We start from the raw sequence: 72089 nt of genomic DNA, 5'->3' as shown, positions 1-72089 counted from the left end.
CCATAGATCCATTGTTGTAAGTATCCATTTATTCTAGTTTAATTATACAAGTTATGAATTGATTTATGTGAGTTTATCAATGTTCATGGCTTGTACTTCAACACCTAGTGATTTAGACATCTACATGTGAGTGTAGGATGGTAATTGAATATTAACTAGATTTTACAATAGTGTAGTTTATTTAGAGTGATCTTAATAAACTAGGTTTTATGTGAATTCAACCAAGGAAGAGTCTTATTGATTAAACATAGGTAAAGAAGAACTAATGACAAGGTTTATGTGAATTTACTAAGTTTATAGTTCTTGGTTTATAGATATTGTGAGATTGATATGAACCATTTAATTGTAACTACAAAATAATGGGTTTAAGTATAAAAGAACAATCCCTATCATTTATCAAGCATTGAAGTAAACACCGCCTTCTCATCCTTGTTATTTATCTCATTTTATTTCCCGTTTGTTACTTAACAATTCTACAATTAAAACTCTCTCTTTAGAATAACTAATCGTTTAAAGTCCTTAAAACAAACTTCTCCCTGTGGATCGAACTGGTCAATTTACTTGCTAGTTACTACATGATCGGGTTTTAGTTACCTGTATTATGTGTTAATTATTAAGCATATTGTCTACATTTTAAAGGTTACGTCTTAACACATCAACTTTTTGGCGCCGCTGCCGGGGAGCGGTTTTGTTTAAAAGATTTTAATAAACTTTTAGTTATTCGATCCTTTCGTGGGAAGTTATTTTCACGAAAGTTACCTGCTTTATTTTTGTTTTTGTTTGTTTTGTTTTTCTTTTGTGGTGTGATTGCAGCTAGGTTACAGGTATAATATGGCTGGGTATGATTATATGATTTCGGAAGCCATGTATGATGTCCAACAATCGGGTGAATCATCGGTTTTCATGGGTATGAATAATGATTGGTATATGGGTTCTTGGGAAGCTAGGGTTGAACCAAGAGGTGTTTATGAGACTTATGGAGGTTACTATATGCCCGAGGAGTGTGATGATAGTCTTATGTGTCATTATGCCCCTATGGACCAACCATGAGATTATTATGAAAATGGTAACTCATCATGAGATTCATCTCAACAACACTTTCAAATTCAACAAGGAGAGGAGTGTCAGTCGAATTTAGAAGATGTAATTTTAGACTTCATGACAAACGAGATTGAACGGAGCCAAAATTTGCAAGAAACACTAGCGGGCCAACAAGAATCCATCGAGCGCTTACAGAGGACCATGAGCTTTCTACTCCAGCAAATTAAAGAAAGGGAGCCGGACACTTTTTCGGCTAATTCACTAGCTGATTCGAGGGGTAATACGCAGATACCCGAGGTAGAGAGTGTTGAGCCTACCATTATTATACCACCTACCACTCCAGTTATGTCCACATTTGCAATGCTTAATCCAGGAACTGATGAGGGGGAATTGCGGACGATAGGTTGGTATTCATGGGATAGTGATGATGATGACGTTTTAACTACCGATGTTGAAGAAATGGAGTCATCAAAGATCATCGACAATGAGGAGTCTAATATAGTGGAACCATTTGAGGAGTCACCTTCTCATGTGGAATTTGTATATCCTCACGAGGTTAGCACTTGGAATATATTAAAAGATTATCCGTTTGTACATGATCCACCTGAAAGAATAAAATTTTTGCTGCAAGCCGCACTTAGGAGAGAGTCATGTGTTGACTCTCAGGTTAGGTATTCCTTTTTCAAGAAATTGAAAAAGGAATTATATGATATATTATATACCACCCGAGGGGTTAATGACTGGCTCACGTTACTTATTCGTGGAACTTTTTCCACTGATTTTACATGTCGTCCGATAAGTGTGGGGAAGAATGACCCATTAGGCATTAAAAGAAGGGGTAAAGTTGGGTGCACAACTCATTAATAAATATGCACCATATAAAATGAGTATTGTGCTATGTGCTGCAATTTTTAAAGACTGACATGAAGGTCAGCAAAATACTTTCATGATGATTGGTTTGTGATAGCGTTTAAGGAATGGATGATGTTCTTATCGTGACATCCAATTCAGCGCCATCATCCCGCGATCTTCGGCTTAAAGTCTAGAACGTATTAAATCTCTTTCATACTATCTGCCCTCTCGAATTTTACAATTTTTCTGATTTCATGTAAAGAGGGCATTACATGATCTTAAGTGTGGGGAAGGAGTAAATTCTTTCGGGTTTTACAAAAACATGGTTTAAAATGGCTTAAAATGTGAAAATTTTTAACTTTATAAATTCATTTGCATGAATTTATTTTGTATAAAAGACTCAAGAAATAGCCAACTAAGGAAATGATCAACACGCTATATCACATACTTCACGCAAGGATTCTAAGGTACTTTGTTGAATCGGAAATCAAATCCAATACTCATTGAATTAAGGAAGTCAAGTCTTCCAAAATGACGCACTTGCTAACTTATGTTAGAAGATGTAGTCCAGAACAGCTGTAGGTTGATGAAAAATCTTGAAAAGTCATCCCTATAATCGGCTGGAAATCCACCTAACCTCAACATCAAACAGGGTTTTTGGTGGTCAGACTTATCCTAACCATGAGATGGATCTGTCTCGCACAATGGGGGGGGCACATTACAAATTAGCTTTTAAGACTAATGAATCTAATCCCCAGATGGATGATCTCCGTAAAGATCAACTGCATCTATGTTAACCGCGGTCAACATACATATGCCATAACAAATTGAGGTGTGCAAACTCATGGCTCACCGATGATATTTGGACATGATATAGTTTATTCTAAAACTTATACTATTTTATAAACTATATTGTGTAAAACCATTTTTAGGACATTCAGTTTCAAGTTCCATGATACTTCAATCATGGGGGCGAGTAGCATGCTAAGCGCCAACTGAGGCTTCGGTTTTCAGTTACCCTCAACCGGACTTTGAGGTTAAAACCGGAAAACTTGATTAGTGTAAAAATTAACATGACTAATTTTCAAAACATAAAAGGTTTTCCGCAAAGATCCTAATTTCCCTAAGGATCCAAATTTTCAAGAAATGTGGACTTTAAAACCCACCTTTCGACTTTGGTGTGATTTCAATTCGCGTGTGTACTCCAAAGGTGTGTATATACTCAAAACGCGTGCGAGTGTTACATTGTGAAATAAATATAAAGTGTGAGTGTGATTCGTGCGTGTTTCCTGAAATGTGTGTGTTTATTGTAATATATTTTAGTTTTTGTAAGTCTTGCTTGAGGACAAGCAAGGTTTAAGTGTGGGGATTTGATAACGCCAAAATTATACATATTTGTTGTCGTTATTTCGATCCGATTTTGTATGTAATTGTTGTACTTGTGTATTGTAATAAGTTAAAATGTGTGTATAATCTATTGCGAATGTTGAAGCTAAGATTTATTGAAAACATTGCTGATTTTAGAAGATTCTGCGCACCTGCACCGTTTTGGCCATAACTTGGTCATACGGACTCGAAAAAAGGTGAATCTGGAGCCCAGACGTCCGTAACTCAGAGTACTACAACTTTCATTTAGACATCTTCTCATTTTACTCAAGGAATACGGCACATCTGAAAGGGATGCAGCGCATCTGTTCAGTTTTCTTGTTCGAAAGTATTAAATGCGGCGTTTCAGAGGCATACGGCGCATCAGTAAGGTCAGATGCGGCGCATATCTTTTAGATGCTGCGCATCTGGGCATAAAACATCACAAATGAGCTGTAAATGACCTGTACGTGAGCTGGGTGGTAGGTGAGAAGGTGATGCGGCGCATCACAAAGAGATGCGGCGCATCTGAGGCTGAAATACCTACTTTTCTTGCTATTTAAAGGGTCTAAACTCATTCTAAACACACACCACAATATAGATCAGTTCTAGTCCGAGATGAGGGCTTCCTCCAGCCATTCTAAAGGGTTCTTCACCCTTTTTAGCATCAAGATTGAAAAAGGGATCATATGCTATGATAGGTACTCTCGGTTTCATTTATTTTAGTGATAAGATTATGAATTCCTATTGTTTCATTTCTATTGTTGTAACCTTCATTATTATGATTGACTAAAGCCTTGTGTGTTTACTTTAATGTAAGATTTATGGTTTGGGATTATTCTATCTTTTAATGTTATTTAAGTTACTATGATGTTTGATTGAGTAAATTACCATGTCCAACCAAAAGAACCATAGTTATGCTAGTTTGGTACTTTTCTTCAATTACATAGATTGTTAACTACATGTGACACTAGGAACACAATCTATGCTTCAATACTTTTAGTAATCTAGACGGGTAAACATATACTTAATTGACGACTTTGCTATATGTATAGATCGGTAATTGAATAAGTACTAGAACTACATAGTCATGAATTTACCTCAAGTGATTGTAGTAATTTAGGTTTTACGTGAGTTTAACTGGGTTAGGTCTAATTAATCTAATCAATCTAAATCAATTATGTTCTTCCATAGATCCATTGTTGTAAGTATCCATTTATTCTAGTTCAATTATACAAGTTATGAATTGATTTATGTGAGTTTATCAATGTTCATGGCTTGTACTTTAACACCTAGTGATTTAGACATCTACATGCGAGTGTAGGATGGTAATTGAATGGTAACTAGATTTTACAATAGTGTAGTTTATTTAGAGTGATCTTAATAAACTAGGTTTTATGTGAATTCAACCAAGGAAGAGTCTTATTGATTAAACATAGGTAAAGAAGAACTAATGACAAGGTTTATGTGAATTTACTAAGTTTATAGTTCTCGGTTTATAGATATTGTGAGATTGATATGAACCATTTACTTGTAACTACAAAATAATGGGTTTAAGTATAAAAGAACAATCCCTATCATTTATCAAGCATTGAAGTAAACACCGCCTTCTCATCCTTGTTATTTATCTCATTTTATTTCCCGTTTGTTACTTAACAATTCTACAATTAAAACTCCCTCTTTAGAATAACTAATCGTTTAAAGTCCTTAAAACAAACTTCTCCCTGTGGATCGAACTGGTCAATTTACTTGCTAGTTACTACATGATCGGGTTTTAATTGCCTGTATTATGTGTTAATTATTAAGCATATTGTCTACATTTTAAAGGTTACGTTTTAACACATCAACTCCACTTTCATTTTTCAAGTCATCAGTTAAAATGTGTTCAATTAAGTTAGAATTTTCTACTGTTTGGTCTAGAAACGCACCAGGTTCCATAGCCACATCCTTTGCAGGAGCAGCAGTTGAGACTGGTGCAATCTCCCCTGTGGTTTTCTTGGAGCCTGCCTTTGCACGTTTGGATTTGCCTGTTACCAAAAAATAGATGAGCAACGGATTCCAATACTAGAATTGGGTAGTCATTATATAAGACTAAGGCTGTTCTTTATTATCAGAGAGCACTAGATTCTAATACAACTACTGCTTTACCAGTATGTGAGACGGTGGCTGTTCTAGTTGAGGTAGCTGGCTGCTTCCTACGCGTAGCTAGCTTACGCTGAGGACCCTCCCCCTCAGCTGGTGCAACACCAGAGGCAATCGATTTGTGAGCTCCACCCAGAGCAGCAAGATACTCGAGCATACCTGGTGTTAAACCAGTATATGGAGCAGCATGTGCATCTTTTGGCATACCCCCTTGTTTTAGAGGCAGGTCATATGATTGATCAGCAATCTGCTGGTAAGCTTCACCCAACTCATTTTCAAAAACCATGCTTAAGAACCTTGGAAAGGGGATTAAATGTGTTCGTTTAGGTGCTTGCACCATCTCCCTTAGCCTCAAATAAATTTCCCCGGCATAATCAATGTTTCTGTTAAACAACAAACCATGACCAATTTTAAGCTCAAAATCTGAGCACTGGTCAAAACTTCCTGATTTCTGGCTGATGCTCTGGGTTAACAGCCCAAAGAAGTAGTACCAAAGAGGTGGCATATGCTTCCTCAAAGGTGTATGAGCTATTGGTTGAGAAAACCCAATGATTTCTAGCACCTCCCGTCTGAATACATCGCTGGTTGGTGAATCGACAAACGGTCCATCTGGTAATTGAAGGGCACGGCGGATGGCCTCAACGGTGACGGAGCAAGTTAGGGTTTTGGTTACCATGCCACGAATACATGGAACATTCTGGGGAGTGGTGGCAGTATACCAAAATCATGCCAAGCAGGCAGCATATAAGTGTGAAGGTACACCGGTGATAGCTCTAGCCAGAGGGGATTGCCGGATGTAGTCGATTAGCGTTTCATAACCCATATTGGCTTTTGATTTGGGAATGGAGAGTGAATGAGCAGCATTGCCTCTCGATAGGCGAATACTCTCGTGTTCAGGTGCATTAGCAGCCCTAACCAGAGTTGGGTGGAGATTGAACAGTGGTACTTGAACAACCTGTTCCTCCGGTGCCAGTTGTGGTTGTTGATCAGGTTGTTGTACTGGTTGTTGTTGCTGTTGTTGTTCCTCTAGCTAGTTTTCAACAGGTGGTGGTTGTGGTTGGTCTGCCATTGATGATAGGTAAATATGAAGGTATGAAGTTGTAAAAGTTGGAAGATTGAAAGATTTTGAGAGAAAAGAGTGTGTGATTTTGAATAATGAATAACCGAAGGTTATTATGGAAGATAAAACACTCTTTTATCCGTTCTGATTGGGTGAAAAAGTGCAGGAGAGAGAAAATGGCAACTGTCATCTGCAGGCGCGTGGGCAGATGTGACAGACTGGCACATTTTCGAAGGGACACAGACTGTTGACATGACGTATATACTGCTTGAACACTCATACCTCCCATTCAGCATTAAATGCAGCAGGTTTTAATTCAAAATTGATTTAAAGACCACAAAATAAGTTTTGTATTAAATACAAAATACTTTGTTACATTTAATGTGTCATGAATTTAATTTAAATCATTGGGAGTAAATGAGTTTCAGTTTTAAGGAATCGTTTAATTTTGTGAGCTATTTATTATTTCATTTAAAACATTTTGAGTAACCAAAGTATAAAAGATCTCGTTGTGCTGAGTGTTTGACATGTAGGCAGTAAGTTAATAAATGTGACTTACTGGTTTGCCCTACATGTTGTAGAGCCAGCACACCAACAAAATTGTCTTTTATTTAAAGTTCAAGCATACCCAGCTCAGAGATGAGATAGTTAAAACGTTTCTCATCTAAGGGCTTTGTGAATAGATCTGCTAACTGCTGGTCTGTTGAAATAAAATGTAGCTCCACGTCTCCTTTTTGAACATGATCCCTTATGAAATGATATCGAATGTCAATGTGCTTCGTCCTTGAATGCATCACAGGATTGTTGGTGATAGCAATTGCACTTGTGTTGTCACAGTAGATTGGAGTCTTTGTAACATGAACACCATAGTCCTTCAGCTGGATTTGCATCCATAGTACTTGAGCAGCACAACTACCAGCAGAAACGTATTCTGCCTCAGCAATAGATGTGGACACAATATTTTGCTTTTTGCTCGTCCAGCTGACTAGCCTACCACCCAGTAACTGGCAACCACCAGTAGTACTTTTTTTGTCTATTTTACACCCTGCAAAGTCAGCATTTGAATACCCAATTAGCTCAAAATCCTGGTCTTTGGGATACCAAAGACCACGTTTAGCAAGACTTTTCAGATACCTAAATATCCTTTTTACTGCTAGCAAGTGTGACTCTTTAGGATCAGCTTGATATCTGGCACAGAGACATGTGGCAAACATAATATCTGGTCTGCTGGCTGTAAGATAAAGTAGGGATCCAATCATACCTCTATATTCAGTGATATTGACTGGTTCACCATTGGGATCAGCATCTATTTTAATAGATGCTGCCATTGGGGTCCCTATATCCTTTAAACAGGTCAGACCAAATTTATTTAAAATATCTTTGATATATTTATCCTGACTTATAAAAATTCCATCATCAAGTTATTTAATTTGCAATCCTAAAAAGTATTGCAAATCTCTTTGTAAGCTCATTTCATATGTCTTTGACATAAGTTTTGAAAAATCTTGACAATGTTTCTCATTTTTAGATCCATAAATAATATCATCCACATATATCTGTACTAGTAAGAGATCACCATCTGTCTCTTTTTGAGAATAGAGTGGTATCAATTGTTCCAACTTTAAAACCTATACCAGTGAGATACACATGAAGTGTCTCATACCATGCTCTTGGTGCCTGTTTGAGGCCATAAAGAGCTTTGTCGAGCTTGTAGACATGGTCTAGATATTTACTGCTTACAAAACCAGGAGGCTGTTTGACATAAACTTCTTCTTGCAGCTTTCCATTTAGAAATTCAGATTTAACATCCATCTGGAATACCCTAAAGTTCATCTTAGCAGCATATGTCAAGAACAATATGATAGCTTCCATCCTAGCCACTGGAGCATATGTCTCTCCATAATCCAATCCTTCTTCCTGTTTGAACCCTTGAGCTACCAATCTAGCTTTGTTTCTGATCACAATCCCATCTTCATCCATCTTGTTCTTGAAAACCCACTTGGTACCAATGATTTTCTTAGTTTCATCATCAGGTTTAGGTACCAATGTCCAAACCTTATTCCTATCAAACTGGGAGATCTCTTCTTGCATAGCTACTGCCCAGCTTGGATCTTTGATTGCTTCATCGGGACATGTAGGTTCAATGGTAGACACAAAATTTACATGCATACAAAAGTTGCTGGTTGCATGTCTTCTTGTTTTAACACCACTAGCCAGATTACTAATAACTTGCTCAATTGGATGCTCTTTTGTCCATCTAGTGTTATGAACAGGTGAGCTTGTCGTGGAACACACAACATCTTGATCATCAGCTGGTTCAAAGGTATGAGCAGCAGTTAGAGACAGCTGTTCATTATTAATGTAACCAGTACCAGCTTGTGATCCTTCAGAACTAGTAGATCTATGCTCAAGTTGTAGGACCTTAGTAGAGCCAGTAGGTCTACTTAGTTTAGACACAGATGGAACAGAGTGTTCCATCTCATTATCAGAGAACCCTACAACATGGATTGGTGAGGGATTTGCAGCTGGTTCTTCTTCATCATCAAGAGCTTGTTGAGTAGGTTCTTCAAACAATAACTCTTCATCTTCTTGACTGGTAGATGAAGCTGGGGTAGTTTCATCAAATGTAACATTAATTGATTCTTCAAAACAACCCATTCTTTTATTGAAAACCCTATATGCCTTTGACATGTTGGAATATCCCAAGAATATACCTTCATCAGCCTTAGCATCAAACTTGCCTAGCTGATCCCTATTGTTTAGAATGAAACAGGGAGTGCCAAATACATGAAGAAATGAAATTGAGGGTCTTCTTCCTTTGAGAACTTCATAAGCAGTTTTCTGATGTCTTTTCACTATTAAAGATCTATTCTGGGTAAAACATGCAGTGCTCACAGCTTCTGCCCAATATGGATTTTTCAGCCCAGACTCAGCTAACATAGATCTTGCTGCTTCAATGAGAGTTCTGTTTCTTCTTTCTGCAACACCATTCTGTTGAGGTGTTCTCACAGCAGAAAAGTTCTGTGAAATACCTTTGTCAGCACAAAATTCTTCTAATGTAGCATTTCTGAATTCTGTACCATGATCACTTCTTAGCTGTTTCACCAGTTGCCCATTTAAAAGCTCCATTCTTTTGATAAAATTGATAATTTCATCAGCAGCTTCACTCTTTTGCTTCAAAAAGAATACCCAGGTGTATCTGGAATATTCATCAACAATAACCAGTGTATACTTCTTTCCACTACAGCTGGCCACATTAACAGGACCAAATAGATCCATATGAAGTAAATAAAATGGTTTCTCAATAGATGAGATTTGCTTTGATTTGAATGAGGCATGGTGATGTTTTCCCTTTTCACAGCCAGGACACAATCTGTCCTTTACATAAGACATAGTGGGTAGCCCAGACACCAAACTTCTACTGGATAATTTGTGAATGTCTTTGAAGTTGAGATGTGAGATTCTCTTATGCCATAACCACTTCAGGTTATCTGCTACCTTTGAATTGAAACAAGTATCAGTTGTTGTGACTACTGTGTTCATGTCAATTTGATACATGTTTTCATGACGTTTTGCAGTCAGCAGTGGCTTCCCTGTCTTATCAAAAATAGTGCCAATTTTCTTTCTGAATTGGACTATCTTATTCTTACTTGTCAGTTGGCTTATGCTGAGTAAATTATGTTTAAGCCCAACGACATATGCAACATTTGAGAACGTTACATTCCCATTTATCAAAGTACCAAAACCCTTTGTGTAACCCAATGAATTATCTCCATACGAAACAACTGGACCATCCTTTTCTTGATACTCCATCAGCAGGGACTTACATCCGGTCATATGTCTCGAACAACCACTATCGAGATACCAGATTTGCTTGTTTTGAATTTTCCTGCACAGTAGCTAAGAGATTAGTTCTTTTTGGGAACCCATCCAAGGATGGCTTCTGGAAGGGTCATCTTTGATGATCTCTTCCTGTCTGCTGGTTTGCTTGAAGAAGCAGCAGCAGATGGGGTTAGGGTTAGAGTACACCGGTTGGCTAAGTGAAACTTGCTGCCACATTTGTAGCATTTTCTCAGATTTGGTATCAGTGACTGGTCATACACTGAGTAACTGGATGCAGTAAGATCGGGTCGACTTTTGGTTACTGCCTCAATTAGCTGGTCAAGCTTGACTGTCATAATCTCAGTGATAGACAGCTCATCATTCGAGTCCACTTTTGCTTTTCCCTTAAGGGCAGCTTTCTTCTTAGAACCAGTACCATAGTCATGGCGTATTGATTTGCCTTTATCACTTGATGAGCCAGCGTGGGAAGTTACTGGCTTGTCTACTGAAGCTGATGAGCTAGAAGAAGTTTTACCTGCTGCTTTGGACTTGCCAGTATTTCATTTAACTGGCTTGTCTACAGCTACTGGTTGACCAGTAAGTTTGTCATCAGCTGGCTCAGCACAATTGGAACTCGAACACGAAGGGGAATCAGTTGGTTTAATTTTTCTTAGATTATTTTCAGTGATTTCCCTTTTAATACGTATTTATTTTGGAGTCATGTAGTAGATGCTTGAGGGGTCAGTAGTCTCATCAATTGAGGTACTGGCTTCTCTTGGTCTAACTTCATCCTCCAAAAACTCTTTCATGGTAGGTGGCGGGGACACATCAGGTCTAACAAACTTATTTGTCAAGACCTTTTTACCCTTAACTATCTTGGCAAAAGTATTTGGCAAGACAGCTTCAGGATCAGTTTCAAGAATTGGGTCCATGAAAGTAACTTCTGCAATAGCAGCAGTAGCAGCATAGTCACCAGCAAAGAAAGCTTCAACTTGGGCAGGCACCTGCTCATTAACACACTTGGCTGTGCGTTGAGCAGATGTACACCACGAAGCGACAACCTTTTTAAGATTATCCAGCTGGTTCTTGACTTCTGCTGCCTCAACGTGAAGAGACTTTAAAGCAAAGTTTTATTTTTCAAGTTTGGAAATATCATCTTTCAAGATTTTAATTTCATCATTTTTTCTTTTAAGTTTCTCATTTAAAGATTTGTTGTCAGTTTTCAAAACTTCTTCACGTTTGCTGCCTCTACATAAGTCAACTCTTAGGTAGTCAAACATTTAGACTTTTTCATCATCAGTATAAGTTCGAAAATTATCAACCTTATACATCAGTTCAGTTTTTCATTGAGGTGAATCTCGTTTCTGATCAGCTTCCCTCATATCAGCAAAAAACTTACTACCACTATCATCCTTATCAGACTCCTTGACCTCCTTGGCCATTAAACACAACTTTTTATCATAAGCATAACCAGCATCATCATTATCAGTATCATTATCAGAGGATAACGACGAGCTGGTTTCATCCCAATCATGATGCTCATCAACTAAAACCTTTTATGGCTTTTTACCCTTCTTATCAGTCTTAGCACTTTCCTTCATCTGAGCATTCATAGCTTTGTACTTGTTCTTGTACTTATCAGCTTTTGAGAAAGAGTTAGCATGTGAAGTTGAAGGTTTCCAGGACATGCATTCAGCAGCAAAATGTCCAACCTTCCCACAATTATAACACTCAGATTTAGGACCCTTGACTGACTTGCTGCTATACCTAGCACACGGTTTCTTACTCCCTTTGTATGACTTGCTGGTTCTATTACGATTGAACCTTTTGAACTGCGTAGCCAGCAAAGCCCTACCTTCAGCAAACCCTTCTACATCACTTTCATCGTCACTGCTTTCTTCAGACCCAGTACCACTATCCACATCACTCTCAGCTGTCTCTTCTTCTACCAACAACTTTTGAACCAGTAAAGCCTTTTGAGCTTTCTTTTTAGCAGCAGCAATAAGAGCAGTATCATCTGTCTTAGAAGATTTTGAAGTGGTGGGGGCAGACCTAAAGTTTTCTTTCAAGTTAAGTTCAAATTTAGCCTCTGCTTTCTCATGGTTTCATAGTGAACTGTAGAGAGAGGACATGTTAAAGTTCTTTAAGGTCTGAGTGGTTCTTAAAGGGTCAGTAATAGATTTTCATTTAGTAGGCAGTGAATCAATGAATTTGTTTACTTGTTCAAATTCAGTATAGGTGACATTCAAAGTGATCAGGTCTGCAATCAAGGAGTTAAACCTAATAAAGGTTTGCTTAAGGTTTTCATTCTTGTAAGCAAAGAACATTTCATATTCTCTTTTCAAAGTAATCATTCTGTTCTGCCTTACTTCTCCCATACCCTCATAGGTGACATCTAGATAGTCCAACATAAGCTTGGCATTTGCTTTACCCTTAATCAGTTTGAACAGTGGGTTAGGCAAAGTTATAGCTAACAGGGTTCTGATTTTAGGGTCAAGTCCAACACGACGTTTATCCTCAGCATCCCATCTAGAAGGAGTGAGAATAACCTCTCTGCCAGGAACAGCAGGAGTGTCAGCTGTAGCTGGAGCACTACCAATAGTCTCAGTGGGAACAAATAGACCATCTGTGACAATACCAGATATGAGTGGGTCAATAGACTCAAGGTGAAGCATGAATCTTGCCTTTCAAGTTTCATACTCATCTTCATCAAATTTGGGTGGTCTATTGGATGAGTCATTTTCAAGGTAAGCTGTATTTGAATATGCAGCAATGAGAGAATTCAGATCCAAGATATTAATTATCAAGACTGAAGCTCTGATACCAGTTGTTGGTCCCTTGATGACAACAGGAGTATTGTAGGGGGGGGGTGAATACAATTTCTTTTAAATAACTTAACAGTTAAACACGATTAGTATTCAAACATGTAAATTAAATAGAGTCACAGGTAATTTTCAACGGTTATTCTTTATTGATTGAATCACAAAGAATCACAAGTAACCTTGGCGAAATGATAGTTGGTTGATACAGATTACCTAGAATATAGCTAAGAGGTAAACTAAAAGCTATTACACGTTTTTGACTCTAAATAAATAAACTCACATCACTAGTTGTTACAATAGTGGATACAACAATTTATAGTAGTCCTATTAACCGTGTAATGGTTCTATTGTCCACTGGTACATAGGATGTCTGTTAAACCTGAAGAAAAGAACATCAGTGATGTTCCCATCTCAAAAGAATTTCCCGATGTACTTGTGGGGACAACTGCATCAAAGAGCATGCTCTCATCTTTCCTCTTTGGTAGCTATTTGTAGGAACACCCCAATTCGGTTTGGCACCACTATTTGATTAAACAAATAGAATGGTGTGTTCCCTAGGTGCAAGGTTGGAGAACTCGGATCTCGGGGAGATCTCGTGTGGATGTTTTTAAGGAGATCTCGGCATCTCGAAAAAATCTCGGGGAGATCTCGGATGTTGACGTACGTTGACATTTTAGTTTTTTAGTATAAATTTATATATATTTGTTAGGTACCCGGGAAAGGAGTAATACGAGTTTCCCTAGCCTTATGGAGGATCCTTTATACTAGGCTATATAAAGGATCCAAGGCTCCCTAGATTAGCTAAGCTTAGCCACTGTTATGTAGAGATTTCAAGAGAGCCGTGGAAAGTCAATCTTGACTGATTGACTTTCTCTCTCAATCTTAATGGTTAATCTTCACATTCATGGTATTCATGAGATCTAGAGTCCTACAATTGGTATTAGAGCTTAGGCCTTCATCACATGAAGAAGATCTCTATGAATATTCATGAATGTTTTCCCTCCACCTTCAATTCTTCAAACCTAAACACATACATCTTCAACATACCTTCAACCAAAACCTTCAAATCTTTATCATCTTCATCATGAAGATATGAAGATCTTCGATATTTTTTCGAAAAGTTTTCGAAAAATTTTTCGAAACCGAATCCAATCAAAACACAAAACACAATTAAATGAGATTTATTCATTACCGAATCTCATTTACCGAATCACACCGAAACTTATTCAAATCCAAAACATCACTTATCCATATCAAATAAATTTCACAAACACAAATCACAACAATATTTCTGAGATCATCATAACAACAACAAATTCACAGATTCATATTTTTTAAACTGCTACAGTACTCGTATGTTCTTCCTCTGACTCAAATCATGAACTTCTATTATGATGAAGATCCACATCAAATGAATACAGTTTTATGATCCTAACATGAATCCTAAGACTCGTCTATCATCATCTTCCCATGATTGTTACTCCTTCAACGGCTTCCATAATTTTTTTTATGCTCGATAACTACAAACGAGGAGTTTGATGATCATCTCAGCGAATCATAGAACAAATTGATGATACATTCAAGTTTCCGATTACATGATTATGCTTCGAGCATCATTTAAACTCATGGAGAATTATCAAGCACTTCGAATTTTGAAAGTAAACTTATGAAGCTCGTCGGTCAACAATTCGATTCGATCGACATGTGATGATTCTGGTATAATTAATGATTCTCGAGTGTTTGTTATACGATTTAGAGAAGATTTCATGTTAGATTCATAACCTGAAACGGATTCAATCATGAATTTGACGTTCATGTTCATAAGGTGAAAAAGAAGCTGTTCATCATTGATTCTGTTGCTTTGATGCTTTTTTGGATCTAAATCCTTCACAGAATCATCTAATCGCAGATTTCGATACTATTTTGATTGATTTCATCAATCAATTTGTTCAAAATCAGATTTGATATTTATCAATGAAGGTCACAGATGACGATACATGTCCAGATATGAATCTGATTCGGTTCTTTCTTCTGAATGATTATGATTCGGTATTGATTCATAGATGATTCGGTATGGTAATATTCAATTATGATTCGGTATTGGTTGTTAATAAATTCGGTATTCCATTCGGTATTTGAAGATGATGTTTGGATTCGGTATTACAGTCATCTCATTCGGTTAGTGTGTTCAAGTGCTACAGTACCGAATCATGGATGATGGTAATGTTCTTAATGGGCCACTCACTATTTACAGCTCAACAAGACACATGCAGCTTACATGTCTTTGGGCCTACCGAATCTAAGTTTTAATTTGGGCTTACCAAATCTAACAAGCCTACCGAATCGGACTTGGTACTTTCTGATATTAACACTTTCAGTCCCTGACAAGTTTTACATTTTGCATGGACAGTCCTTTACCGAATCTGAGTGCGAATTTGACAATTTTAGTCCCTGAAAGGTTTCAGATTTTTGCAAGATTGGTCCTTTACCGAATCTAGCTCCAATTTTTGTCATTTTTGGCCCCGGAAGCTCATCAGAATTTTCAGGCCTAGTCCTTTACCGAATCTGGACCTCCAAAGCGTATTTTTTCACTATTTTCGAGGCTCGTATTCACACGGCTTTTCTCATACGCGTTCTATATAATATTTTGGAGATTTGCCTAGCACGTCAACCATTTTATACAATGACGCTCTTATTTCATACGATATTCATGCGAGCATCATTGTGGGGGAGATATGTATATGGTTGATGTGCGTGTGACTTCTATACATGTACGGTATAGGACTCGGACTTCAAAGAAAGAATTGTTTGTTTGGGGGGGAGCTAGAGACTCGAAGAAGATCCTACATTATATGGGGAGTTTTCTTATGACTAGTATCGAAAGTACTCTTTAGAACGATGAAAGTTCAAGAGGCGTGTCTCGGTATTGAAACCGACGGTATATATGTCATGACACTTTGATGAGAGCCCATATACTTTGAGGGGGGAGCTTCTAAAGTTTCGAAACGACTTCTCAATGCAAGCAAATTCTAAAGACATATCACAACTAAGTCAAGGGAGGGATTGATGGTAACATATTTAGTTTGTGATGTGTTCTTCAATGCGCATTCCGCTGTGCACACTCAACGACCGTTGAAGCGTAATGATTGACCAAGACGATGTTAGAGATGCGAATTCATTTGATGATTCAAAGTGAAGATTCAAGATCTTCATCAACGGTCGTACATCATTCTGGGGGAGTTAGTTAGCAATAGTTGATTCTTTCCTTGTAATGTTGTATGTTTACTAGGGAGTTAGTTTCTGGAAACCCGTCTCACTCCTTGGGGGAGATTGTTAGGTACCCGGAAAAGGAGTAATACGAGTTTCCCTAGCCTTATGGAGGATCCTTTATACGAGGCTATATAAAGGATCCAAGGCTCCCTAGATTAGCTAAGCTTAGCCACTGTTATGTAGAGATTTCAAGAGAGCCGTGGAAAGTCAATCTTGACTGGTTGACTTTCTCTCTCAATCTTAATGGTTAATCTTCACATTCATGGTATTCATGAGATCTAGGGTCCTACAATATTGTATATCTATATTAATTTTTACGAGATTTTACAAGAAAATTGGAGAAATGAGCAAGAAAATCTGAGAAATCGTGGCTTTGACCAAGTTTGACGTCGTTGACTGGGAAATCTAGGGAGATGGACATCTCGTCTCGGTTGCCTTTTAAAAACGAGATCTCGGAGAGATCTCAGGGAGAAATAAGGAGATTTACAACACTGCCTAGGTGTTGACAATGTATAACCTATGTCTGCACATGCGTTAAACTTCTGCATTTCCACGTGGTCTTGTAAGGTCACTTGTCAGCCGCCGACGTGTGTCCTTTTCTGTTCAACTTTGTCTTAGACTTCTGTTGAATAGTACAATTGATGTAGACCACTCGAAAAACTACTATGCTTATAATGGAGCATAGCTGTCTTGTGTAGTAAGCTGCATTCCAGCTATGCTGGTTCTTCATTGCCGAGACACTTGATATTCTTGATCTGCTGAGTACACATCCTGTGCTGATTGAAGAACACTGTCTACCTTGTGCTGGTGGACGGAGCAGCAAACTACACTCGACACAGCAATATCTTCTGTCTATACATAAACAAACTTGTGCTGGCTGCACATAACATTTTAGTACAAATAAATTACAGTTTTGTCATAATTAAATCCTTAATCATTTTGGGGACTCAACATTAGCATTTGTGTAAACACCCTTAAATTGTTCTTCCATGGCATAACGGGTTATTGGCGGATACCACGAATTGTAAGACTTAAAATCTTCAATATTTTCCTTTTCGGCTCTATCCCTTAAAGCATTTTCATATTGTTTCACAAATTGCTTCAATGTAGTTTTCTTGTTTACATATTTATCAAAAAATGAATTGATGCTCTCGCTTCGCTGTGTGGTAGACATCCCCGCCCAAAACGAATCTTTAACAAAACAAGGTACCCATCGATATCTTTCAACAAACAAACCTTTCAGCCACCTATTCTTTTCAAGTCGGTATCTTTCTAACATTTGATTCCAATTGTTTTCAAATTCGTTCGAAGTCAAAGAATCATACACGGCTTTTTTAAGCTTGTACTTTATAGATTTATATCTCTTATGCCTTCCAAACTTTTCAGGTAATTTTTTTATTATGTGCCATAAACACCACCTACAAGTATAACAAATAAAGATATTTAAAAGTTAACCCGTTTATACAAAATACCGAAAATAGTAATTGATACAAAAACTAATTAAATTAACTATACATTTACATGATAAAGTAGATTATTTTCAAATACCAATAATATGCTTTGATGTCCACTGTAGTGTGTTAGCATATGCATGGTAGTGAATTATAATGTCAGTGTGCTAGCATATGCATGTGGTAGTGAATTATGTAAGGTATTTAAAACATACAAAAGATATCATAGCTTGGTTAGAAAATTAAGTACCTGTGACGTGCATTGGGAAAAACAACCTCAATTGCCTTTTTCATAGCTTGATCTTGGTCTGTTATGATGGCTGGGGGAGCACGTCCAGACATACATGTAAGCCATGTTCGAAATAACCATGTAAATGTCTTAGTATCTTCATTGGAAATCAATCCACAACCAAGCAATAGTGACTGTCCATGATGATTTACACCTACAAAAGGAGCCAATGGCATATGATACTTATTTGTCAAATACGTTGTATCGAAGGCCACAACGTCCCCAAATTCTTCATAAGCTGCCCTACACCTTGCATTCGCCCAGAACAAATTCTTCAAACGATTATCATCATCCAATTCCCATGCATAAAAAAAAAATTAATCCGTAGATTGAACTTTCATGAAATAACTTTGAATTGCTTCAGCGTTCCCTTCCCCAAATTTCAACCGTTTAACTTTATCAATGTAGTTACGACAATCTTTTTCTGTGAATGGGATATTTTCATATCCACCATGCTCCACGACCAAAGAATTGAAACCTTTATTCATTCTTACTCCGGCTCTTTGGAAGATTTCAAGTTGTCTTCGCACACGAGAATTAACAACCCTATTACATCGATAAAATCGCCCTTTGCTCGGACTAAAGGGGTGGTTATGTTTGAGCAGAACTTTCGAGATATACCACTTTCCATCATTGCCACGCTTTGCATTAACTCTTGCACCGCAATTTGTTTTTGTAATAGGACGTGGATTTAAAGAATTTTGAGCTGTCGATTTTGACTTTCCAACACGATGACATGAAACAGTAGCATACCTTAGCTCCTCACTTGTGTCAGACTTTTGGGAAGACCTTTTACACACTCCAAATCCCATTTTCTTCCCATAGTTTGCATAAAAGTTAGTGAGTTCTTCAACCGTGTCAAATACCATGCCTGTCTTTGGCTCTTCAATATTTTCATCACCATGCTCACTTTTATCACTTATTTCTTGAGCATGTACATTTTCATGACTTTCAAAATAATATTTTCCTTTTGATCAACACTCTTGCCACGATTTTTTTTTAGCATGTGCATCCTCATTACATTTATTTTCATAGTCTTCATCATTATTAACATTTTGCTCATAGTTATTCTTATTTTCTATGCTATTAAATTCAGCCCTACAATTAACAATATTTAAAAATTGTGATCAAAGTAACGTAATTCTGCTCATATGTTTTAAATGGTACAATTATGCTAACAAAGAAAGACTACGTTTTAAATACTTGCAATTAAATAAACAATATGGCCTAGTTTAAAAGGTTACAATCAAGCTTAGTAAAATATAATCTTTTCAAAAAAAGAAATAATATATATTTATACTAATATACAACTTACTAGTCTTCTTCGTTATCAGAATTTTGGTCCTCTGTATTTGATGAAAAATCATCATCTTCTAATGGAGAAGACGTGTAAGAAATCTGCGATGATGAAGATAAATATGAAGATTCATCCATATTTTTGTAGATAGTTATATTGAATAACAATCGCAGGTATTTAGTGGTTGCAATTTTGAAGAAAAAAAGAAGATTAGAGAAAAATTAAATTTAACATGTTAAGTAATTTTATGTCAGTTAATTTAGGATTGGTGAAGTGATCGTGCATGTTAAAGGGAAAGTTAATTTGAAATAAGTTAGTGGGATGACATGGAATGCCAAATCACTAATCCATGTCATTTAGTAAAATTTCTTTAGTAAGAATTTGGTAATTGTAGAATTTCTCATGCCAAATCACTAATCCATGTTAAGTAATTTTACTACGAGTACAAAAGTAACTCATTATCAAATACGGAGTAGTTTTTATATAATTTTGAAGATTCAGGTGGTTGTTGTAGAAAATTGTAAATGGGAATCAGAATTCAAATTTAACTTGAAAAATGAATTGATTGTTGGAGATCAAGTCTTCGATATTTTATGGAGTCAGATTCTAAATTTAAGATTAATTTGTTTTTTATTACTCCGTATGAATGAATCTTTATTTTATTATTTATTGTTAGTATGTTGCATTAATTTGATGGAGGAAAGTCAATAAAATGGAGGGAAGTTTTTTTTTTTTTTTTTTTTTTTTTTTTGGCAAAAAAACATGGAATTTAATTTAATATATATCAAATTTTTCACAGAAAGTGAAAAATAAAACATTACAAAAATCATCAAGCTGGACTACAATAGAACTTGTCCACCACTTGATATAGCCCAACTAAGACTAAGCCCAAACATGATTTAAAGGGAGGCTTAGAGTTACAGTAGACTTATAACGACAACATTGCAAAAAAAAAAAAAAAAAAAAAAAAAAATAATAATAATAATAATAATAATAAAACAGAAGCTTCCATCTGATTAGAGTAATAGCCACGGCTGGTCAATCCAAATGTAGAGTTGGTGACTTTCACATATGTTTGCGTTAACTAGCCATTGGAACACCTTAAACTTTATACGCGAAATAACTCCGACCCAACACGTGTAAATCCCGTTAAACAAAACCTCATTCCTAGCATTCCAAATCGCCCAAATAGTAGCCGGCCCAATTAAACTCCAAAACTTCGAAGCTTTAATACCCATACCATTGCACCAATCGTATGAAAATTCTAAAATAGACGACGGCATAGTCCAAAAATATTCCACCATTTAAACAAATCCACCCAAATATGAAACGTCCACGAACAATGTAAAAGAAGATGGACAAATAGAGGGAAGTTGAGGTGAAAAATAGGACGGAAGTTAGGGTAAAGGTGAGAAAAACTTTCAATCTTAACCCTTTATTAAATCTAACGGATGTTATTTGTCTAACATGACTAGTCATATTTTTAGCAACTTTAGAGAATCCTAATCCATCGCGCATAATCTTAGTTTGGTCGTGTATGACAAAAAAAAAAAAAAAAAAAAAAAAAAAAAAAAAAAAAAAAGGTATACGGATCAGCTTATATGGGAAATGATCAAATGAATAAAATTAAATTAAAATAAATAAAATTTAAAATTAAAGAAAAAACGAAAAAGAAAAAATACACTAGCGCATGCATTACAATAATATCTTCTGATCGACTCTTACGAATTACGACCCGTGCTCTTCGCTGACTTTTTCTACAACATCATCAATCTAATTATCAAATCAAGGAAAAAGATCAACTTTAACCATAGATTCTTCTAAAGTTTATTTTACTTTTTAATAGGACAAATTAGCCTTCAAATACCAATTCCTATATATATGTACCCGCACTCTCCGCATTTAGATATATCGGTCTATTCGATCCCATAATAATTTTAAATAGTCAAAATGAAAACACCACATACAAAACATAGTCAACTCTTGAGGTTTGTTTTTGTGTTTGCACATGTATTCTTCATTTCTAATGGAAGAACATTATTAAGCACAAACAATCATCAGATGATCAGAGCCGTTAATCTCGGAGGTTGGCTTGTCACTGAAGGCTGGATGAAACCTTCACTATTTGATTCCATCCCAAATAAAGATTTCTTGGTTTGTTTTTTTTTTATTTTTTTTTATTTTTTATTCTTATTAGTTTTTGGCATGTTTTTAACTTAACATAAGCCAAAACCAAACAAGTTATGCAGCATTTTTTTTTTATCTTATATTTGTTTGATTAACAGGATGGAACTGAACTTCAGTTTAAATCAGCAACTATAGGGAAATACTTATCTGCAGAGCTCGGTGGAGGCACAATCATCGTAGCAAACCGTACATCTGCCTCTGGTTGGGAGTCATTTCGCGTAATTTTCTTAGCGACTCTTTATTTTTAGATAACCACTGTAGTATATATTGTATTTTATCTTATATAAATCGCATAGGTTAGACCCCACTATGTAACATTGTATTCTATTTATATGAGTCATAATGCGATACACAAACCTAACGAATATCTCACGTATCTCGATATTTACTATAGAAAAATTGTAATGATTTATTTATATGTTACAAAATAGTTGATTAAATATAATTTGTGGTGCAGTTGTGGAGGATCAATGAGAGGAGTTTTCACATAAAGGTGTTTAACAACCAGTTTCTAGGACTGGATTCAGCTGGGGTCAATTTGGTCGCAATTTCGACTAATTCTGAAGCATCGGGTATTTTTGAAATAATTAGAAAACCCGATGATCCTAGCCGTGTTCGAATTAAAGCACCAAACGGGCTGTTTTTGCAGGTTCTTTCATCTATGGGTCTCACTTTTAAACACTTCTTTACTAATATAGCCATATAGGGAGTATTAAATATATAAAATAAATAATGCTCCTTCCATCACATAAAGACAATTCAGTTTAACTTTTTGGTGAATTTAAAATATATTAATAAATTTATAACGATTTTTAATTTGTTATTTAGAGTATAGAACAATAATTTTGAGATAAACAAAATATTAAGGGTGAACATTTTTTATTAGACATAGTGGTATATTTTTGACATAACCAATATTTGTTTTAACAATTTGGCTTGAAATGATACTCTGTAAATAAATAAATAAATAAATTAATATATATGAAAAGAACTATATAAGCTTACTATCTTTGAAATTGAATGTCACGATCGATTTATAAAAATGACTATGACTATAGGCCAAAACAGAGGATCTTGTAACTGCTAATTCCCAAGCAAACGGAGGATGGAGAAACGACGATCCTTCAGTTTTCGAAATGACGATTGTTCAAAGATTACAAGGAGAGTATCAAATCACTAATGGTTACGGTCCATTAAAAGCACCAAAAATTATGAAAGTACGTATATTTATATTTGGTTATTAGTACTCCTTAATCATTTGTTTGTTAATTCATTTTGTGTTGGGTCACCTTTTAGTATAATTGACCATTGGATCGTTACTCATAAACGAACAATGAACAACAAATTAAAGCATAAGATATGATAGTTTAAAAAGTCGTTTAAATAGTCATCAATGGTTGCCTTCCAATGTCAACGTAAATCAATTTTTTAATAACTAAAAATTCAAAAGTGTTGACTTTGACTAGTAATTCTCAGTTAACCAACTCAAATTGATGTTCCTAATTAAATGGCTAATTGACTTTTTGTGGTCTACATTGACTTTATATAGGATCATTGGGACACATTCATAGTTGAAAAAGATTTTGAATTCATCGCGACAAGTGGATTAAACGCCGTGAGACTTCCAATAGGATGGTGGACCGCTAGTGATCCGACACCGCCCAAGCCCTACGTCGGAGGATCATTGCTGCATCTTGATAATGCCTTCTTATGGGCAAAGTATGCATACGTTCATTTGTTATATTTAAACATATACTGTGTAGTTCATTACCAAAATGGGATGTAACATTTAATACTATCTAACCAAATTTGTTCATAGGAAATACAAATTGAAGGTGATACTAGATTTACATGCCGCTCCCGGCTCACAAAATGGTTACGAGCATAGCGCTAGTAGGGATGGTTCGATTCTATGGGGCCAAACAGAGGAATCCATACAAGAAACAATTCGTGTCATTGAATTTTTTACTGCTAGGTAAGACTTGAACCCACAACCTGCTTATTGATAATGTTAGCCAAAGTTCATCTGCGGTGCGTTTGATAAAACTAAATGACTAAACGCTATTCATAATCTGAATTCATCATTTGAATTGATAAATACACTAAAATAATGTATCAATAAGTTGCATGGTACAATCAATTAATGCATAGTTTTGGTGGATTAATCGGTCTTGATAGCTTAAATATCATTGGCAAGTTAGGTTAATCCTAAGTATATAGCTAGGGAACTAAAACAATTGCCAAATTGATTTACAAAGTTTCTAATCCTGGTTCAAACGACGCATTGTATGTATAGGTATGCCCCAAATCCAAGTTTGTATGCAGTTGAGCTAATAAACGAGCCACGTGCATCAGGAGTCCCACTAGACGTACTGAGCAAATATTATGAGGCGGGCTACCAAGCAGTACGAAAACATGCCCCCAACGCCTTTGTGATTATATCATCCCGAATTGGAGCTGATGCAACAGAGCTTTTACCACTTACAGTTAGTAAAATGAAAGATGTAGTTATTGATACTCATTACTACAACTTGTTTAGGGATATTTTCAATAGCATGACTGTGGACCAAAACATTGATTACGTCAGAGTGAACCGTTCTAGTGAGCTGCAAGCCATTACAACATCAAATGGCCCGTTAACTTTTGTTGGTATGTATAGTATCTATGACTACATTGTTAACTAGATATATGACACTTTAAATTATTAGTTCGATGTAACGATGATATGCTAATTTGTTATATTGTAGGTGAATGGGTGGCCGAGTGGCAAGTACAAGGAGCGACGAAAGAGGACTTTCAGAGATTTTCGAAGGCGCAACAAGACGTGTATGGGCGTGCGAGTTTTGGGTGGTCTTATTGGTCGCTAAAAAATGTTAATAACCATTGGAGTATGGAGTGGATGATTAAAAACGGGTACATTAAGCTTTAGAAATGTGACGAATATTCATTTGAATTCATAAATTAAGTTGAGATTCAAGGGACTAATGAGAGCGCGACATGTGGCGCGAAAATCACATTTGATTAAAAAAAATTCAAAATTTTCTTTTTCGAAACAAAATTATTTAAATAAAAAAAAATTGAATTTTTTTTTTGAATTTTTTTTTACAATCACATGTAATTTACCCGAACAATCACATGTGATTGGATTTGACATGCATAATCACATGTAATTGGGTTTACAATCATATATGATTGATATGCATAATCACATGTGATTGTAAAAAAAAAAATTCGGAAAAAAAAAAATTTCGAATTTTTTTTTCAATCACATGTGATTTTTGCGCCACATGTCGCGCTCTCATTGGTCCCTTGGATTTCAAAAAAATTAATGGATTCAAGGGATTACAACTCTTAGAAACGTATTTGATTTTGTTAAATAAACATGTAATTTAATTTTTTCTGTTTTGGTAATACACGACTCCAATCATTACAAAAATAAGTTTCATTGTTTAACACTTCTATTATTTTGAACGTCTTAAAACATGAATAATTTAACATATCACCTATAAGTGTCATCAAGTTTTTAACACTTTAAAAGCATCAAAAATGTGACGACCCGTGAAATTCCGACCAAATTTAAACATAATCTTTATATGGTTTCGACACGATAAACAAAGTCTGTTAAATTAAATCTCAAAATTTTTGAACTGTTTCAGATATCTATTTGACCTTCGACTGTTCTCGACGATTCACGAACAAATATTTGTAAATAAATATGTATATATTATATAAATAAAAATATAAGAAAATATAATATTATGAGTTCATAAAGAAATACTTTAATTAATTGGAATGTAATAATTAGAATAATTAAGCTAGATAAAATAAGTATATATATATATATATATATATATATATATATATATATATATATATATATATATATATATTATATATAGATAAAATATTTATATATATATAGATATATATATATTTATATATATATATATATATATATATATATATATATATATATATATATATATAGATATAGATATAGTATATATATATAGATAAAATATTTGTAAATAAATAAGTATATATATATATATATATATATATATATATATATATATATATATATATATTGATGACCCGGAAATTTCTGACCAAATTTAAACTTAATCTTTAACGTTTCCGACACGATAAGCAAAGTCTATGAAGTTGAATCTCAAAATTTTAGAACTGTTTCATGTATTCAATTACATTTGACTGCTCTCGACGATTCATGAACAATTATATGTATGTATATATATATATATATTTACAAGTAAAAACGACTTTCCTACAGTAAAACATTATTTGCTACAGTAAAAATAACTTTGCTACAGTAAAACACTATTTGCTACAGTAAAACACTATTTGCTACAGTGAAACACTATTTGCTACAGTACACACTATTTGCTACAGTAAACACTATTTGCTACAGTAAACACTATTTGATGTCGACGAACTAGCAAACAAAAACGGAAAAGGCGGTCATGCGATCGCATGGCAAAAACACTGAAAACTCATGCGATCGCATGGGCAGGTGGGACAGGTCTGGTCCTATAAATATCGAACGTTTCTGTTTTTCTGTATCCATCTATCTCGCATCTATCTCTCAATATATATTATATTTATATTTATTATTATTATTATTATTATTATTATTATTATTATTATTATTATTATTATTATTATTATTATTATTAATCTTAATATTATTAGTAGTAGTATTATTAATTAGTATTATACATAAAATACTACGACGAGGTCATGAGCGTGTCACTTTCAAAATATGTTTTCGAGCGGGATAGAGCTAAGGAAATTATGGGTTATTGCTAAGGAGGTTATGGGAAATGTTCGGGGGTATATTTGTGAATCAAATCTAGTGTTTTTCATCTTCGTTGCGTCTACATACTTTCCTGCAATATTGAATCACAATATTGATACGTGAGCATTCATATCTTATCTTTTATATATTAAATGTGTATCCATGTCTAGTGCTCGAGTATATATATTTATATATGCTTGTATGCTAAATTTCGTCGTTAAACAGTTTATAATGAATCACGAATTAAATACATATATTACTGGTAAAAGGTATATGATATACATGTTTTTGGAAAGCTGGCGAAAAATCAATAACTTTTCATTTAGATATCGAATAATTTCGATGAACTGATTAAAATATATGATCAACTGAATTATGATTGACGTTAATTGAAATTGCTTTTGAATCTGCAATTAAGATTTAAACAACTCGTTTGTAAGATTGGTAAATTGGATTTTTGAATATTACCAACCGAGTAAATGAATCCTTATATAAGGTACGTCTCGTTTTGTTAAACTATTGTCAAAATTGACTTTTTGAAACGACTTTGGATAACTTTTGTATGTCGATCTCGAGCATTAGGATTGTGATACACTATGACCTGACCTAGCTTGATAGACAATTATTGACCAACATATGTTCTCTAGGTTGAGATCTACGGTTATTTAGTATTCCAAGTTTCGGTCACATTTCGGTGAACGACTTTATGTACTGCTAAGGTGAGTTTCATTTGCTCCCTTTTTAATTGCTTTTGCAATCTATATTTTTGGGCTGAGAATACTTGCACTTTATTTTAAACGCAATGGATACAAGTACATACTAAATTCTACACCGAGTTTGAACCGAAAATCCCTTAGCTTTGGTAACTAGTAACTGCCGGTTATAAGAACTGGTGGGCGCGAGTAGTTATATATGGATCCATAGGGCTTGATATCCCCGTCCGAGCTAGAGCACTAGCCTTTTAACGGACGTATGCTATTTGAGAAGCGTACACGTTGGTTTGCGTGTATTATTAAGATGATTATACAAAGGGTACAAATTATATATACGTTAAGTTTAGTTACCAGGGTGCTCAATCTTGTAGAATATTTTGATAAACGTTTCTGGATGAAACAACTGAAAACTTGTGATTCACCTTTATATACAGATTATGCGCAACATTAAAACTATGAACTCACCAACCTTTGTATTGACACTTTTAAGCATGTTTATTCTCAGGTTTCTAGAAGTCTTTCGCTGTTTGCTTATATGTGATACAAGCTATGTGCATGGAGTCATACATGCTTTATTCAAGAAAACTTTGCATTCACAAAATCATCACCGTGTATCTTATTTTGACTTCATTGTCAACGAATGTATTATGGTAAACTATTATTTATGGTGATTGTCTATATGTAGAAATCATCAAACGTTGAAAACCTTAGAAATTGATATTCATTTATTGTGTACCTTTTGAAAAGAATGCAATGTTTACAAAACGTATCATATAGAGGTCAAATACCTCGCAATGAAATCAATGAATGACGTGTTCGTCCATATGGATTTGGAGCGATCGTCATATATATATATATATATATATATATATATATATATATATATATATATATATATATATATATATATATATATATATATATATATATATATATAGGGGCAGGATCAATGGGGAAGTAACCAATCGGGGGGAAGCAAATTTTTTTTTTCGTTTTTTTTGAATTTTTTTTTTCCGGCATCAAGATCACACGAAAATATGAACATTTAGAAGAGACACTTCGTGATGAATGTTATTATTTAGGCTAGAAAACGATCGACAAAAATAACATTCAAGATAATATTGTTCGTGAAGAATATGAACGTTTTTTTTCCATGTTTTGTGAACTAAAATTTAGCCCGATTTAGAGTTTAGGGTTTAGGGTTTAGGGTTTGGTGTTTTGGGTTTATTCCATAAACCCAAAACACCAAACCCTAAACCCTAAACCCTAAACCCTAAACTCTAAACCGTTCGTGTTAAAAACTCAATCTAAATCCTAAATCTAAACCCTAAATCTAAACCCTAAACCCTAAATTTCTAAACCCTAATATCTAAACCCTATAAACCCTAATATCTAAACCCTAATATCTAAACCCCAATAGCTAAAACCTCAAAATACGCTCGAAAAATATGATAATTGTTATATATTACTTCTTCGAGCGTTTTCCCGCCAAAATAAAAACATTTATCACAAAGTGTCTCTACTAAATGTTCATATTTTCATCTCATCTATAATGTTCGTGAACAAAGTTTTTTCAAAAAACAAAAAAAAAAAAAAAGTTTTTGCTTCCCCCCGCTTCCCCCCGAATGGTTACTTCCCTCTTGATCCTACCACTATATATATATATATATATATATATATATATATATATATATATATATATATATATATATATATATATATATATATATATATATATATATATATATATATATATATATATATATATATATATATATATATATATAATCTATATAAGATTTCTATTAAATAAATGCATAGAATATATAAATACAATCTATATAAGATTTCTATTAAATAAATGCATAGAATATATAAATATTAACCATTCAGTAAATGACGTCCCGTAATATAATATTACATAAATAATAAGTGGTATTATATTAAATCACAAGTTTGAATATAATTGATATATTAATATTACTTTCATTATTATTGCTGTTAATATTAATATTTGTAATATTATTACTTCAAATATAAAATATATATTTATATATATATAATTTGATATGTTTAAGTTGTATTATTATTATTAATATTATATTATTGTAGAAGTTATTATTACCAATATAATTATTAGTATTATTATTAATATTCAATAGTATTATTAATAATTTTATTATTAGTATTATTAGTATTAATATTTTTAATACATAACATTTTCAATACTAAAACTTATGAATTATATATATATATGTATAATCAAATATATAATCAGTTATATAAATACATACATATATATATAATGTACTGATATATATATATATATATATATATATATATATATATATATATATATATATATATTATACATATATAAACAAAAAAACGTATACTGATATATATATTTATAAAAATATGATTAAAATACTTATATGACAGTAAAAGATCATGAATCCAGTTTCCATCCTTTTCAACTGTATTTAATTTGTACTTTTGGTATCTAATTTCTGATATTAATCCAACAAATGGTACGAGTTTGTTAACAATCTCCATCAGTTTATATTATTTTAATTTAATTATCTGTACCCGAATATTCATCTGGTCGATTTCTAATTGCTACAAAACAAATGTTTAGTCCAATGATATTGATAAAATCATTCATTTCCTTCACCATCATTATCAATTATAACAGTTAATCACAGATTTTATAAGAGAAAATAAACAGAAAACTTAAAGAAACTCAACATACTCTGTACGCCTACTTTTTACTCAATTCTCAAATTCGAATCGATTTGCAAAATGTGTAAACGTCATGTTGTTAGGATCTTCCATTTAAACTGCTTGCAAAGTTTCAAATCCCAATCGTTAATATCAAGCAAGAATTTTTGAAGTCAAACTTTTAAACTCAAAAAGTCAAACAGTGTTCTTCATTTAAATTTGAATTTTGTGATACGAATTAAGTAAAACTGAGGTTTGATAACGATTACAGAAAGGTTTTAAAACATTTTTCGTGTAGGAAGTTTTACCTAAAATGTTCTTATTGTTGAAATCAAATTATTATTTTTGTTTTGGGCTGCGTCGAACAGAACTATGTTCTTCTTCTTCTTTAAATTTTTTTTTATTTGCTAAGTGATACAAACACTCCACATGGGTTGATTTTTGTTTCATTTAAAAACCTTCGAATCAATTCAGTGAAGTTTGGTTGTGTTTGTTCTGCTTTGATCAATTGTGGAAGATGAAAATGGAAGCAAAGTAATACGGGTTGTATACTAAGGGATTCCTAATATTATCAGAAAAACAAAAACGGCTGGGTGGTTATATGTGTTTGTGGATGAACAGGAGGTCGCGAGTTCGAACCCTGTAGGGGTCTTTTCTTTTTAAGATTCATTTTTAAGAGGTAGTTCTCAAAATTTTTATCATAATCATTATTATTATTATTATTATTATTATTATTATTATTATTATTATTATTATTATTATTATTATTATTATTATTATTATTATTATTATTATTATTATTATTATTATTATTATTATTATTATTGTCATGATTTTAGTTACTATTATTGTTACTAGTATTATTGTTATTATATGAAAATGATGATGATGATGATGATGATTATTATTATTATTATTATTATTATTATTATTATTATTATTATTATTATTATTATTATTATTATTATTATTATTATTATTATTATTATTATTATTATTATTATTATTATTATTATTATTATTATTATTGTTGTTGTTATTATTACTATTATTAGTTATTGTTATTTTTACAAAGTATTATAATTGTTACTATTATTAATATCATAAATGCAAGTATTATATCTATTATTATTTTTATTATTTTTATAAGTATTAATTATGATATTACTATTAAATTTAAAACTTTAATATTATTATTATGAATATGTTTGTTATTATTATCATTATTAGGATTATGTTTATTAATACTATCATTAATATTTCTATGAAAGTAATAAAATTTATTATTAGTTACATTAAAATTAATACTTGTATCATTATATAATTGATAACGTTATTATTAGTATTATTACTGGTATTATAAATATTGTTAGTATTACAATTATCATTTAAGTATCATAATCATTTTTATTATCATTATTATCATTATAAGAATGATTATTTATATAATAACGAGTACTACTAAAATATAATTACTAAAATCATTATCTTAAGTATCATTAACCGAAAAATTTATATTTTTATAACTATTATTATAAATATCCTTATTATTATCATTAATATAATTATTAACAATAATACCTTATCTATTAATATTAAGTATTATAATTATTATCATTTTTATCAATATTAATACAATTTTAGTATTACTAACAATACTAATTTTTTATTTTTACAAACAAATGATATATATACTTATAAAAATATATTTAAAACATATAACATAACAAAATTTCCAGTTTATATACAAAATGAATATATGAGACGTATATATATTATTAATATAAAAATAATATAATTAGTAAATCATATATATATATATATATATATATATATATATATATATATATATATATATATATAACTTATTCGATTACGATTATGTATTAATGAATATACAAATGATATAGGTTCGTGAATCCGAGGTCAACCCTACATTGTTCAGTATCGTCGTATGCATATTTTTGCTACAAAATATCGTATTGTGAGTTTCATTTGCTCCCCTTTTAAATGCTTTTGCAATATATATTTTTGGGACTGAGAATACATGCGCTGCTTTTATAAATGTTTTACGAAATAGACACAAGTAATCGAAACTACATTCTATGGTTGGATTATCGAATCGAATATCACCCCTTTTAGCTTGGTAGCCTAAAAATTAGGGAACATACACCCTAATTGACGCGAATCCTAAAGGTAGATCTACGGGCACTAACTCCCCCCATACTGGAAAATGGTATACTTTAGTACTTTGAGTTATTAATACAGATGAATTTCTGTTTTGGGAATATTCTATATGCATTATGTTAATGTTGGTTACCAGGTGTTCAATCCATATGAATGATTTTTAAACACTTGCGTGTGTATGATTATTGATTAAAGGAAATCTTGTGGTCTATTATATTATTAGAAATGATTGTTTATGATAAACTAATTACCTCACCAACCTTTTTGGTTGACACTTGAAAGCATGTTTATTCTCAGGTATGAAAGAAATTTTCCGCTGTGCATTTGCTCATTTTAGAGATATTACTTGGAGTCATTCATGGCATATTTCAAAAGACGTTTCATTCGAGTCATTGAATTCATCAAGATTATTACTAAGTCGATTATAGTTGGATATATTAGGAAATGGTATGCATGCCGTCAATTTTTGATGTAATGAAAGTTTGTCTTTAAAAACGAATGCAATGTTTGTAAAATATATCATATAGAGGTCAAGTACCTCGCGATGTAAACAAATGTAATGTATTCGTCCGGATGGATTAGGACGGGTCACTACATGTGGTATCAGAGCGGTGGTCTTAGCGAACCAGGTCTTGCATTAGTGTGTCTAACTGATAGTTGCTTAGATGCATTAGTGAGTCTGGACTTCGACCGTGTCTGCATGTCAAAAGTTTACTTATCATTTCGTGTCGAAAATTACCTACTTATCATCCTTAGAAAATTACCTGCTTATCATTCTTAGTCTAGACACATCTTACAACATTGATTGCATGAATAGTGTATAGACAAAAATTCATATCTTAGCGTATCTATTACTGTAAACTTTGCCTGACAGTTCCGTAGATTCCTCCGTAACTTATGGGATTTTAGTATTATATATGCATATGTAAATTATGTATTGCAGGGTACTAATCTACATCCTATAATATATTTCTTATCGAAAATCCTTCATCTGCTCGTACGAGATGGATCCCTCAACCAGTTCGCGTCCCTCGGATTCCGACAGCTATTCCGACATAGATATTGTGAATGCCCCGTCCTAATCCATCCGGACAAAGTCCATATCGATTACAAACGATTCACAATAGTTGATTACATCGCGAGGTTCTTGACCTCTATATGATACATTTTACAAACATTGCATTCGTTTTGAAAAGACAAACTTCCTTACATCGAAAATTGACGATATGCATACCATTTTATAATATATCTAATTATAATTATCTTAGTAATAATCTTGATGAACTCGACGACTCGAATGCAACGTCTTTTGAAATATGTCATGAATGACTCCAAATAATATCTTTAAAGTGAGCAAATGCACAGCGGAAGATTTCTTTCATACCTGAGAATAAACATGCTTTAAAGTGTCAACCAAAAGGTTGGTGAGTTCATTAGTTTAACATAAATAATCATTTCATGATTTTAATAGACCACAAGATTTCATTTTTCCATTTCTCATAAACATACGTCCCATGCATAGAGACAAAAATATCATTCATATGGATTGAATACCTGGTAACCGACATTCACAATATGCATATAACAATCCGGGATCCTCCTTCGGACATGATATAAATTTTGAAGTACTAAAGCATCCGGTACTTTGGATGGGGCTTGTTGGGCCCGATAGATCTATCTTTAGGATTCGCGTCAATTAGGGTGTCTGTTCCCTAATTCTTAGATTACCAGACTTTAATAAAAAGGGCATATTCGATTAGATAATCCAACCATAGAATGTAGTTTCGATTACTTGTGTCTATTTCGTAAAGCATTTATAAAAGCAGCGCATGTATTCTCAGCCCAAAAATATAAAGGGTAAAAAAGGCAAATGAAACTCACCCTACTGTATTTTGTAGTAAAAATACATATGACGATATTGAACAACTGAACAATGCAGGGTTGGCCTCGAATTCACGAACCTATATCAATTATATATATTAAAACATGTAATTGAAATCTCAAAATTTTATTTATTAATTTATATTATTTAAACAACTTTTGTAGTTATATAAGATTTATACTAGATTTCATTTTTTAAAAAAAAAATATACTTTATTTTATATCTTAAATTATATGTTGTATATATTTATGTTGTATATGTAATTAAAGTGATTAATATAGTTATTTTAATATCTATATATATTTAGCATTATACTGAAAATATATAATTTGTTGTATGTAAGTTTTTATATATATAATGTTAATATGATTTATATATAGAATATTAATATATATGTAAATAATATGTTTTATGTACAAAACATTTATTTGTCTAAAAAATGATAGTTTTGATATTACAGATTTACTACTAATATTAATAATAACTTTATTAAAATGATAATATTAATAATACTAATGATATTGTTAACAACGATGCTTTTGTTTAATAATAATGCTAATTATACTAATAGTTAGTATTAGTGATACTAATACTAAAATAATGATAACTTGTACTATTTTCATATTAGTAATCCTAATCATAAAGAATATAATAATAATACAACTATTAGTGATAATAATAATAATAATAATAATAATAATAATAATAATAATAATAATAATAATAATAATAAGTATAGTATTTGTACTAATAACAATAACAATCATTAATAATAATAACATCAGTAATACCTATCATATTTATAGTAATAATGATAATAATAATAATTACAATTGTGATGATACTACTAATATTAATGAGAGATATATTATATTTCATTATAATAGTAATATTAAAACTAATAATACTTAATATTAATACTTAGGGATCATATCAATAATCATAATACTAAATATGTTCTATTATTAGTAAAAATAATAATAATGATCATAATACTAATAACTATATTTCTAATAATAATAACATTAATCATAATAATAACAATAATAATATTATTAGTACTAATAATAATAGAACAATAACAATAATAATAATAATAATAATAATAATAATAATAATAATAATAATAATAATAATAATAATAATAATAATAATAATAATAATAATAATAAATGAAAGAAAAATAGGCTACCTCTTTAATTAAGCTTTTAAAAAAAAGACTGTCCATGCCAAGAATCGAACCCAAGACCACTCGATTAACCGAATTACACTACACCACTCAGCCATCTGCGTATTCTCTGATTTAAACCTCCCACTCATTTTTATATATCAGCAATATCTATCCAATCTATTTCATCTCCTTCCTCGTGAAATCCAAAAATCGAATTGATCCAGAAATCAAAACCAAATCAGTTGTAACAAACATGGATTTAGTTTCTTCAATATAATCATAATTATTATTTATGTGTTTGAAAAAAAAAATATATAAAAGTAATACTGCTGCTGTTCGTAAGCTTAAAAAAAAATTATTGATTTCAAATTATAGAACGTTTTGGACAATAATTAATATACGAATTATGTTTCAATTGATTCATAAAAACTTTATGAATCCTTAATTTTAACAGAAACAATACTTACAACTTGAATTTGATTGTAGAACATCGTTTGACTTTTTTTCTTTAGAACTTTGACTTCCAAATTCGAGATCAAACGAAGGAATTAAAGGCTCAGACTTTGCAGTTAGTTTGTGTAAACGATTCCTAACAAACCTATGTTATTAGTTTTTGAAATATACTTTGAATTTGAGCTTTTTAATTTTCAAGCTCAAGAACAGGGGTATTGACTATCTTCCTATCTTTTCTGTGTTATTTTCTCAGTTTGCAGTAGTTTATTCATTGTGTGAATTGAATCATTGAAGTAGACACGAATTATTCACGGGTTTGTCTGGAATGGAAAGTTGGTGTCGACAGGTAACTGAAGTCAAAAGAAAACGAACCAGGAAGAAAAAGATAAAAAAAAATGATGGAGACTTTAACAGATTCCATTCCTATTATCTGTTTTAATAATCTGATAGCACAATTAATATATATAAATAAAATAGGTTAACAATCAGATAATGCTGTTACCTATAAAATACTAATAATAATAATAATTATATTAATAGTAATACTAATATTAATAATAATACTAATATTAATGATAACTATAATAATAATATAAAACTGATAACAATAATATTATTATTGATAATACTAATGATGATTTTTAATTATAAAGATGATACTAATATCTAATAATAAAACAAATAATAATTAAGATATAACAAGTTATATGTGTCCAATTTCATATCCATATATATATATATATATATATATATATATATATATATATATATATATATTAGAAATAATATTAATATTACAGATTTTAATATTAACATTGACATTAATAATAATAATAATATAAGTAGTAATAATAGTATTAATATAACAGTTAAAATTAAACTTGTACCTACATTTATTATATTTATATTTTATTTATGTTATATTTACTAACTATATAATATATTCTAAAATTACATATCTTGAATATTTATATATATTCATTTTAATTATAACTTAATTATTTTATATCTTAATTCACATATTTAATTTTAAGTGTTTAAATTATATTTTATAAATTTCAAATTATATATATACATACATTTATATATACATATTTATTTACAACAGTTGTTCGTGAATCGTCGGAAATAATTAAAGGGTAATGAATATATGAATACAGTTCAAAAGTTTTTGAGACTTCAACATTACAGACTTTGCTTATTGTGTCAAAACCATATAAAGATTAAGTTTAAATTTGGTCGAAAATCTCCGGGTCATCACAGTACCTACCCGTTAAAGAAATATCGTCCCGAAATTTGAGTGAGGTCGTCATGGCTAACAATAAAAATGTTTTCCTGGCGAATATGGGCTTTAAATAGAGTTTTATCATTACCGAGTAATATAGATTAAACGATTCGGCTACTTGAAGCGATGAGTGAAGCTATCGCAAAAGATTGAAATAGGAAAAGTGAAGATTCGTCTTAACTTTTGGCAGAGTCAGGGTTGAATTCCGGAATTTAAAAGAAAATCTTCGAAATCTATAAGGTTTGATTCTTCGGTGAATAAGAAAATTAAGATCTCTTTAATTAAATGCGATCATCTGCCTCGATTGCTTTGTCGGATATTTTCACTATAAATTTACCTTTTCCGTTCCATTAGTTTCCACCACTTCTATACCTTCTTTCTCAATTCATATATCCAAAAGATTATAATAATGCTTAATCCGGTTCTAATCCTTGTTCTTATTCTGACTATCGCAATGATCGTTCTTTTCTTTTTTTTTTCAACTCCCACCGAAAGAATCTGTTTATTTCTACTACGCTCTAGGGATTATTGTATTTATAATCCTCCCTTGTCTTTATATTGCTATACGCACTGATATCCACCATTTGTAATTTCGGTGTTGTTGTTGGGCTTTATATTTTCCCATATATATATCGGAGCTTCATGCTCTTGTTTTTTCTTCCCGACTTTAAATCAAGCGAATAATGGTCCAGAATTCGTAGGTATGGAATTTCGAATGAACTTAATGTTCTAAACAAGAAAGAACGTAATAGCACAATTTGTTTTGTCAAATTATCAGAATCGCTGATAATAGAACTATCAAGAATATATTTTCTTGATATGTTCAGAAATTAAGCAGAATGAAAGAGTTATGTAACATGGCACATGGTGACGTTATGATCTGTGAATCATCACGTTCCATTAAAAACTCAGCATGACTTACTGTAATATAATCACGTTGATCAAGTGTCATTTTATTATACTAACTCATGCATCAGTTCCCAACATTACTTCAATAACATTCATATTTTAAGCTCGAACGTTTACAGAAAATAGAAACTAATAGTTTCTATATGATGTAACACTGATAGCATGAAGAGATAATTAATATCGGACGAGGATATTTATGAAGATATCTTCAGAAATATTGAGGATATATATAATGAAAGATACGATAATATCTTGGAATTTCTAATATCGAAGGATGATAGAGAAGATTTATCCGTAAGGGTTTAGATTCAGAAGTAAGGCGTTCGCTAAAGATTTCATCAGATACAGAATTATCAGGATTCTTTATGTACAAGTTTAGTCCTTGTGATTTGTTCAGAGTCTCCTTCATGGTTAGCTCAATCTGTTTTCCAGTTCCAACTTTTCTGAGCTTTTTCAACATACTATTCTTTATTATCAACTTCCGATGATTAAGGTCGTTTACAGTTGTCTACGGTTTCTGCTGCTTCATTCAGCTTTTTCAACATTCAGAGTATTGATTTGTAGACTGAGTGCTTTTCAGGATTTCAGATGAAAGATCATAATTCTAAGAGATGAATGTTATACATATAACTGTTGATGTAGATATGCTGTGAGTTTTCAAAGTACTGATTGCTGATTCCCGGTAATTGATATGTTAGTTCTCGTTACAAGATGCAGATGTGTACATGATGAGACTTCAATAGATAAATATAGTGATTTGTCGGGGAGATTTAAACCAAGGAGTGACGAGGTTGCTGGTACGTCTGCTGGTAATATGATGGAATATAAAAGGTTTCCCGGTAACAATAAAAGAGCACGCATATATATTAAGGTTATAATAAGGTTGTTTCGAACGAAAAGTCGAAGTTGACTTGCTGGAGCTGTGACAAAGTTGGCTAATTTGGAAAGAGATTTGAAAACTTACTTTCGGTAATATTAACATTAAAGGAATTAGCACAGTTGCACGTTAAATGTTTACTCAGTTTCTGAGAGTTTTTAGGTGCATAACTATATGCATCAATCTTTCCTTCCCATAGATGAAGTGCGGTTGGTTTATCCTCTCGTTTGAGGTGTTTTCAAGAAGTATGAAAGGTTTGAACGTAGATTGTAATCGTCAAGATACAAATGAGGTTTAAGATGAAATCAAGTGGCAAACTTGAAGAATTGTTTAGTTTCATATGTTATAATCAATATTTTAATTCATTTTAATTGTCCAATGTTGATAGTCCTCAGTTGATAATCCATAGTTAACAGTCCAATAATTCATATATAGTTTAATATATAATATTCGAATTAATTAATAAATATCGTGACCCGTGTACATGTCTCAGACTCGATCACAACTCAAAGTATATATATTATTTGAGAATCAACCTCAACCCTGTATAGAGAACTCGATCATTACTGCATATAGAGTGTCTATGGTGATTCCAAATAATATATATAGATGCGTCGATATGATATGTCAAAACTTTGTATACGTGTCCCGATATTTAAAGTGCGTAAAATAAATAACAGAAATTAAATGATGATAAATAAAGTGCGTAAAGTAAATAACAGAAATTAAATGACTATAAATAAAATTGCGAGAATGTAAATTGCGATAAATAAACTGCGATAAATAAATTGCGATAATTAAATGGTAATACGGAATTAACAGTTAGCTAGGAACAGTTAGCTAGGACTTTGTTAACGTGGATTCTTAATAGAATTTCATATTGTTAATTAATCTGTTTCTAATCAATTTTTATTGTGTCCATTATTTCTTCATTATGCCACTTGTTGGATTCTGATAGGTCAAAATCCAAATATGTAATTGGATGAATATGGTTATTCTGTGGTGAACGGATTTGTATATCGGTGGATGTAAGTAGGATAGTATATGACTGTTGAAACAGATTCGAAGAACGTACAATGTAACTTATTAATGTGAAATTTAAATAGTCCTCGGGTATTACCTACTCATTAACATATTTTCACCATTAACAGTTTGTACAAGAGAATTTTTAATTACAATCTTTATGAAAAACATATATACATATATATTTTCTTCAGATGTATTTATGGATTTAATGAGTTAATATAATATTAAACTCATTTGCTTTTCGGTTGGAACTAGAATAAATAATCTTTAAAACTTTAAAGATTACATATTCGACATGTTGAACGAAGATCATACTCAAATTACAGATGATGATATTGAAGCATGGATTGTTGATGGTACTTGTGCTGTTATTGATTGTACTGTTGGTGTCGGTGATGTTGTTGAAGCTGGTACATTTTGCACCATACCCTCCGAATTGATTATTCGAGCGCGAAGTTTGTTGACTTATTACTCCAGGATGATTGTCGGTCGGAACGAGCGGATGAATAAAGTTCAGAATTGTGGATAGAATATAATCTTGTCAAGTTACCCCGGAAATGAGACTGAAAGTGGTGTCTCGAACAGATTCGCCGGTAAACGCTTCAGGTTCATTGTCAAGAGGTGAATTCGGTTGGTGGAAGGGATTGACTTCTGCGCGTTTCCATTATTTAAGTCAACTACGAACCCATCAGATGAATTGATAATGGATGATTGGTTGATTCATGCCGATGACGCTGTTTTCAGAGCTTAGGTGAACATCTATGTCGGAATAGCTGTCGGAATAGCTGTCGGAATAGCTATCGGAATCTGAGGGACTCGAACTAGTTTAGGGATTCATCCCGTACGATCAGATGAAGGATTTTTGATAAGAAATAGATTATAGGATATAGATTAGTACCCTTCAGTACATAATTTACATATGCATATATAATACTAAAATCCCATAAGTTACGGAGGAATCTACGGAAGCTGTCAGGCATCGATAACAATAACAGGTACGCTAAGATATGAATTTGTAGATATGTTAAGATATAAATTTTTGTCTATACACTAATCATGCAATTAATGCAATAAGATGTGTCTAGACTAAGGATGATAAGCAAGTGATTCTCTAAGAATGATAAGCAGGTAATTTTTGACACAAAATGATAAGCAAAACTTTTGACATGCAGACACGGTCGAAGTCCAGACTCACTAATGCATCCTAACGACTTATCAGTTAGACACACTAATGCAGATATGGTTCGCTAAGACCACCACTCTGATACCAACTGTGAATGCCCCGTCCTAATCCATCCGGACAAAGTCCATATCGATTACAAACGATTCACAATAGTTGATTACATCGCGAGGTTCTTGACCTCTATATGATACATTTTACAAACATTGCATTCGTTTTGAAAAGACAAACTTCCTTACATCGAAAATTGACGATATGCATACCATTTTATAATATATCTAATTATAATTATCTTAGTAATAATCTTGATGAACTTGACGACTCGAATGCAACGTCTTTTGAAATATGTCATGAATGACTCCAAATAATATCTTTAAAGTGAGCAAATGCACAGCGGAAGATTTCTTTCATACCTGAGAATAAACATGCTTTAAAGTGTCAACCAAAAGGTTGGTGAGTTCATTAGTTTAACATAAATAATCATTTCATGATTTTAATAGACCACAAGATTTCATTTTTCCATTTCTCATAAACATACGTCCCATGCATAGAGACAAAAATATCATTCATATGGATTGAACACCTGGTAACCGACATTCACAATATGCATATAAGAATCCGGGATCCTCCTTCGGACATGATATAAATTTTGAAGTACTAAAGCATCCGGTACTTTGGATGGGGCTTGTTGGGCCCGATAGATCTATCTTTAGGATTCGCGTCAATTAGGGTGTCTGTTCCCTAATTCTTAGATTACCAGACTTTAATAAAAAGGGCATATTCGATTAGATAATCCAACCATAGAATGTAGTTTCGATTACTTGTGTCTATTTCGTAAAGCATTTATAAAAGCAGCGCATGTATTCTCAGTCCAAAAATATAAAGGGTGAAAAAGGCAAATGAAACTCACCCTACTGTATTTTGTAGTAAAAATACATATGACGATATTGAATAACTGAACAATGCAGGGTTGGCCTCGAATTCACGAACCTATATCAATTATATATATTAAAACATGTAATTGAAATCTCAAAATTTCATTTATTAATATATATTATTTAAACAACTTTTGTAGTTATATAAGATTTATACTAGATTTCATTTTTTAAAAAAAATATACTTTATTTTATATCTTAAATTATATGTTGTATATATTTATTTATGTTGTATATGTAATTAAAGTGATTAATATAGTTATTTTGATATCTATATATATTTAGCATTATATTGAAAATATATAATTTGTTGTATGTAAGTTTTTATATATATAATGTTAATATGATTTATATTTAGAATATTAATATATATGTAAATAATATGTTTTATGTACAAAACATTTATTTGTCTAAAAAATTATAGTTTTGATATTACAGATTTACTACTAATATTAATAATAACTTTATTAAAATGATAATATTAATAATACTAATGATATTGTTAACAACGATACTTTTGTTTAATAATAATGCTAATTATACTAATAGTTAGTATTAGTGACACTAATACTAAAATAATGATAACTTGTACTATTTTCATATTAGTAATCCTAATCATAAAGAATATAATAATAATACAACTATTAGTGATAATAATAATAATAATAATAATAATAATAATAATAAGTATAGTATTTGTACTAATAACAATAACAATCATTAATAATAATAACATCAGTAATACCTATCATATTTATAGTAATAATGATAATAATAATAGTTACAATTGTGATGATACTACTAATATTAATGAGAGATATATTATATTTCATTATAATAGTAATATTAAAACTAATAATACTTAATATTAATACTTAGGGATCATATCAATAATCATAATACTAAATATGTTCTATTATTAGTAAAAATAATAATAATGATCATAATACTAATAACTATATTTCTAATAATAATAACATTAATCATAATCATAATAATAACAATAATAATATTATTAGTACTAATAATAATAGAACAATAACAATAATAATAATAATAATAATAATAATAATAATAATAATAATAATAATAATAATAATAATAATAATAATAATAAATGAAAGAAAAATAGGCTACCTCTTTAATTAAGCTTTTAAAAAAAAAGACTGTCCATGCCAAGAATCGAACCCAAGACCACTCGATTAACCGAATTACACTACACCACTCAGCCATCTGCGTATTCTCTGATTTAAACCTCCCACTCATTTTTATATATCAGCAATATCTATCCAATCTGTTTCATCTCCTTCCTCGTGAAATCCAAAAATCGAATTGATCCAGAAATCAAAACCAACTCAGTTGTAACAAACATGGATTTAGTTTCTTCAATAGAATCATAATTATTATTTATGTGTTTGAAAAAAAAAATATAAAAGTAATACTGCTGCTGTTCGTAAGCTTAAATTTTTTTTATTGATTTCAAATTATAGAACGTTTTGGACAATAATTAATATACGAATTATGTTTCAATTGATTCATAAAAACTTTATGAATCCTTAATTTTAACAGAAACAATACTTACAACTTGAATTTGATTGTAGAACATCGTTTGACTTTTTTTCTTTAGAACTTTGACTTCCAAATTCGAGATCAAACGAAGGAATTAAAGGCTCAGACTTTGCAGTTAGTTTGTGTAAACGATTCCTAACAAACCTATGTTATTAGTTTTTGAAATATACTTTGAATTTGAACTTTTTAATTTTCAAGCTCAAGAACAGGGGTATTGACTATCTTCCTATCTTTTCTGTGTTATTTTCTCAGTTTGCAGTAGTTTATTCATTGTGTGAATTGAATCATTGAAGTAGACAGGAATTATTCACGGGTTTGTCTGGAATGGAAAGTTGGTGTCAACAGGTAACTGAAGTCAAAAGAAAACGAACCAGGAAGAAAAAGATAAAAAAAAATGATGGAGACTTTAACAGATTCCATTCCTATTATCTGTTTTAATAATCTGATAGCACAATTAATATATATAAATAAAATAGGTTAACAATCAGATAATGCTGTTACCTATAAAATACTAATAATAATAATAATTATATTAATAGTAATACTAATATTAATAATAATACTAATATTAATGATAACTATAATAATAATATAAAACTGATAACAATAATATTATTATTGATAATACTAATGATGATTTTTAATTATAAAGATGATACTAATATCTAATAATAAAACAAATAATAATTAAGATATAACAAGTTATATGTGTCCAATTTCATATCCATATATATATATATATATATATATATATATATATATATATATATATATATATATATATATATATATATATATATATATATATATATATATATTTAATAGAAATAATATTAATATTACAGATTTTAATATTAACATTGACATTAATAATAATAATAATATAAGTAGTAATAATAGTATTAATATAACAGTTAAAATTAAACTTGTACCTACATTTATTATATTTATATTTTATTTATGTTATATTTACTAACTATATAATATATTCTAAAATTACATATCTTGAATATTTATATATATTCATTTTAATTATTTTATATCTTAATTCACATATTTAATTTTAAATGTTTAAATTATATTTTATAAATTTCAAATTATATATATATACATACATTTATATATACATATTTATTTACAAACAGTTGTTCGTGAATCGTCGGAAATAATTAAAGGGTAATGAATATATGAATACAGTTCAAAAGTTTTTGAGACTTCAACATTACAGACTTTGCTTATTGTGTCAAAACCATATAAAGATTAAGTTTAAATTTGGTCGAAAATCTCCGGGTCATCACAGATATTCACCTAAGCTCCGAAAGCAGTGTAAACGAAATGGATCTACCAACTAGTCATCTTCAATTCTGGATGAATTGAGGATGGGTTCGTAGTTGACTTAATCAATGGAGACGCGAAGAAGGCAATCCTTTCCATCAACCAAATTCACCTCTTGGCGATAAACCTGAAGCACTCACCGGCGAACCAATCCGAAACACCAATTTCTCTCCCATTTCCAGAGTATCTCGCCACGACTATATCATAACTCAGATTCTAAACCTTATTCATCCGCTCGTCCGAACCGATAATCATCCCTAAATAATAGAAGAAGTCAACGAACTTCGCGCTCGAGTAATCAATTTGGAGAATATGGTGCAAAATTTACCAGTTTCAGCAACATCATCGGCACTAACAGTACCATCAATAAACAGCACCAGTACCATCAACAATCCATGCCTCAACTTCTCATTCTGTACCTCGAGTATAATCATCATACTACGTATCATTCTACATCAATTATTTTCGTTCTTCATGGTGATTACGTAATCTCTAAAGTTTTAGAGATTATTTATTTTAGATCCAACCGAAAACTAAATGAGATTAATATCACATTAACTCATTAAATCCATGATTATATCTGAAGAAAATATATATGTATATATATTTTCATAAAGATTGTAATTAAGAATTCTTTCGTACAAACTGTTAATGGTGAAAATATTTTAACGGGTAGGTAATATCCAAGGAATATTTAGATTTCACATAAATACTTTACACCGTACATTCTTCGAATCTGATTCAACAGTCATTTACTATTCGACTTACAACCACCGATATACGTATCCGTTCACCGCAAAATAACCATTTTCATTCAATTTTATATTTGGATTTTGATCTATCAGAATCCAACAAGTGGCATAATGAAGAAAATATTGCACAAAAATAAAATTTGTTAGAAACAAACAAATTAACTATAAGAAATTTTGTTAAGAATCCACGCTAACAAAGCCCTAGCTAACTGTTCCTAGCTAACTGTTAATTCCTTATTACATTTATTTATCGCAATTTAATTATCGCAATTTATTTATCGCAATTTAAATTCTCGCAATTTTATTTATTGTCATTTAATTTCTGTTATTTATTTTACGCACTTTAAATATCGGAACACGTATACAAGGTTTTGACATATCATATCGACGCATCTATATATATTATTTAGAATAACCATAGACACTCTATATGCAGTAATGTTCGAGTTAGCTTTACAGGGTTGAGGTTGATTCTACAATAATATATATACTTTGAGTTGTGATCGAGTCTGAGACATGTATACAATGGGTCACGAATATGTATTAATTAATTCGAATATTATATATTAAACTATATATGAATTTTTGGATTACTAATTGTGGACTGCTAACTGTGGACTGCTAACTGTGGACTGCCAACATTGGACAATTAAAATGAATTAAAATATTGATTTTAACATATGAAATTAAACAATTCTTCAAGTTTGCCACTTGATTTCATTTTAAACCTCATTTGTATCTTGACGATTACAATCTACGTTCAAACCTTTCATGATTCTTGAAAACACCTCAATCGAGAGGAAGAACCAACCGTACTTCATCTACAGAAGAAGAGAGTGATGCATATAGTTATGCACCTGAAAACACTCAGAACCTGTGTAAACGTTTAACACGTGTCTGTGCTAGCTCCTTTGGCATTGTTATTACCGAAAATAACATTGCAACTCTTTTTCAAATTAGCCAATCTTGTCACAGCTTCAGCAAATCAACTTCAATGTTTCATTCGAAAAAGCCTTATTATAACAAATACCCCTTTCGTCATCATTACCGGAGAACCGTTTATATCCCACCACATTAGCAGTAAACTTACCAGCAACTTTATTGATCTTGGACTTTCAGAAAAATTATTACATTCATTGAAACCCTATCATATACACACCGACATCTTGTAACAAGAATTGCCTTACCAATTACCGGGAATCAACAATCAGTATATTTTGAACCTCGCAGCGTTACTACATCAGCAGTCATATGTATACATATAACATTTATCTCTTAGAATTATGATCTTCCATTCTGAAATTCTGAAAATCAACCAGTCTACGAATCAGCTCTCGAAAATTAGAAAAATGCTGATAAAGCAGCAAAAACTGTAAACGACGTTAACAATCAAAAGTTTGATGATAACGAATAATGTGTTGGAAAAGCTCAGAAAAAGAGAAGGTTTGGAACTGGAAAACGGATTGAGCAAACCATGAAGGAGACTGTGGACAAATCACAAGGACTAAAAGTGTACTTAACGAATTCAAATGATTCTGTATCTGATGAACTCTTCAGCGAATATCTTGCTCCTTATTTATTCTAAATCCTTGCAAAAGGATTTTCTTCATCAACCTTTGATCTCATAAATTCCAAAATATCGTCATAAATATCTTCGATATTTCTGAAGATATTTTCATAACTATCCTTATCTGAAATCAGTTATCTTTTCACGTTATCTGTATTACACCATAAAGGAAACTGTTTAGTTCTATATTCTGTAAACCTTCAAATTTAAATTATGAATGATTTTGAAGTAGTGTTGGGAACTGATGCATGAGTTAGTATAATACAATGACACTTGATCAACGTGATTATATTACAGTAAGTCATGCTGAGTTTCTAATGGGACATGATGATTCACAGATCATAACGTCATTATGTGCCATGTTACATAACTCTTTCATTTTGCTTAACTTCTGAACATATCAAGAAAATATATTCTTGATAGTTCTATTCTCAATGATTCTGGTAATTTAACCAATCAAGATCGTGCTATTACAATCTCTCTCTTAAAACATTAGTCATGTTCATACAAAACTCCATACCTACGAATTCTGGACCATGATTCGCTTGACTTAAAGTCGGGAAGAGGAAAGCAAAAGGATGGAACTCCAAAATATAAAGGAAATGAAGAAAATGGATTGATAGTGAAATACCCGCCAGAGCAATCGAAGTAGATTGTTGTACTTAACCAAAGAAGATCCTAATTCTCTTAAATCCTGAAGAATTAAATCTTTTAGATTTCGAAGATTTTCTTTAAATCCCTTGAATTTTGGAAATCAATCATGACCACGTCACCAGACAAGACGAATCTGCACTTATTCATTTCACTCTTTTGTGATAGCTTCATTCGTACCCTTCGGATAATCGAATTGTTTCATCCATATTACTCAATGATGATAAAACTCTATTTATCAACTCATATTCGTCATAAACACATTTTTATTGTTAGCCATGACCACCTCACTCAAATTTCGGGACGAAATTTCTTTAACGGGTAGGTACTGTGACGACCCGAGAAATTCCGACCAAATTTAAACATAATCTTTATATGGTTTCGACACGATAAGCAAAGCCTGTTAGATTAAATCTCAAAATTTTTGAACTGTTTCAGATATCTATTTGACCTTCGACTGTTCTCGACGATTCACGAACAAATATTTGTAAATAAATATGTATATATATTATATAAATAAAAATATAAGAAAATATAGTATTATGAGTTCATAAAGAAATACTTTAATTAATTGGAATGTAATAATTAGAATAATTAAGCTACTGATAAAATAAGTATATATACATATATATATACATATATATATATATATATATATATATATATATATATATATATATATATATATATATATATATATATATATATATATATATATATATATATATATATATATATATATATATGTTATTATATATCTATATAAGATTTATATTAAATAAATGCATAGAATATATAAATATTAACTATTCAGTAAATGGCGTCCCGTAATATAATATTACATAAATAATAAGTGGTATTATATTAAATTACAAGTTTGAATATAATTGATATATTAATATTACTTTCATTATTATTATTATTGTTGTTAATATTAATATTTGTAATATTATTACTTCAAATATAAAATACATATTTATATAATTAAAATTTGATATGTTTAAGTTGTATTATTATTATTAATATTATTGTAGAAGTTATTATTACCAATATAATTATTAGTATTATTATTAATATTCAATAGTATTATTAATAATTTTATTATTTTTATTATTAGTATTAATATTTTTAATACATAACATTTTCAATACTAAAACTTATGAATTATATATATATATAATAAAATATATAATCAGTTATATAAATACATACATATATACATAATGTACTGATATATATATATATATATATATATATATATATATATATATATATATATATATATATATATATATATATATATATATAAACGTATACTAATATATATATTTATAAAAATATGATTAAAATACTTATATAACAGTAAAAGATCATGAATCTAGTTTCCATCCTTTTCAACTGTATTTAATTTGTACTTTTGGTATCTAATTTCTGATATTAATCCAACAAATGGTACGAGTTTGTTAACAATCTCCATCAGTTTATATTATTTTAATTTAATTATCTGTACCCGAATATTCATCTGGTCGATTTCTAATTGCTACAAAACAAATGTTTAGTCCAATGATATTGATAAAATCATTCGTTTCCTTCACCATCATTATCAATTATAACAGTTAATCACAAATTTTATAAGAGAAAATAAACAGAAAACTTAAAGAAACTCAACATACTCTGTACGCCTCACTTTTTACTCAATTCTCAAATTCGAATCGATTTGCAAAATGTGTAAACGTCATGTTGTTAGGATCTTCCATTTAAACTGCTTGCAAAGTTTCAAATCCCAATCGTTAATATCAAGCAAGAATTTTTGAAGTCAAACTTTTAAACTCAAAAAGTCAAACAGTGTTCTTCATTTAAATTTGAATTTTGTGATACGAATTAAGTAAAATTGAGGTTTGATAACGATTACAGAAAGGTTTTAAAACATTTTTCGTGTAGGAAGTTTTACCTAAAATGTTCTTATTGTTGAAATCAAATTATTATTTTTGTTTTGGGCTGCGTCGAACAGAACTATGTTCTTCTTCTTCTTTAATTTTTTTTTATTTGCTAAGTGATACAAACACTCCACATGGGTTGATTTTTGTTTCGTTTAAAAACCTTCGAATCAATTCAGTGAAGTTTGGTTGCGTTTGTTCTACTTTGATCAATTGTGGAAGATGAAAATGGAAACAAAGTAATACGGGTTGTATACTAAGGGATTCCTAATATTATCAGAAAAACAAAAACGGCTGGGTGGTTATATGTGTTTGTGGATGAACGGGAGGTCGCGGGTTCAAACCCTGTAGGGGTCTTTTCTTTTTAAGATTCGTTTTTAAGAGGTAGTTCTCAAAATTTTTATCATTATTATTATTATTATTATTATCATTATTATTATTATTATTATTATTATTATTATTATTTTTATTATTATTATTATTGTCATGATTTTAGTTACTATTATTGTTACTAGTATTATTGTTATTATATGAAAATGATGATTACTATTATTATTATTATTATTATTATTATTATTATTATTATTATTATTATTATTATTGTTGTTATTATTACTATTATTAGTTATTGTTATTTTTACAAAGTATTATAATTGTTACTATTATTAATATCATAAATGCAAGTATTATATCTATTATTATTATTATTATTATTTTTATAACTATTAATTATGATATTACTATTAAATTTAAAACTTTAATATTATTATTATGAATATGGTTGTTATTATTATCATTATTAGGATTATGTTTATTAATACTATCATTAATATTTCTATGAAAGTAATAAAATTTATTATTAGTTACATTAAAATTAATACTTGTATCATTATATAATTGATAACATTATTATTAGTATTATTACTGGTATTATAAATATTGTTAGTATTACAATTATCATTTAATTATCATAATCATTAATATTATCATTATAAGAATGATTATTTATATAATAACGAGTACTACTAAAATATAATTATTAAAATCATTATCTTAAGTATCATTAACCGAAAAATTTATATTTTTATAGCCATTATTATAAATATCCTTATTATTATCATTAATATAATTATTAACAATAATACCTTATCTATTAATTTTAAATATTATAATTATTATTATTTTTATCAATATTAATACAATTTTAGTATTACTAACAATACTATTTTTTTTTTACAAACAAATGATATATATACTTATAAAAATATATTTAAAACATATAACATAACAAAATTTCCAGTTTATATACAAAATGAATATATGAGACGTATATATATTATTAATATAAAAATGATATAATTAGTAAATCATATATATATATATATATATATATATATATATATATATATATATATATATATATATATATATATATATATATATATATATAAACTTATTCGATTACGATTATGTATTGATGTGCGTAGAGGTGTATAAGAAATAGTTATATATTTTTATTACGAAATACGTTACAAATAACACAAGTTTTAATTATTTATTTACAAATGAGATATACCTAAACCTTGCTACAACACTATAGGCAGTGTACCTAATCGTAGAGTAGTATAGTTTTGAGTAAGTCCGGTTCGTTCCACAGGGAGACGACTTATTTTACACTATATATTTAAACAATTATATTGGTACAAAATATATTATATATAGTAATAATATATAAAAGGGGGTTTACCGTTTAATGGCCGGTTTGTCGATTTTATATTTTAAGCGAAGCGTAAAGTAAATGACAATTTTTAACCAACGATAAAATAAATAACAATAATTAAAATGACAAAATAAATAAAAGTACGAGAAAAAATAAAATCAAATATATTATGCTTATTCAAATTTCCGTACTCATGATGTTTGACGTTTTGATTTTAATTTATTACCCTGTGTTAATTGTCCTTTGTCCTGGATTATTCGATAAGTCCATCTGGTTTTGCCATAATAGTCCATCGGTCATAATTATAAAGTGCGAGGGTCTTCGCCAAATTAACCTTATACCCGAAGTCAAATATTCCAACTAATTGGGGATTCGAACTGTAACATGGTCTTAATACTTTGTTTAATGAATACACCAGGTTATCGACTGTGTGTAATCCAAGGTTTTAATACTTTGTTAACAATTACACCAATTATCCTTGAATGTAATCCACCCCTGTTTTAATGAGTCCAGTAACTATTAATCCATCCCCGTGTCCGGTCAAATGAACAATAATTCGTACTTATAAATATCCCGCCCATCGTGTCCGATTAAGCGTATGTGGTTATATATAGATACATCAAATCATAACCTTTATATTAAATTAATGAGGTATCATTAATTTAATATAAAGCCCATTAATATCCCATAGTCTAATTTCCACAAGTGTCGATCTTTTGTCCAAACCCAATTATGGTCCAAAACCCAATAACCCCGTCTTTTAATATTTAGCCCAACATCGTGATTACTTCGACTTAAATAAGCATAATAATAACTTAGTTACGAGACATTAATTTAAAAAGGAGAACATAGCTTATATTGATTATTTATCGCGTAGTGTTACACGGAGAGAACTTCGACTTCAAAACCCGTAAAATAACCTTTACATTACCCAAACTAACTAATATAAAACTACCCTATACTATATATATATATATATATATATATATATATATATATATATATATATATATATATATATATATATATATATATATTTATTATATATTACAGAGAGATAGATTGATGGTGTGTTTAAAACTCGGCCAGAATTCGTGAATTTATAGGACCTGACCAACTTTTTCACTCCATGCGATCGCATGGAGTTTTCACCTCTAGGCCATGCGATCGCATGGCCACCTGGATCCAGCTCAATGACTTTTGTTTCTAGCTTCTCGACGTAATTTAATAAATATATATAATATATAAATAATTTATATAATTATTTAAATATTATATTATATTCTTGTGCATAGTAGACTTGTAATTTTTGGTCCGTTGAGTCGGGCGTTGATAGTTTGCTCAGGTCCCGGTTCCGAATTTTTGAACGTACTTTCGTATAATTTAATATCTTGTACTTTGCGTTCCGCGATTTGTAATTTGTACAAAAATAATTTTCCTAAACTTCCAAAATCCGCGCAAGTCTTTTAAATCAATTTTTGGGATGCTTTTGAGTGCACTATGGCTTTAAGGACCTTTTTCCAGTTTTAGGACGCTTTTTCTTCAATTCTTTAATCTTCGTGCTTTTCGTTTCGTAACTTGTACTCTTGTCAATTTTAGACGTTTCTCATAATTAATTTGAACCACTTGAATTGTATTTTGTACATTTGAGCTTTTTGGACGTTTTTGTCTTCGAATCTTCATTTTCGCCTTTTGTCTTTGCACTTATTTATTATAAACGAATATTATTTGGAAATAGAACAATTGCAACTGAAAACTTTACATATCGGAAGGATATTGATACTAAATATATGTTTATTTGGAGCACTATCAAATATCCCCACACTTGAACGTTGCTTGTCCTCAAGCAATACATAACTTGAAATTAAATCACACGAATCACTTCTTTATTCTTCACACTTTATACATCAGTGATTTTGATACGGCGGTATAAACAATGATAGTAACGGTGTGGTTTACAGTCCCACATGACTATGAAAATTTAGATCCTTTAAGGAAATTGGATCTTTATGAAAACATTTGATCTTTTTGAAAATTCAAACTAGATTTTACCCTAGATAAGTTTTTCGGAATAACCCTTCACCGGTGTTTGCAAAATATTTTTATGAGTTTTGTGGGTTTCAGATTTTAAAATTTTAGCTCAAAACTTGCGGTTTTGTGTCACCCACTTGCTAACCTTGTATTAGAAAAGCAACACGTCCAGTATACTTGCTCCGTATATTATCTTTCGATAAACTACCGTCCGGTTATAAAGGAAAGCGTTGAACAAGCAACTGTTAAGGCAATATCTAATGACATGCATTTATTCATGGTCTAAAACGTGTCGGATGCAATTACTATCCTTTGTAGGAGCAATAGTAAAGATCATCCTATAGTTTTTCGGTCTGGCACAAGATCCTGTCTTCGACCATGCTATGCAACCACCGTTCTTACGGTTGACACCCGATTTAGTTCAGGTGACCTAATGAATTCCAGGTGAATTCTCAGGATTTTACGTTCAATAGTAATGAACGCATTGAAAATGGGTTTTCAGAAAACAAATCGGTTTTAATTTTGATCAAAATATTTTCTCGTTCAAGCTCGAGTTTAGATATCATCGAATTCCATGAGTTGTAATTCTCAATCTTTAAGGTCAATCTCAAGGATTGAGTAATATCAGGCTTAAAAGCTGATTTTTAATCTTTAAGGAGATTATCCTTTCTGGGGGTCTGATTCATTAGTCTTATCAAGCTAATTTGCACGGCACCCTCCCCATTTTACGAGACAGATCCTCTCATGGTTAGGATAAGTCTGACCACATGGCGACCCTGTTTGATGTTGAGGTCCGTGGATTTCCTGCTGATTTTAGAGATGACTTTTCTAGATTTTTCGTCAACCTACAGCTGGTCTGGACGACAACTTCTTGACCTAAATCAAGAAGCGCGTATCTTTTTCGGAAGACTTTACTTCCTTTTAATGATGGAATTGATTCATCGTGCATATCCATCTTTCTTATAAATATATTACAGTAATTCGGGTAAAACTGATTAAATTAGTCCAAAACAAAAGCACCTGCAATAACTTTACAGAAACATGTGATAGATAGTTTTTTTAATTGAATAACTTGGTACATTCTCCCCACACTTGGCTTTTTTCATGCGTCTTTTTATATCCTAATAAATATATTCAAGCGTTTTAATTGTTTCTCAATTTATGTCCTTTTCGAGGTAACAATAATTTCGGCATTAACACCTAGTTTTATCGTTCATAAATATGTTTAAACAAGATTTTGAATTCATTTAGTTGAAATTTTTTTAAAATTTTCACAAAATTTAGAAAATAAGCCAAGTATAAACCCGAGAGAATTTATAACCCTTCCCCACACTTGAGATCATGCAATGCCCTCATTTGCATGAAATCGGACTCTAATTATAAATTCATGAGGGTGATTAGTGTAGAAAATGATTAAAAATACCCAGTTTGTATTTTCAAAGCTCGTCGAATGATAGATGGTGCACCTCATCGTTCATCCCTTCTTGTTTTATCACACATGTTTTTTTTCTTCAAAAACGGCTGCTTTTCTGAGCTGTTTGTTAATATTTGAAAATGTGTCTTTTACCCTTACTTATTATGCATGTTTATTAACGAGTTATGCACTAACCCGAACCCCTAATTTAACGTTAAGTGGGGTTAGACTTCCTCACACTTAGCTGACGATATGTGAAGTCGGTAGCATAAGTTCCACGAATTAGAATAGTGAGCCAGTTATTTACATCTCGGGTGGTGTATAATATATCAATGGGTTTAAAGTTTAGAACCACCCGATCATCACTACTTAATTCTTTTTTAAGTGTAGCTTTTAGTAAATGGATACGTCTCTTTTCTGGTTCTTGGTCAAATGGATCGATATACACCGACATACATATTATAGGGTGGACAATTCCTAACATTTCCTTCCTTTTATTCTCGGGATCAAAGTTTTCACCTCTATTACCCAATTGGGTGAAATCCGAGGTGTCATTATCTATTACAGTTCGTTGTTCATCTTCGGTAGATGACTCGTCTATTGAGAATATTGGATTGGAAGGTTGTGGCTGGATTGAAGCAAATTCTTCTTCATTAACGGTCCTTATCGGTTCCTCCACTTTGGTCTCGGGGGTAAAATTTTCAACGTTATCGTTTTCCCAAGAGTACCAATTTGTCACCCTTACTTCTTCTTCATCCATTGATGGATCGATGATTTCGTCGGTAGAGGCTAATGTGTCGATATGTTGTGAAATTGGTAAGACTGAATAAAAAGTATCATCGGGATAGTAGGTGATTTCGGAGCTCTCGAATTCATCAAAATTCGATGATATGAGATTTTCTTGCACACGACTCCTCAGATCAACAGGTGTGTAATTTGATAGAGTTTCAGCTTGCCAATTTACAAACTCTCTCATTTGTTCATTTTGAGCATCAAGTTCTTCGAGTTTGATTTTCATATAATCTAAAGAATTTTCAGGCACATAATTTTCCTCGTCTTCTAGTTGTTGAGTTTGGATATATTCTTGGGAATAATCCCAATTAGAATTGTATTCTTCATAATCATTCCATTCCGGTTCCATGGGTGCATAATTTTCTATAGGAACGTAATAATAACATTCCCATTTTGAGTGATAATCTCCACAGATTTCACAACCAGTTATTGTTTCGTCATTCGTGATCCAAGATTGACCGAACGAATTGTCATCAACACCCGTTTGAGAGTATGGATTAAATTGATTTCGGATGTCATAAAGCGTTTCCAAAATATTCTCGAGATTTTCCATAATGAGCTTATTACCAAATTTTAGCTACAATGTGGTGCATTTACTTAATTATCCTATAAGTTATAAAAATAAAAATTATATAAGTTCTCAAATTAATAGACTTTTCTGCTTTTACCCACGTTTCGAATAGCCAATAGATGCAGCAGGGAGCCAGAACCCTTTAAATCGGAAGCTCACAACTCAGCCACTAACAAATCCAACTATTACTACGAAGCAGAAAATTTGGATGTCTATCAATTTAACCGCTTAAAATAATTTTTCGTTTGGAATTTTAAAGAAAATAAAAATCTATGTCCTAAAAACTAGCGTGTTCAGAAATAAGAAAGAAAAAGATTACGCGTCAAAAAATGTCAAAAAATAAAAATTAGAAAGTAGCGCGTCGTAACTTAAAAGGTACTAAAATTTATAAACAGCGTCGCAAAATTCTAAAGCACCTAAATCTTAATCTAAAGAAAAGGCACTTAAGGGATTTTAAAGCAAAGCCTAAAAATCTAGAAATAAAAATAACTACGGCAAAAACTATGACTTAAAACTAATTACGAGCGAAAAATAACAAAAATATTACGCTAAAACAATTAAAAAGATACAAAATATAAAAAATAAACTTAAAGTTATAAAAAGTACAATTTTTATAAAAATATTATTTTTATATTATTTATTTTATAAAAGTATTAATTTTATAATTTATAAAACTAATTAAACAAAATAATACAAATTAATTAATTAATATATAATTAAAACCCTAATTAGGTTTATATTAATAATTATTATTATTTAAAAACCCTAATTTCTGTCGGCAGAGGTATCAGGCGGGTCAAATCAAGCCATGCGATCGCATGGTTTGATAGTTAAAACCTCATGCGATCGCATGAGCCTCGGATCCGGTTCAAAAATTGGACTGCTACAGTTCTCGGCCCGATTGATTTTTATATTTATATTTTTTTTCTGTTTTTATATTAAATAAAATACAAATATAACTTAAATAAAAATTTAATTTTAAAAACTAAACTAAAAATACTTTTAACTTTATATATATTTAACAACTCTTAAAAATATATAGATTTTTTTATATTTTCTTTTTATATTTTTTTATTTTTTTATATTTTCTTCTAAAAATGATAAATAAATATATTTATAGAAATATATATTAAAAATATAGCGTTTTGCTGATTCCCCGGCAGCGGCGCCAAAAACTTGATGTGCGTAGAGGTGTATACGAAATAGTTATATATTTTTATTACGAAATACGTTACAAATAACACAAGTTTTAATTATTTATTTACAAATGGGATATACCTAAACCTTGCTACAACACTATAGGTAGTGTACCTAATCGTAGAGTAGTATAGTTTTGAGTAAGTCCGGTTCGTTCCACAGGGAGACGACTTATTTTACACTATATTTTTAAACAATTATATTTGTACAAAATATATTATATATAGTAATAATATATAAAAGGGGGTTTACTGTTTAATGACCGGTTTGTCGATTTTATATTTTAAGCGAGGCGTAAAGTAAATGACGATATTTAACCAATGATAAAATAAATAACAATAATTAAAATGACAAAATAAATAAAAGTACGAGAAAATATAAAATAAAATATATTATGCTTATTCAAATTTCCGTACTCATGATGTTTGACGTTTTGATTTTAATTTATTACCCTGGGTTAATTGTCCTTTGTCCTGGATTATTCGATAAGTCCATCTGGTTTTGCCATAATAGTCCATCGGTCATAATTATAAAGTGCGAGGGTCTTCGCCAAATTAACCTTATACCCGAAGTCAAATATTCCAACTAATTGGGGATTCGAACTGTAACAAGGTCTTAATACTTTGTTTAATGAATACACCAGGTTATCGACTGTGTGTAATCCAAGGTTTTAATACTTTGTTAACAATTACACCAATTATCCTTGAATGTAATCCACCCCTGTTTTAATGAGTCCAGTAACTATTAATCCATCCCCGTGTCCGGTCAAATGAACAATAATTCGTACTTATAAATATCCCGCCCATCGTGTCCGATTAAGCGTATGTGGTTATATATAGATACATCAAATCATAACCTTTATATTAAATTAACGAGGTATCGTTAATTTAATATAAAGTCCATTAATAGCCCATAGTCTAATTTCCACAAGTGTCGATCTTTTGTCCAAACCCCAATTATGGTCCAAAACCCAATAACCCCGTCTTTTAATATTTAGCCCAACATCATGATTACTTCGACTTAAATAAGCATAATAATAACTTAGTTACGAGACATTAATTTAAAAAGGAGAACATAGCTTACATTGATTATTTATCGCGTAGTGTTACACGGAGAGAACTTCGACTTCAAAACCCGTAAAATAACCTTTACATTACCCAAACTAACTAATATAAAACTACCCTATATATATATATATATATATATATATATATATATATATATATATATATATATATATATATATATATATATATATATTATATATTACAGAGAGATAGATTGATGGTGTGTTTAAAACTCGGCCAGAATTCATAAATTTATAGGACCTGACCAACTTTTTCACTCCATGCGATCGCATGGAGTTTTCACCTCCAGGCCATGCGATCGCATGGCCACATGGATCCAGCTCAATGACTTTTGTTTCTAGCTTGTCGACGTAATTTAATAAATATATATAATATATATAATTTATATAATTATTTAAATATTATATTATATTCTTGTGCATAGTAGACTTGTAATTTTTGGTCTGTTGAGTCGGGCGTTGATAGTTTGCTCAGGTCCCGGTTCCGGATTTTTGAACGTACTTTAGTATAATTTAATATCTTGTACTTTGCGTTTCGCGATTTGTAATTTGCACAAAAATAATTTTCCTTAACTTCCAAAATCCGCGCAAGTCTTTAACTCAATATATATATATATATATATATATATATATATATATATATATATATATATATATATATATATATATATATATATATATATATATATTATATATATTACAGAGAGATAGATTGATGGTGTGTTTAAAACTCGGCCAGAATTCATAAATTTATAGGACCTGACCAACTTTTTCACTCCATGCGATCGCATGGAGTTTTCACCTCCAGGCCATGCGATCGCATGGCCACATGGATCCAGCTCAATGACTTTTGTTTCTAGCTTGTCGACGTAATTTAATAAATATATATAATATATATAATTTATATAATTATTTAAATATTATATTATATTCTTGTGCATAGTAGACTTGTAATTTTTGGTCCGTTGAGTCGGGCGTTGATAGTTTGCTCAGGTCCCGGTTCCGGATTTTTGAACGTACTTTAGTATAATTTAATATCTTGTACTTTGCGTTTCGCGATTTGTAATTTGCACAAAAATAATTTTCCTTAACTTCCAAAATCCGCGCAAGTCTTTAACTCAATTTTTGGGACGCTTTTGAGTGCACTATGGCTTTAAGGACCCTTTTCCAGTTTTAGGACGCTTTTTCTTCAATTCTTTAATCTTCGTGCTTTTCGTTTCGTAACTTGTACTCTTGTCAATTTTAGACGTTTCTCATAATTAATTTGAACCACTTGAATTGTATTTTGTACAATTGAGCTTTTTGGACGTTTTTGTCTTCGAATCTTCGTTTTCGCCTTTTGTCTTTGCACTTATTTATTATAAACGAATATCACTTGGAAATAGAACAATTGCAACTGAAAACTTTACATATCGGAAGGATATTGATACTAAATATATGTTTATTTGGAGCACTATCATGTATTAATGAATATACAAATGATATAGGTTCGTGAATCCGAGGCCAACCCTACATTGTTCAATATCGTCGTATGCATATTTTTGCTACAAAATATCGTATTGTGAGTTTCATTTACTCACTTTTTAAATGCTTTTGCAATATATATTTTTGGGACTGAGAATACATGTGCTGCTTTTATAAATATTTTACGAAATAGACACAAGTAATCGAAACTACAATCTATGGTTGGATTATCGAATCGAATATCACCCCTTTTAGCTTGGTAGCCTAAGAATTAGGGAAGAGACACCCTAATTGACGCGAATCCTAAAGGTAGATCTACGGGCTAGGGATGAGCACGGTACAGAACCGGTACGGAACCGTACCGGAACCGAAAAGTACCGGTACCGAATTTACCCAATTTCGAATACCGGTACCGTACCGTTTTTCCAATAACGGTACCGGTTCGGTACCGGTAATTTTCCGTATTATACCGTTTGTCCCGAATTTACATTTTTTTCGATTTTTACATGTATTTAGTACGGTTTAAATACATTTTTTTCGATTTTTTTCGGTACCGTACCGAAAAATACCGATATCGAATTAGACCAATACCGAATGGTACCGTACCGAAAAATACCGATACCGAATTAGCTTAAAATCAAGGACCGGAACCGATACCGAATCCCGATCGGTACCGATTTTCGGTATCGGTTCGGTTTCGGGAAATCTGCTCATCCTTACTACGGGCACTAACTCCCCCATACTGGAAAATGGTATGCTTTAGTACTTCGAGTTATTAATACAGATGAATTTCTGTTTTGGGGATATTCTATATGCATTATGTTAATGTCGGTTACCAGGTGTTCAATCCATATGAATGATTTTTAAACACTTGCGAGTGTATGATTATTGATTAAAGGAAATCTTGTGGTCTATTATATTATTGGAAATGATTGTTTATGATAAACTAATGAACTCACCAACCTTTTTGGTTGACACTTGAAAACATGTTTATTCTCAGGTATGAAAGAAATTTTCCGCTGTGCATTTGCTCATTTTAGAGATATTACTTGGAGTCATTCATGACATATTTCAAAAGACGTTGCATTCGAGTCGTTGAGTTCATCAAGATTATTACTAAGTCAATTATAGTTGGATATATTAGGAAATGGTATGCATGCCGTCAACTTTCGATTTAAATGAAAGTTTGTCTTTAAAAACGAATGCAATGTTTGTAAAATGTATCATATAGAGGTCAAGTACCTCGCGATGTAACCAAATGTAATGTATTTGTCCGGATGAATTAGGACGGGTCACTACAAAAAAGAACTTGATGACATTTAAGTGTAAAAAAATAACACTTAAATTTTTCAATGCTATATTTTTTCACACCTAATATTTTCCTAGGTCTTCAACTTACATTTCACATTTATAACGGTCTAAATTTATTTACAAAAGTGCCAGTAACTTCAAACTTAAATTATAAATGTTATTATTTTTAACCTTTTTTTAGCATGAATAGTTTAACATGTTAACTATAAGTGTCACCAAATATTTAACAATAAAAAGCATAAAAAAAGAACTTGATGACATTTAGGCTATGTTTAGCGCGTAGCTTTTTGGAGCTTTTTAGAACTTTTAGCTTTTATGAAAAAAACCATATTTAATAAAAAGCCCATTTGGTTAAAGGAGCTTAAAGCTTTTAGACAGAGGGGAAAAGCTAAAAGCTACTAGAAGTAGCGTTTAGCCTCTAGTTTTTTTTTTTTTTTTATCATTTTACTCTTTATTTAACAGATTCAGCTCCTCTGCCAAACACCAAAATATATTTAAAAAGCTAACACCTACCAGCTATCAGCTATAAGCTATAAGCTATCAGCTAAAAGCTACCAGTTACAAGCAAAAAACTATCAGCTACCAGCTAGTTTGATCAAACATACCCTTAAGTGTCAAAAAGCTAACACTTAAATTTTTCAATGCTATATTTTTTCACAAGTAATATTTTCTAGGTCTTCACCTTACATTTCACATTTCATATTTCATATTTCACATTTATAAGTGTCAAAAGTTATTTACAAAAATGCCAGTAACTTGAAACTTTGTTGTAAATGTTTGAAGGTGGCATACTGTTGTGATATATTGAGATTAAAGTTACCACCCAAATGAGAGAACCCAAAAGAAACACATCAAATAATGAAATAAGAAAGCGACAACCATGATTGATCATGAGTTTATATAGTGGGGAATAGCCGAATAACTGAACATGGTGGGACCCTACCGTTAGGTAATAGAGTATATTAGTGGGAGAGATCGGAACACATAAGACTTCAAGCAGCGCACTGTTACCCTGGGATCACTAACGCCAAAATTTCATATGTGGCAGATGAGGGTGGATGTATATAGTACCCGGTGGTGACACGGGACACCACTGAAATACGCGATGTAGTGAAATTTTTTTGGAGTTTTTAACTAGTGATACCACTGGATAGTGTACATTTTTTTTAGTGACACCATTGAAATAAGATATATAGTAGAAATTTTTTGAGGGTTTTAACGGGTGACACCAGTGACTACCATTCCTAGATCCGCCCCTGCTTGTGGTGACGCCCTAATGCCATTTAACGGGGCATTACGGGTGACGAAAAGTGGCGTTAGTAACTAGCCTAACGAAAAAATTTAACGTTTGATTATTTTCAACCAATCACAAATTAACACCGATTTATATATATTATTAATTTATTTTTCTCCCACTCAACTTCTAATCATTTTTTCTTCAAAAATGCATCTATCGTACTACACTTACCGTAAGTGGATGTCACGGTTAAAAATTATCTAAGAAAACTTCTTGATTGATCTTCTACACCTGTACACTTCTGTAAAGGAAACAAAATGAAATGAAAATTACTAATTTTTTTTTAAGTATTTTCGAGTTCTGGCAGAGAAGAAAGCAAAGGAAGAAAACGAATGATTTTAGTCTGATTTCAATCCCTACTTCTAAATCAGAAGGATCAAGAAGCTATCAATGGAATTAAGAATTAGCTACAACCATTGATAGAGACTACTTAACAACACGAAATTACTAACCTCGAACTACTCTGAAATAGCAACTAAGCCCAATGAAAATACCGCAAAATTCAAGCAAATAACGAAACATGAACGATGGCAATTTAGAATCATATCTCGATATATCGAATTATTGATCACAAGTCGAATCGATAATCCACATCACCATCTGCGAGTTCGAAGAAGCCAAACGACTTCAGCGACGACGTTCATGACACCCCAATATTGAGCTTTAGCGCTAGAGTATAGTTTTTACTATCGAAATACCGAATCAATATTTTCCTGCCAAAACGAAGCCCACCTTTCATTTTCAATTATTTTTCCCTCTAAATTAACTGAAGCATGCTTTCACATGAAACACATAATACAAGTAGATTCACTCTGATAATTTGATTTATGATTTTAATGCTAAAAATACAAATTACATTCTTGTCTTATCCCTATACAGATTTTCAAAACCTAGGCATTATCTGAATCGAAATACTATATAGAGAAAGTGTTCACCCAATTCAAGAACGATCTAGATTGTTAATTCTCATACCCTGTTTTCTAACAATACGTACACCGTCAATTTTTATTCGTATATCACTAAACATGTTTTGTGATGTTGTATAGTAAATAACTTAAAGCAAATTTGATAATGTATGCATGAAAATTAGTGGTGTATGTAACAATACAAAAACAAGTCACATCATTGACATCTTTATAGCTAGGTTAATCATAAGGTGGTAACCGAGTGACGATTTTTCTTGCTTTCCCACTAAATAAAAAAATGGAGGTCAGAATTCTAATCCATAGAGTGTCAAAATCTTAACCATCTCCATCTAGTTGAGTGGTTAACGCCCTTTTCCGGGTGATAAGGAAGACTCAAGTTTGAGCCTCAATTGAAATTTATAATGAAATTTGCTTTGCAATTGGTTATGGAGTCATCTCTGAGTTTCTTTCAAATTGTGAGTTTTGCCCATATCTATCAAGGTTCCCTCGCGGGTTTTCCGTGAGTGCAATATCCTGAAGTTTCTTCCTAACGCGTGTAGGAAGTGAGCATGTCCCGTGACTTCCTGGATATTATCAGGTGGATGGCTTATGACCGCCGTTAGTGACTTTAATACTGACGTTAAAAAAAGAGCGTCAAAAAAACTCATCATGGTCACGGAGGTTTACCATGCACGACTCCGAAAAACTTGCAAAACAGGTTGTAGTCTCGATATAAGTCGGCTCGCAAAGCGATGATAAGCTCGAAGTGCTTTTATACTATGCAGAACGGGACTTTCATTTTCATTAAGTGATTGGGTACGCGGTAGATCCAAGTTTATATGCACACTTCAAATGAACAACTATATCATTTATTTTTGCATATATAAAGTACCAGAGTTTCAAGTAACTGTTGCTAAAGGACGGCTAATGAATGAGTGGGGACACAAACAAAATCCACTAGAATACAACCATTAAAGCATTTTAGTGGCACTTTATAATTATATTTGTTGTAATCTTGGCGCACTTGAAATCATAAAGGGGCCTTGTGCACCTGAGTTGCATTAAGTGCATACTCCAAGTATTACAAAATTGGCTAGCCAATGTTTTTGTGATCCTATCAATTAACCTGACTTGATGGTGATTCGAAAGAGTTTTTTGTAGTAGGACGCCAATACCAAAAGGTTCGATAAAACTATTAATCTAAACGAGCTATATCGTATCTACTTAAAACTTAAAAGACACTAGCGTCCTAACAAAACTATGCGGCTTAAATTCAAGTTTACTAAATGAAACTTGTAATGTGTGGGGGAATGTGTGGCGGGGTAGGAAATAAAAGCCGCTGCTACCAAAAAAAGGAGATTAAAAGGATTTACTTAACATAGTCTTAGAGTTACATTTAAGCTTATATACTGTATATAAGTTTATAAACATAGTCGAATCAATTGTAAAATTTAAATATTCCTTAACTATCTTTATTTAAATTTGGTATCATCATTTATTCATGACCACTTTAAATAATAAATAAAGAATTTAATTGTATATATTATAATTAAACGTAGCCATTACGCTTCCTTTATCAAATTTCTTTAAAAAACACATCAAATTCTATGCGTACTGTTTGTCTTATACATCTTGTGCTATTAGCCTAATGAAAGAAGCCCACATAATGACTTAAAGACTTCCTACTGGCCCAATCCATGATGAAATATAGAAACTTCAACTAACTTATTTAGGACAAGACTAAGCTCTTACAACCGAGTGTCTAAGATAATTGACAATGTATAGGGATTATCACCAAAATACCCTTTTTTTTTAAGCTTGTTGACTGACAGCCCTAAAAGAAAAAAGTTTGACAATTTGCCCTCGCAAGGCGCAAGACACCTTGCGTCTTTGCGACCTTGCGTCTTTGCGATCTTGCGACCATGCGACCTTGCGTTACTGACAAACGCAACAAAGAGACTTGCGTCCTTGCGTATTGCGTCTTGCGTCTTGCGACTTGCACCTTTGCGCCTTGCGTCTTGCGTCTTATCCAGATAAGATTTTCATGATTTCGTGGATAAGATTTTGTACGATTTTTGTACTATTACGGATAACTTTTTCAATTCATATAAGGTATTACCAGCTCTATTTTCACTTCATTTCCACCATTTCAACATAAATCATATAATTTCAAGCGTCATTAAGGTAACTTTCTTTATTTTAAATAATGAGTTTTAGTGATAATGAAACCTTTGTTATTCATATATGTTGTGGTGGTTCTTTTCAATTTATTAATAACTTACCTATGTATTTGCCTCTAGATTGTTTTAGAACACGATTAAAACTCCCAGTTGCTCCCCAAAAACTAATTACTCGAAGAATATTGTTAAAAAATGTTCTTAGAAAAATTAATTTGCCACCTAATGCTCCTGTTTCAATGAGATATGTTGTCGATAATCTTGTTTTTGATATTACTGATGATTATGAAGACTTTCGTGATTTTCTACAACATGCAATATCAAATGCTCCTATTAATATTTACATTGTCGACAAAGTTACAATGCATCAACTCCCAGAAAACTTACAGTCAGTGCAAATCCTACCAATACACAATGTCCATCAAAACCTACCAACACACGATGTCCAACAAAACCTACCAACAAACGAGGAGAGCACAAACCTTCAGACACCCAATTTGGAAGAAGCACGACCTGAAGTACCACCTCCAAACACAGAAGAGTTTGATTTCTTCAACTATGGAGTTGAGAACGTATGTAAAATTAAAAAAACAGATCACCCTTTTGAATCAGTTGTCGCGTCTAGTGCTTCGGAGGAAGAAAATGACAGAGAAGATCAAGATGAAGATGAAAATGAAGAAGAGGAAGAAAAAAAGGATGTATTCTGGAATATGCCACTTTTATTGAGTGAGCATGACCAAGAGACTGAATCTACGAGCCAAATAACAACCAGTTATAGAGTATCCGATTTGATTAAAGTTCGACAAACTTTTTTAAACAAGGATGATTTTGTAAACCATCTATACACAAAATGTCTTGAAGAAAACTTCCAAATTAAGCCTGTAAAGTCTGACAAATCTCGATTCACTGCTAAATGCATGTTGCCAAATTGTGAGTGGAAATGTAGTGCATACAAAATACGCCACACTGACAACTTCATCGTAAAGAAATTGCATGACGTACACACATGCTCACGTACCCAAATTATGGGAAATAATAAACATGCTTCCAAAAAGGTGTTAGGAAGTATTCTGATGGAATCGTTCAAAGCTGCAAATCGAGACTATAATCCAAAAGATATACGTGATGATGTTGGCAACCGTTTTCGGGTGAGCATTTCTTACAATCAAGCATGGAGAGCCAAGTGTCATGCAATAGAGAAGCCAAGTGTCATGCAATAGAGATGCTTCGTGGCATTTCTTACAATCAAGCATTTCTTACAGTCTCAGTTTGTTGTTTATCAGTCTCAGTTAGTTGTTTAAATATGTGTCATAAATTGACCTACATAGAGACGCAAGAACGCAAGAAAAATCTTGCGTATGTCATCAAACACACGCAAATACGCAAACAATAACTTGCGTCTGTCTTTAAAAAAGACGCAACTTTTCAAACAATACCTTGCGTATGTCATGAAACATACGCAAGCACGCAAACATCAACTTGCGTATATCTTTTAAATACGCAAGAACGCAAACAAAACCTTGCGTTCCTTCAAACATACGCAAGAACGCAAACAAAACCTTGCGTAAGCCATTTAAAGAGACGCAAGGACGCAAACAACACCTTGCTTCTGTCAAAAAACCAGAAGCAAGGGCGCAAAAAAGTCCTTACGTCTGTCCCAGATTATTTACATACAAAAATTACATGTTTTACCTAAAAACTGTATAATAATTACATCTACAAGTTAACTAATTAACAACCTTTGGGTCCTCTGGTGGTGGTGGTTCCTGTGTATCAAAGCGTGCACGGAAGAATGTTCTTGCCATTCGAATTCTATAGTCCTTAGCAGCCTTTTTAGGGTCTCCAATGTTGTCAATCTGATCCCAACCAAAAACTATCCTCTCCATATGAAGGCAGACCCAAACACCACAATCACCATGGCCACCACTCTGCATTGGCACATACGGTGCATCCTCGATCATCAACTCTACATCTTCTCTGTTCTCATAATAGTCAACAATTTGTGAGTCCTGCTTCTTGTTAAAGTAATCAATAGCCTTCGAATATAACGGCAAGTTGTCTGATAAGTTTTTGAAGACAGCCTCGAGTTGACCTTTTTTCAAACAACCCTTTAAACTATCATAGACTAATACTCTCTGTTCATCTAAGTTCAAAGTGAGTAGTATAAAATGTTCAGGATCTGAAAAATGTACTGGAATCAAAATCTGCAACAAAAGAAACATAAAAAGTCAAGAAGGCAGGACGCAAGGTTGACCTTGCGAGACACGCAAGGACGCAAGGTAGACCTTGCGTCAGGAGCAAGGACGCAAGGTCTACCTTGCGGGTGGACGCATGGACGCAAATTTTACTTTGCGTCCATAATGAAGACGCAAGGTTAATCTTGCGAGGGTCGCAAGGACGCAAGAGAGTGTTTACGAACGGACGCAAGGGCGCAAGATTTGTCTTGCGCCTATTACAGTTTACTCAAAATGTATAGTTTATATAAAAAAAAAGGACTAACCTTATCACATTCAGCCCAGGATGGATAAAGGTCATCACTACCATCCCCAAGACCAATCAAATACATATAATCTGGGGGATTGAATTTAATGATCCCCTCTGCTTCAGGATTAGATGTATCCCCCTTCTCCTCCTCATTTTGAGTGTCATCATCATAAAAGGACTTGAATTTCTCCAGTTGATTGAGGAAACCCAATGGCATAATCGTCCATCGAGAACTACATGTATAATCTGCAATCGGAAACTGAGGACTCGAGGACATCTGGCTAGCTCGGGGCAGAAACCTCTGCCGAAATCTCAACAGGAAGGTAGCCCATCCATCAATATGCTATAATCAGATCAAGTTGATTATGAATGTTATAAAGCTAAAAACAAAACAAAACAAAACATGCATAAGTTTATAATTATTAACAAACTTACTATGTTTTCCAAATAACCAGAAAATGCAATTCCCAATAAACGTTTCCAAAACTCAGTATCAAGGAAGAGGAAGGTTTCATTTTGGAAAATGAACATGCAACGCGTATCTTGCTTATTGAGGATTAGTGATTTCAAATCTTTTGCTGGCCCCACATGCTTCCTTTGATCTCTCCATGCACTTGGTGGTGGTGGTTGCAAAGTTCCTTGATCGTTTATAAATTTATCAACCATTGACCAAATTTCCTCCTCACCAACCCAATCCTTTTCCTTCCTTTTTCTCTTCCTTTCCTTTTTCTGAAAAAAAACAATTAGTAATAAAGACGCAAAGACGCAAGAATTGTCTTGCGTCGGTGTAATGCAAACGCAAATACGCAATACAGTTCTTGCGTCCATCAGTGAAGTATACGCAAAGAAGCAAGGTAATCCTTGCGTCCAACAATGAAGAAGACGCAAAGACGCAAGGTGATCCTTGCGTCATTCACTAACATCATGCTGGTCTGCTTGTTTTTCTGCTTCATTAACCAATGGCAAATCAACTCCTTGCTCAATCTCCTCAGACACCAGAGCCACGTTCTCATCTTGTTTATCAACAGCTTTTTCAGCCCCTTTTTCAGTAGGCTTTTCAGTTTCCATTGGCAACACATTCTCAGCTTCTTTTAGTCCCTTGATGAGAAACTTTCAGCCTTTTTACTCTAGAAGCTACTTCGTCAGACAACTGTATATAATATATGAGTCAGCAAACATACGCAAGGACGCAAGATATATCTTGCGTATACCAAGACGCAAAACGCAAGGTCTTATAAACATCAGGCGCAAGGACGCAAGGAAAACCTTGCGCCTGGTGAATGTTATAGATATACCTTCTCCAATGGTTTTCTGTAGCCCGGTGTTGTGAAAGGGGAATTTAAAAAATGAGTGGGCCTTCTTTCTCTTTTCCCACGTCTAACAACCCTCGGAGATGTATCATTGTCAGAGAAAGATCGAGGATCCACATATGCATCCTCGTTATCAGCATACTATAATGAACAAAACGCAAAAAATAAGAAAAGTAGCCATACGCAAGGTCGCAAGTAAGTCCTTGCGTCTGAGTTAGGGACGCAAGTACAACCTGCGCCTAAATTACAAAAAGACGCAAGGACGCAAGATGGTACTTGCGTCTGATATAACATCAGGCGCAAGGACGCAAGTAAAACCTTGCGCCATCATAACAGGCAAGACGCAAGGTCGCAAAAAAAACTTGCGCCAATTTACCTGATGTTCCTGGTGTTCCTGTTCTTTCAAACGTTTTTCATGATCATCAAGCTTCTTTTTACAATCAGCCAACTCCTTTTCTTGATCATCCACCCTCTTAGTCAACATATTAACCATACGCAACAATTCCTGCAATTTGTTGCCTTTTTGTGTTGGATGAGGGTCCGAGGTCTGCTCTGACTCCTCCTGCAATAATTCCTTCAAACTGCCACCCAACTCCTCTTTAACTTGATTATCATCTTGTGTATTTTTCTCGTCTTCAACAACATCTCCTTGAAAGTAAGAGGAACTCTGGATCCACCATTGACAACCTCTCTCTGTCTCAGATGGGTGCAGGGAACGAAAAGGTCTTTTTCTCTTCGGACAATCATCCTGAAATGAAGTTATATTAGTAAAAACAAAAGGACGCAAGGACGCAAAAGTAATTTTGCGTCTAGACGCAAGAACGCAAAGATCATCTTGCGAATAGACGCAAGGACGCAAGAGTAAACTTGCGATACACGCAAGGACGCAAGCATGATTCTTGCGCCTGTAACAAGTATAACCCACGGTTCACACGAAAGGACGCAAGGATATCCTTGCGACACACGCAAGGACGCAAGGTGTATCTTGCGTCCTCATGCGACACATAAAACTGCTCTGTTAAAACAGAAACTGCTGTATTTACACTATATAAAAAGCTCTTGGAGATATTAACTAACCATTATATGTAGAAGTTTTAGGTAGTCAGACACTGTAAAGGTTTCAGCAGATGAACGCTTCCAAAATAATGCTCTTGGTACTCCATCCTTATCAGTTTTGGTTGCAAAACTCTTAATGGTACGACGGTATGCCTCGAGGATCCAAATCTTAAATGCCCACATAAAACCAGCCAATGTGTAAGCCTTTCCACCCCCACTCTCTAATTGGCTTTCTCGAACCTCAAAACCTTCGCTCACCGCTGAGTAAGTAGCATCCCAAATACGAGACCCCCATGGGTACACGTTCACCTTATTGAAATCTTCAACCAACCATAGAAACTGTTTACTAACCACATGTTGCCCCTGCTTCCCCATAAACGCTCTCTCTACGATCAAAATTATAGCTAGTCGAACAATATCATCATCACTAACCTTGGGAACCTTTACATCACCTTGTTTTTTGATAAGGATGTTTTGTATATCACTAACCAAAATGTTGCTGGCATCGGGACGTTCTGGAAAACAACGTCGTCTAATGGGTGCGGTCTTAGATTCATAATTTCGAGGGATGTAATGTGCCATGTCCGTCTGGCTACCAAACATAAAGCCGGTGACTAAACAAAATTCACGCCGACCAAATCTAATCATAAAATTAGGAGAAAATGAAACCATATATCTTGTTGCTCTTCAGGGTACTTACTAGCATCTAATTTTTCTGAACGCTCACATTTCCGTTGGAGCATGGCATGTACTAGGCCAGGATCATTACCCGTGTATGAAAGATCTAACCAGGGACCAAAGCATGTACTTCTAAATAATTTTTCTTGTCTCTCAGTCAACATTTTCTTGACCTGAGGAATCACGGTCAACATATTCTTCATGGTCAATTTACCTTCCACATAGCCCTGTAAAAGTCAGAAGTACAACAGAAGAAAATCACATAGACGCAAGCAAGCAAGACAGAGATTGCGTACAAGGCCGCAAGGACGCAAGGTTAACCTTGCGTAACAGATGTGCAAGACGCAAGGATGCAAGGTTAACCTTGCGTAACTTATGATCAAGACGCAAGGACGCAAGGGTTACCTTGCGTGCACATGCAAAGGTAAAATTATAGCAAACATAAGGTCGCAAATATCACCTTGCGTACATTGTGAGGCATACGCAAGGACGCAAGGATTGTCTTGCATCTACATAGCAACAGAGTTACACAACTTGAATCTAGCAAAAATTCCTGGGTATCGTACGCAATCTCAATAATATACAATCAAAAACACAAAATACAAATAAATTTCGATGAAGATGTGAGGAGGATGACGTGAGGATGATGATGAAGATTTTGCGAGTGATTTGCGAGTGTTTGGATCTTGCGAATGACGAGCGAAAGGGCACCAGAGAGGAGTTTGCGTATGTGTGTGGGAACAGTGAACGCAAACTGATCATTTAACTAGTTCTTTTACAGCTACACGCAAGGTCGCAACGTCGCAAAGACGCAAAGACGCAAGGTCGCAAGGTCGCAAGGACGCAAGCTGTCTTGCGCCTTGCGAGGGCAAATTGTCAAACTTTTTTTTTTTAGGGCTGTCAGTCAACAAGCTTAAAAAAAAAGGGCATTTTGGTGATAATCCCCAATGTATAACATACAAGAATCACCTGACTCGTTCCTCTAAATTAATCAATAACAAAAGAGTAACTAACCAAACAACCCAAATTTT

The 72089-nt window shown here is 32.1% G+C and overlaps 3 protein-coding genes across 3 annotated transcripts; 1 reads left to right on the top strand and 2 right to left on the bottom strand.

The window, feature by feature from the left end:
* Positions 1-17308: 17308 nt before the first annotated feature.
* LOC139868875 (protein FAR-RED IMPAIRED RESPONSE 1-like) lies at positions 17309-18983 on the bottom strand. Its single transcript, XM_071857215.1, has 3 exons — positions 18450-18983; positions 18076-18386; positions 17309-17792 (listed from the first exon to the last, which is right to left on the bottom strand). The coding sequence occupies exons 1-3, from the start codon at positions 18981-18983 to the stop codon at positions 17309-17311; spliced, it is 1329 nt and encodes a 442-aa protein (XP_071713316.1).
* Positions 18984-21335: 2352 nt separating this feature from the next.
* On the top strand, positions 21336-24830 carry LOC139866483 (probable glucan 1,3-beta-glucosidase A). The gene is made up of 8 exons (XM_071854720.1): positions 21336-21565; positions 21697-21816; positions 22056-22247; positions 22657-22815; positions 23148-23317; positions 23418-23573; positions 23895-24247; positions 24346-24830. The coding sequence occupies exons 1-8, from the start codon at positions 21362-21364 to the stop codon at positions 24525-24527; spliced, it is 1536 nt and encodes a 511-aa protein (XP_071710821.1). The 5' UTR covers positions 21336-21361; the 3' UTR covers positions 24528-24830.
* A 42106-nt stretch (positions 24831-66936) lies between these two features.
* On the bottom strand, positions 66937-69082 carry LOC139868874 (uncharacterized). The gene is made up of 5 exons (XM_071857214.1): positions 68936-69082; positions 68450-68743; positions 68031-68357; positions 67446-67734; positions 66937-67139 (listed from the first exon to the last, which is right to left on the bottom strand). Exons 1-5 carry the CDS (start codon positions 69080-69082, stop codon positions 66937-66939), a joined length of 1260 nt encoding a protein of 419 aa, XP_071713315.1.
* Positions 69083-72089: the final 3007 nt, after the last annotated feature.

Source organism: Rutidosis leptorrhynchoides, chromosome 9 (genome assembly GCF_046630445.1).
Source record: "Rutidosis leptorrhynchoides isolate AG116_Rl617_1_P2 chromosome 9, CSIRO_AGI_Rlap_v1, whole genome shotgun sequence".
NCBI lineage: Eukaryota > Viridiplantae > Streptophyta > Magnoliopsida > Asterales > Asteraceae > Rutidosis > Rutidosis leptorrhynchoides.
The sequence above is the reverse complement of the archived record's forward strand: the minus strand, read 5'-3'. Positions and strand labels throughout refer to the sequence as shown.

Bases quoted from the DNA above. Each gene is read 5' to 3' on its own strand.
- LOC139868875 (XM_071857215.1), bottom strand. From the start codon at position 18,983: ATGGTATTTGACACGGTTGAAGAACTCACTAACTTTTATGCAAACTAT. The intron at 18,387-18,449 runs GTTCAATCTACG...AATCGTTTGAAG, and splicing joins TTCAAAGTTATTTCATGAAA to AATTTGTTCTGGGCGAATGC. The intron at 17,793-18,075 runs GTACTTAATTTT...TTATACTTGTAG, and splicing joins TTTCCCAATGCACGTCACAG to GTGGTGTTTATGGCACATAA.
- LOC139866483 (XM_071854720.1), top strand. From the start codon at position 21,362: ATGAAAACACCACATACAAAACATAGTCAACTCTTGAGGTTTGTTTTT. The intron at 22,248-22,656 runs GTTCTTTCATCT...CTATGACTATAG, and splicing joins CAAACGGGCTGTTTTTGCAG to GCCAAAACAGAGGATCTTGT. The intron at 22,816-23,147 runs GTACGTATATTT...GACTTTATATAG, and splicing joins AAGCACCAAAAATTATGAAA to GATCATTGGGACACATTCAT.
- LOC139868874 (XM_071857214.1), bottom strand. From the start codon at position 69,082: ATGGAAACTGAAAAGCCTACTGAAAAAGGGGCTGAAAAAGCTGTTGAT. The intron at 68,358-68,449 runs GTAAGTTTGTTA...ATCTGATTATAG, and splicing joins CTGGTTATTTGGAAAACATA to CATATTGATGGATGGGCTAC. The intron at 67,140-67,445 runs GTGATTGTGGTG...GTTTTTTGACAG, and splicing joins AATGCAGAGTGGTGGCCATG to AAGCAAGGTGTTGTTTGCGT.